Genomic DNA, 72,089 nt, shown 5'->3' with positions numbered 1-72,089 from the left:
GGAGGACCCCAGGCCCCCCGCAGCCCACGGGAGTGCCACGGTGCCCACCCATGGCAATCCAGAAGTTGTTCTGTTACTTTTTTTGTTTAAAGTGGCATGCCTCAGTGCCCACCCAGGGCACGCCACAACTAGAGTAGTTTTGTTAAAATCTAGTTTGCGACATCAACATTATCGGCGCCATCTTGTCCCTTTTTAGGCTCATATGTGCGCGTAAGCAGCAGCCATTTTGAATGCCTTGGCCTCTCTGCCCACTGCCGACAACAGGCGCGTCTCTCTCCCTCTGACCTCGCAAGCATCCCCCGCGCACTGACAGCCCCCGCTCTCACATGCTTGGGCCAAAAACCACCCCTTCAGCGCGGCCCTGCTTCGGAGTCACGTCCCGTACCCGGCTAACACCTCCCTCCATCCCTTTCATGATCACGCATCCTTTGATGAACCCCCTTCCACTGTGCCCGAATGTCCGACCCGATCCCAGGCCATCACCTAGCCCAGCGGATGCAGTTTATTGCCCCCTACAGTAGGAAGCTGCCCCTCTTCAAAGGACCTACGACTGATCAAAGCCCCCACCCAATGAGATCCGATCAGCCACACGCATTCCGGGAGTCGACGGAATGTCCAGCTGCGCGACAGTCCTCACCTACTGAGATCGTGGTGGGGACTTCTACTGTAAATGTGTGTGGGAACGGGCTTGAAGCGGGGATTCCGAGGATGTCTTTCCGTACATCAAAGTATTGACAAGAATGTGTTTCATGCAATAAAGCCATAAACCTGTGTATAAGAGGCCAGGCCTCAGAGATGCGGTTAGAGCACCTCGAGAAGATACCCTGTTGTCTGATTTGATGTGTTCTGCTCGGTCGGAATAAAACTTCTGTTTCCTGCCTTCCAGTCTCCAGCGCCTGCCTCTTTGTTTGATAATCTCGAGTGGTATGAGAGGCGACTAACGCCGGGCAATACATAAAGGTTCTCGGTCGGAATCGGCCCTACCTTTTACAAATTGGCGTCCCAAACGTGGGGCCCATCAGCGACACGTGGATCCAGTGGGAGAGGTCCTGACGACAAGAAACTGTCCATGCGTTCCGGGTAAGGTCGTGTAACACGACAAATTGCAAAATGATTGTTTGATTGTTTGAAAATACTAGTATTACTCATTGATTGTTTTTTAAATATTCTCTGCCTGCAAACGGGGAAGAATAGAAATATTCTCTCTTCCTTTGCAGATAGTGAAGGGTAGGTAACGCGGACTTTTGTCCCCCTTTGTAATCTGTCGTGCCTGCTTTTCTCCCCACTGATTGATTAATTGTTTGAACATTGATTGTTCAAAGTTGGTTCTTTTTGAGATATTCTCTGTTTTTAAATAACGTAGAATAGAAATATTCTGTCTAGTCTTTGCAAGTAGTGAAGGATAGGTAGTGCGGACCTTTGTCCCCCTTTGTAATCTGTCATGCCTATCTTCTCCCCACTGATTGGTAGTTGGTTCAGGCCGGACCATTTATTAGAGATGAACCATCCAGCTCCATTGGAAGGCACCCCTAATAAGGAGATGTTCACTAAATATGGATTAGTCGCCGTAGCTTATAGTAAGCTGTGGCATAAATATACAAGAAAGGATCAGGAAAGTCAGTGGCCACTGATAGGATCCTTCAACGATGATAAGATAAACGTGCTGGAAACAGCTCTTCAGAACAATAAGACAACGCCCACTGTGCTTGATAGCCTCGGCATGTGGTGCAAAGAAGCAGAACAACGGAAAAAGAGAAACAAAGTCAGATTAGAGAAGGAGCTACGAAAATCAGCTCACCTAGCTGCCAAAAAGTTAGAGGAAGAGATTAAGGAAAGAGAGGAAGCAAAGCAGAAGCAAGAGTCCGAAACATCGAGCCAGTGTCCCGTTAGAACACCCTCTACGCTCTACCCCGAGTTACCCTCGAAACAGCGAGCGAACGATGATCTCTTACTAGGTCCTCCAATCATCTACATGCCCCCTCCATACGCCCCTTCCAGGCCCTCAGCACAACACCCGCAGCCCCCAAGCAAAGATGAGAATGGCGCCAGGGCCTCGGTCCTCACGGCCTCCGCGCCGACCGAACCCCTCGTACTCAGCGCAGCGCAAACAGTAACATTAGATAACCCTGAGACCCGAAAGAAAGATCCCACTAGAATGAACCGGTTGAGCAAAGATGAACGAGCAGGGATCGATAAGATAGTGAAGATACTGGTGGAACGGAAGGAGAACGAAGAATACGTAACGGATATGTACAACTCATATGCCGATAGCCACAGACGGCACTTTGTCGTACGACTTTGTTATCACACCCTCAATGCTTATGAGGACCGATACCAAGACAAAGGTCCCGAGAGCCTAATGACTCTGTATAGAAAATTTGACATTGGGGATGAGGGCGAGTGTGACACGACGGACCTCTTCACGCGCACGCTTGAAGTTTTCCGCCACCTCACTGAACAGAGGTTGGAAGCTAAAACTGCGACTCCTGTAGCGACCGAACCCCGAATAGAACAAACTAATACAATGATGCCTATAAGGGAGGCCGCTCCTTACTGGGTTCCCCCACGAGGACAGGGAACGCATGATGACGTTAACCATCAAGATGCGAGAGGGAGGGTAGTGTATAACTGGGTCTACCAACCATGGGATCGACAAGATATCCTGACGTTCCGAAAATCCCTGCCTGATTTACGGAAGAACCCCACTGCCTTTTACACTGAATTAGGTACCGCCTTAGGTTCAACGATCATGACCCTAGCTGACATGGATTTGTTTTTCGGGTTATGTCTGCCAGCTGATGTGTGGAAGCAAATCAGGAAAGTCGACCACCTTGAGCTGTTTGGACATACCTGGTCACAACTCGATGGCATAGATAGACAACGAGAGCCTGGACAGAAACCTCTGAAATCCATTTTAGAACTCCCAGACAAGATCGTGCAGACATTAACAACCCTGATCCCAGAGAAGAAGGTGGATTGGTCGATAGTAACGGCCTGCCGCCAGAAACCCCAGGAAGACGTATCAGAATACTTCTTCCGGTTTGAGACAGACATGACCACTGCAACCGGACATCATCTGTTTGTCCAGAATTATGTTTAAGGCCTGTCGCAGGAAGTCTCACAGAAACTACAGACTAGCGAGAGTAGTTGGGCGGCCTCCAAGCCTGCGGCTATCCTTCAGATGGCCCAGTATTATGAACATCAGAAGAACGAGAATTATAGGGCAACTGAGAAAAAGAAAAAGGACCTGAAGGAAAGGGTGATGATTGCGCAGTTGCAGAGGGTGACTATAGGAAGAGAGCAGTACAAGTTAAATTACCAGTCGAATGCCCCTAGATATCCACCCCCTAAGGACCATGCATCCGCACCCTACACTGGTCGTAAAGACATCGATGAGAACCAGTGTGCGTTTTGAAAGGATTTGGGCATTGGAAGTCCCAGTGTCTGGTCCTGCTAGAAATGAACAAAAATAGGGACACAAGAGACGTAGCGGGTGGGCCAAGAAATAGAGGACACGGACGAGGGTATACGAACGACACCAACAATGACAGGCCAGGCAGACCGAACACATTTGACCGTCCCCAAAAGAACCAGTACCAGCAGTCTGATTGCGACGACACCCACGACTTCGCATAGGACTGCCTAGGGCAAGGGAGGGAGCCAGTCGAGCTCTATGTTGACCAGTAAGGTCCTTATGTCACTGCTAAGGTCCTGGGTACGAAATCTCCATTTTTGGTAGACACTGGCGCAACACGTAGCGCGTTATCTAAATGACTGATTCCAAGGGCACCCTTGTCTGGCTCACACATTACATCAATAGGTTTTGATGGAACGCCCTCCACTAATCCCTTATCCACACCGATCTCCTTTGACTTGGAAAATAACACCACTGACACGACGTTTTTGCTCTCATCCAACACCCCTGATGCCATTATGGGACTTGACTTACTGAAGCATATCCGAGCTACTATTAGGTGTTCGCAAGATGGAGTTTGAGTCTTTTTGTATGATAACCCGACTCTGCTCAGACTTTGTCCCACCCAACACATGTTTTCCATCACTGATGCTGACTTGTCCCTACTTGACACTCTACCCCCGTATCTGTGGGCCAAGACTGACTCAGACGTAGGACGCATGATGATCGACCCAGTGCACATAACTGTTCGACAAGGCGCAATACTCCCAAAACTTCCACAATATCGGATATCGCCCGAGGGCGAGAAGGCATTGGTAAAGATTATCCAGTCCCTGATAAATGCAGGAGTGGTAGAGGAAGTAGTTAGCAATGTTTGCAACAGCCCTATCCTACCCATTGTAAAGAAGCAGGGTGAGGGAGATGAGAAAGCGTACCGCTTCATCATCGACCTACGAGAGGTCAACAAAGTAGTTGTACCTCAGTACCCCGTAGTCTCAGACATCACCACTATTCTGACTCTGATTCCTCCCACTGCCACCACCTTCACTGTCATCAACCTCAAGAACGCTTTCTTCTCTATCCCCATCCACCCAGACAGCCGATACCTCTTCGGCTTCACCCTAAAAAACCGCTCATTTAGATTCTGTCGAGCACCCCAAGGCTACACTGAAAGTCCCAGCATCTATAGCCAGGCCCTCAAGAGACAGCTGGACACAGTCCAGTTACCGGACGGAGTGGTGTTGATACAGTATGTCGATGATATCCTTTTGGCAGCCGACACCACTCCACTTGCAGTCACAGCCACCATCCAACTTCTGCACTTCCTTGCGGAAAATGGCCACAAGGTCTCCAAGAAGAAGTTACAATTCTGCCTACCCCAGGTCACTTATCTAGGCCACCTCTTGTCCAAAGACGGGAGAAAGCTTACACCCGATCGAATTCAGGCCATTCTAGAGACCCCTGTTCCTAAGACCCAGAAACAAGTCCGCTCCCTGCTCGGCCTCACTTCCTTCTGCCGACAGTGGTTACCAAATTTCAGCCTCATTGTGAAACCACTACTCTCCCTGCTAGCTAAAGATGTCCCCTTCCCGCTCCCTTGGACCCCTGAATGCCAGTCCTCCTTCAAAGAACTACGAGATGCCCTCTGCTCAGCCCCCGTCCTAGGAACCCCCGATTACACAAAACCCTTCTCCCTCTACACTCACAAAAGGGAGGGATGCGCTTTGTCTGTTCTGACCCAGTCCATTGGCCCAAAGCAACGCTCATGCGCCTACTTCTCTGCCACTCTTGACCCCGTAGCCAGAGCTTTGCCTGCTATCTCTATCCGACAAAGTGAGGGGATCGTACTCTCAAACTGCCTCACGGTGTTAGTACCCCATGCGGTCGACACCCTCCTGAACCAGACTAAGACGCAACATCTGACTAGTGCACGACTGACTGGGTACGAACTGACTCTACTTGCACCCCACATCACACTGAAAAGATGCACCACGCTGAATCCGGCCACTTTGTTGCCCCTACCTGAGAACGACCCCAATGTGTCCCCTATACATGACTGTGTGACCCTCACAGACGAACAGAAAAGGAGTAGGGTTGACCTCCGAGACACTGCCTTCCCAAACCCTGACGGAGAACTGTGGGTGGATGGCTCTTGCATCAAACTCCCTGACGGCACCACTTCAGCTGCTTATGCTGTTACCACAGCCCGAACTGTAGTAGAGACCGCCCGCATCACACAATAATCTGCACAAGCAGCAGAACTGATTGCCCTCACACGAGCATGTATCCTAGCAGCAGGAACCACAGCAAACATTTACACAGACAGCCAGTATGCCTTCGGGGTGGTTCATCATCTCGGGCTCTTGTGGAAGGAGAGGGGATTCCTGACCTCACACGGCACACCCATCCTGCACGGAGATCTAGTCTCCTCCCTGACTGAAGCGGTCCTCCTTCCCAAGCAACTTGCAGTAATCAAATGCCAGGCACACAAAAAGGTGACGGACATCATTGGGCAGGGGAATGCGCTGGCCGACATTACTGCCCGGACCACAGCCGAGAATAGGACGACGACACGCATGTACGTGACCAGGTCACAAGCAGAAAAATGGACGGACACTAGGGAAACTATTAGGGACATCCAGATGACCAGCTCACCACACGAATTGACTGAATGGGCACGGGTGGGGTTGAAAGACGATGAAGGATGCTGGCGGACAAAAGACACGAACAAATGGTTACTACCCAACTCATACCTGATCCCCATACTGACCATGGCACATATAGGATCTGCCCCTATGGCCGAACTTGTCTCCAAAGTTTGGCACAATTACAAGATTACAGATTCAGCCAAACGTCTGGTCCAACAATGTCTGATATGCCTGCAACACAACCCTGGGAAAGGAACTGTAGTATCCCAGGGAGGATTTGAGGTCCCCAATCATCCATTTCAAGTCCTGCAAATGGACTACATCCATCTAGAAAGATGCCAAGGTTTGAAATATGTACTTTTGTCGTGTGCGCATTTAGCAAGTGGGTGGAAGCCTATCCAACTCGTGACAACACTGCCATTGCTACTGCAAAGGTATTACTGAAGTAGTTCTTCCCTCGCTACGGCCTTTGTCGAATTTTGTGGAGCGACAATGGCCCCCACTTCGTATCTGAGGTTATCCAACTCATCCTGAAGGGGTTGAGTGTGAAACAGAAGTTCCACGCAGTCTTCTACCCCCAATCTGCTGGACTGGTTGAGCGACATAATACCACGCTGAAGCTCAAACTAGCAAAGATAGTGGCTACCACATGACTGAAATGGCCAGACGCTCTCCCACTGGCATTGCTATCAATGCGTTCCACCCCCACCAAACACCATTTGACCCCTTATGAAGTCGTTTTCGGCCGACCTATGAGCATTTGGTCTGCACCGAAACCGACCATTCACGACGTCCCGGACGTCCTAATGTCTGACTATTTGTACAATCTGACTAAGACACTGTCTGTTATCCATCAACAGGTGCTGCATGCCATTCCTAATGCTTCCAGGGCCCCGGACACAACATCCAGACCGGTGACTACGTGTTGATCCGAAACTTCCAGCGTGCAAAGAGTCTGGAACCCCGGTGGACGGGCCCCTGGCAAGTCTTGATCACCACCCGAACAGTTCTTCGAGTGGAGGGGAAGCGAAACTGGCTGCATGCACACCACTGTAAGAAGATCTCCTCGATTCTGACGACGACCAAAGACGTGACCACCCAAGAAGAACTCCTGAACAAAGATCGACCATCCCTAAGCTGTTACCCTGATAAAGAGACACTTGAACTGGCTGAATTCCCCGATCCCACTGTACAATCCTAGAAGGGTATAACATGCGACGAAAGGAGGGAGCTTCGGCTAAGCAGACCACTGACTAAGTTACAATTCTCAGAGCGATGGCCTAACACTACTAAGGCTGCCGGGAGAAAAGCCAAACGAAGTTTGTGGTTCTGCCCGCTCCCGAGCCCCTTGAAGATGATGGAAGCGCCCGATACGAAGATGATGGAAGCGCCCGACAAGAAGATGATGGAAGCAACCGGACATCCGAAAACCCGCTACAGAAACCCAAAGACTGGCAAAATACACAGCTCAAAGACTATTGCTCTCTTTATCGCCCTTCTCTTTTGCCTCCTCCTCATGACCGCCCTTTGGATCGTGGAAGATAGCCCACCAGCTCATAAGACATTTCTAACTACTGCACAGCCTACCACAATGAAAGAACACTACCTGGTCTCTCTTTCACCTCAGAGACGTAAGGAGTTTTGGAACAACTCCTTCGTGCAGTTGCTACACCAGCACAACCTTGCTGCCAATGTCACAAACTGCTGGATCTGTGGGTTGTTACCACACGCCACACGCCACTGGACATTCCATCCCATTAATTCCTTCACCCTTCTCCGTCCACGGCTCCTGCCTTGCTTGGCTGATCCTCTTGCAACAAAGCTACAGGGATAACGCCACTTCTAGCAGAACTATGGCACATTTCTATCATGGAGTCTGGCAGAACAAAACAGGAAGAACTGCTGCCCCCTTTTGCCCTCTGACATCCAACGACTCTATTCATATGGACATCCCTGCCAAGGAACGGATTGAAATGCTGGTGTTCAACAACCCAGCCAGACCCATCTTCTCCTACCTCCGGAAACGAACAGCTGCCACCCAGACTGTGGCCCTATCTGTCGTCAATGTCTCGGGCCTTGTATGCATCGATGGCCTCGGGACACAGCTGGTAGGCCACAGCGCTTGCCGCATCACCAGAACTTTGGACTCAACTGACCCACCCTCTTTTGTCACTTCTCCGAATATGTACTTTGTCTGTGGTACGAACGCCTACACTTGGCTCCCCAAACACTGGGGGGGGGGGGTACCTGTTACATTGCCTTCATTCTTCCTCCGACCTATGTGGCTCCAGCAAACCATCACCGACAGAAGCGAGCAAAAGACATTGAGCAAGCCGACTCCACCGGAGCACAGCTCCTGGACGCAATGAAGGGACTTGTTCCATTCTGGGGCCCGATGGCGAACAGCCGTGCCATCAGACACTTGACCCAGGCAGTTGAAACGACAATGAACATTACAGCTGGCATCCTCACAAACAATACAGCCGAGCTTCAGGCGGTTCGCCTGGTGGCTCTTCAGAACCGCCTTGTTCTAGATGTGGTTCTAGCGGATCGTGGAGGAGCATGCCGTATCATTGGGTCCAGCTGTTGCACCTACATACCGGACAATTCACCCTCAGTGTACAAAGCCATTGAACACCTCCACAGACTTTCCTCAGAAGTTCACCAGGAACAAGAAGAATGGTCGCTTGGGAGTTGGTTCTGGAGTACTGTAAAGGACTGGGGGTGGCGGTTGTTTATGATCGTACTAATACCGATTGTCGTAATATGTGGATTCTGCCTGAGTGTTCAATGCTTGCCACCCCTATGCTCACTTTGCGCTAACAGTATCTGCCCCAAGACTTTGGACTTTGAAGCCGAACGCATGAGAGCTATGTATGAAATTGAAGTTCGAAATATAATGGGGATAGACATAGATTGACAAGCTGGCTAGATATGTTGAAAAGGGAGTACTGTTAAAATCTAGTTTGCGACATCAACATTATCGGCGCCATCTTGTCCCTTTTTAGGCTCATATGTGCGCGTAAGCAGTAGCCATTTTGAATGCCATGGCCTCTCTGCCCACTGCCGACAACCGGCGCGTCTCTCTCTCCCTCTGACCTCGCAAGCATCCCCCGCGCACTGACAGCCCCTGCTCTCACATGCTTGGGCCATAAACCACCCCTTCAGCGCGGCCCTGCCTCGGAGTCACGTCCCGTACCCGGCTAACACCTCCCTCCATCCCTTTCATGATCACGCATCCTTTGATGAACCCCCTTCCACTGTGCCCGATTGTCCGACCCGATCCCAGGCCATCACCTAGCCCTGCGGATGCAGTTTATTGCCCCCTACAGTAGGAAGCTGCCCTTCTTCAAAGGATCTACGACTGATCAAAGCCCCCACCCCATGAAATCCGATCAGCCACACGCATTCCGGTTACCGGCGGAATGTCCAGCTGCGCGACAGTCCTCACCTACTGAGATTGGGGCGGGGACTTCTACTGTAAATGTGTGTGGGAACAGGCTTGAAGCGGGGATTCCGAGGTTGTCTTTCCGTACATCAAATTATTGACAAGAATGTGTTTCATGCAATAAAGCCATAAACCTGTGTATAAGAGGCCAGGCCTCAGAGATGCGGTTAGAGCACCTCGAGAAGATACCCTGTTGTCTGATTTGATGTGTTCTGCTCCGTCGGAATAAAACTTCTGTTTCCTGCCTTCCAGTCTCCAGCGCCTGCCTCTTTGTTTGATAATCTCGAGTGGTATGAGAGGCGACTAACGCCGGGCAATACATAAAGGTTCTCGGTCGAGATCGGCCCTACCTTTTACAGTTTTTAAATGGGGTGTACCCCACAGCTCATCCCACATTTAGGGTGGCAGGGGAACGTCCAAGGCCTCCACGGCCCTGCCGGCTCCGCTGCTTGCACACATCGCAGGTGCAGACAGAGCCTGATTTGCTCCAACCCAGCAGAACAGTCTTCTTTTGCTCCCGGAGGGTGGGAGAAATCAAAGCATTTGCCTGCCGAGAGTGTGGGCAGGGTAAAGTCTTCTGCCAACGATCGGTAGCAGCTATGTGCTCCCACCTGATGAGAGAACGATACATTTTCCCTGTCTGTCTGCACACACTGTCAAGGAAAAAGATGGTGTCCAGTGGGTTGGAGACTCCGGCACACCATCACTGAGCCGACTCCAGGAAATGGGGTACCTGGTACCACTGTATGGCTCAAGGTGGAGCGGCCGCTCCCTTTTTATGAAGATGGTCCTGTAGGATATTGTCCCCAAAGCCTCCTGGAGGCTCGGGAGGGAGGCTGCACGGCCTCTTGGATGTTTAGGGAGGGAGCGAGGGACCCCTTCTCACTTACATGCGCATTGCACTCCTGCATCACCCCAAAACTTTTTTTTTTACTGTGATTATTGATTTTGTCACAATAAGATATTACAGTCACAGTCTCGAATATGTATAATCAGACATGTGATTAACAAGGTACAGATCTACTTCCTTCTACACAGACGTAACTAATGGCATATGAAAACATCGTCCAAGTCCATAATGTGATTATAACCTTCCCTCTATTGCCACAGAGCATTGCAACACATTTTATAATAGTAAATAACCTGGATGTCATTCACATCAGCACATTTGTCATGAGTGCTAGCTATTTCCCGGCGACAAATCGGTACTAGTGCTCAGTCCTTAGTTCCTATTCCGTGGCGTGATGGAGGATGGGGGTGAGGCAGGGGCCCAAGCTGTAAGGCAGAGGTCTTCAAACTTTTTTACTCTGAGCCCCCTAAGCAACATTTTTGAGGCCGGGCCCCCCTCCAAATCTTTATGGCAAGGATTGAGGGAGCAGGAGGGAGATAGTTGCATGCAAGTGGTAGGTCTTATGAGTTGATTTCCGGAGTACTTTTTCTATAGCTCCGGTGCCTTCTCGACTCACGGGTTCACACTCTGCGACTCTGGGCAATAGCTTGCTTAATCTCCACAATTGGCCCCTCGCGGCGGAATGCCTGGCTTTCACCTTGTGGATACCCTGCCGGGGTTATCTCACAGGGGAATACCAGGACGGGTTCCCTAAGCAAGCGCTTAGATACCGACCTCGGTCAGTGATTTGCGCTATATAAATACATGTACATTTACATTTACATTTATAAACTGCACTAAATATGAGTCTTATAAAACAGCAAAGGCATCAAACAAAAACTTGCATTACCTCAAACATAGATATGCCCATAATTGGGGTGGTGTGAGCCTCTCCCACCCTTGGACCCCAAATCAACTACACCTGCTGCACTAATGATAACTGTAGTCCTGAGTAGCAGGCTACTCCTCTGCATCTTTTACCTCTTCCACACCATGACAGACCCTCACCTCGGTCCTAATGCTAGAAAGGAAAAAAAGGTACCATGCCCCTTTTTTAAAGGCAGACAGTCATAAGTGTGATATAGTGGGCCCCCCAAACCCTTGGGCCCCAGTCCTGCTGCATCTGCATCCTTAATGATAATCAGCAGTGGCCACTTACAATCCTATTCAGAAAAGGGGGTGGTGATGGACAGAGTATCTGAATTAAGCAGAACACTCCTACCCAGTCAACAGATCAGGGCTTGATCCACCACCGTTTTTTAGCTGACTGCACCATCCCAGTTCAGAACCTGGCTACATGCAAATTAGTCTGTCCCTGGCCCAGTGCATCATGAGAACAGGGCTGACCAAACTACCAAGCCAATTCTTTTACTGGAAAGGAAACAAGCTTCCGGGGACCGGTTTCTGGCATTACAGCCGTCTTCGGCCCGGCTTGCTTGAATCCTGATGGTGCAGTGAGCAAGGGACTCATGTCTGAGCATACCCACCCCCTTTTCTGAATCACTTGTCCACCATAAGCGTGGAAGGGTATACTCAGATGTGAGTCCCTTGCTCATTGCACCATCAGGATTCAAGCAAGCCGGGCCGACGACGACTGAAATGCCAGAAACCGGTCAGTCAGTCAGTCAAAATACTTTATTGCGGTAACTTAATATCATACAAAGACAATGGCAGATATATAATACATTGATACAAACAACACATACATTGAGAGCATTTAAAAACAGTTAAGATTAACAAGTTAAAAATCATCAAACGCCATGTTACAATTGTATATCAACATGAGTAATACAAAGTGCAAAGTGCTAAAGTGCAAAGTGCTAAAGTGCAAGGAAAACTTAAAAAGGCTTAAAAATACTAAGGGGGTCCCCAGCAAAATATTCAAAACTAGCAACTACTAACCATGTTGCAGTACTTGCTATGGATGCTGGACCAAAAGGTCACAAACAAACAGACTAACTAGAGTGCTGATCTATACTACAAAGGGAGGTAGACACATTTTTAAATCTAATGTTTCTGCTTCTAATAGCTCTCACCAGGAAACTAGCCACGTGAAACATAATCCTGGGAGTTTGTAACAGTTGTAAATAGATAAGAGCAGGTCTAACTAAAATGAATCCTGCTTCCTTGAGTATAGGTACAAGAAACATTCTCCGAGCTTCATTGTAGTGACTACAGAACATTATAAAATGCATGGTACTTTGCTCAGAGAAATGGTCGCAGGAACAGGGTGGTGCCTTTTCTGGGGTACTCCATACAGGATAAAAACCCAAATTAAAATGTATCAGATTAAAACGAAAACGAGTTAAAATAAACCTGTGGTAGCGATGAGTCACCACGTTTAGGTAACTGTCAGGACCATTAGGTATAGCCAGCAATAAAATGGCCCTGACACAGTGGCATAACACAGGCCCCCGCAGACCCCGCTTTGCGGGGGGGCCTCCCCGCTCCAGGGGCCCCGGGCCGGCCCCCTCTATACAACAATGGTCATCATGGATTTTAATGGTGCGCTGTGCGCACTGCGCACCGCTGACCTCTTAACTGATTGCACGTGTTGGGCCCTGAGGCACTTTTAAATGATGCGGGCAGGGCCCCGGCCGGGACCCCTGAGGCTAGTTAAATGGTGCGTGGTCCCCGGCAGGGGCCGGTGAGGCTCTTGCAAATGGTGCGTGGGCCCCAGCAGGGGCCCCGTGAGGCTCTTGCATGGTGCGTGGGCCCCGGCAGGGGCCCCGTGAGGCTCTTGCAAATGGTGCGAGGCCCCGGCCGGGGCCCCTGCCTGAGGCTCTTTATTAATGGTGTGCGAGGCTCAGTGAAGTCTGTTACTATTGAATAAATTACAGGGTGGGTGCGTGCGGGCGCGGAGTGCAGTCACTGATTTCACTTTCCACCCTCTAGCCCCGGGACGCGTATGCGCGCGTTAGGGTGGGGGGCGGGTGACTAATGCCTGGCGCCTGGTTATATTTGTCATGACTGATGACTCATGACATGCGCAATGCGCGTTAGACTGGAGACGAGTAAGGTGTGGCATCCATCCAACAAGAGAACACCCAGCAGCAACCCCTACGCAGGGCCGAAGTCCACTGCGTCACCGACCAGGCCTGCCCTGTAGCCATAATTAAATTATTTAAATTGCACCCCGGGCGGCCCCCTACCTGGCCAGCTAGCCTTGCGTTGGCCGCAGCCTCTCTGCCCGTCCTGCTTGCGGCCTTGCGCGGATATAATCAGCACTGTGAGCTGCTGCAGCCTGTAGGCCAGACCCAGGCCCCGCCGCCAGACCTCAGATCAGGACCAGGTGTCAGGTGAGTCTGTGTCCGACTCGATCCGAGCCTAGGCTAATTAGGGGTCTGAGGGAACACAGCGGCCGCGGCATGCCGGTCGGGCCCCTGAGGCACTTATAAATGGTGCGAGGAGGGGCCCTGCAGATTTGATGCCTCAAAACAGAAATTAACACTGAACTGAAGAGTGTATCCATCAGATGGCATTTTTGTTTTTTCAGGGGCACATACCAGAAGTTATTGACACTGTTCTGGGCGAGAAAGCATATGTTAGCTATGAACTTCGACTATGGGTGCTTTCTTCTCGTTCTGAAAAAGGTAACTTTCGGAAACCGCACTCTGCCTTCAAGGGCTGGTTTGGGAAGAACTCCCTGCGATGCAATAGCAGTAGATGGCAAATTACTGTTTTAGGGTGGTCACTGTCTTGTGTTTCTTTCCCTTTAGTTTTAAGTTGTCTTGTGTTGTTGTACTGCTGGTGTGATTACTATAAGGTTGCAAGTGACATGTGCATCTGTGTTCCATATTTGACTTAACTAAACTTGAAAGTCGGCAGGGAATCTCCAGTCCAACCTCTGGGGTGATAAGCAGACTCCATTCGATGTCGATAAACTGGGAACAGTATCATCTACTATTTTCAGGTTTTGGACATGCCAGACGTGCGGTACAACTTTAAGATACCCATTGAGATTAGTTCTGTCCTCCTCCCATCCCTGTGTCTGGCGTGCTTGCCTCGTGTTTATTTCTTCGCCTCCCTGCTCTGCTCTAGCATGAGGCACAGCTCAATTAAACAGACGTGACACAACATTCAGTATTACCCCCAAAATGCTAAAAGCGAATGGCAGTCATTAGCTTGAGTTTTAACCCGGGTACAGTCGCGCGCTGGTGACTTTCCCTCTGATTCTACTGTTCTCCACGTTGCTATTGATTCTGACCTTTAAAATGACTCAACGACTCCTCTTTCAAATCAATCCACAACCTGTTATTTGGATTAATGCGCGGATACTAGCAATACTGGGGAATGTTTAATGCTGGGATAATACGCAGGTTGTGTGTTAAGATTTAAAGTGGTCACACATTATCCCCAGCATTGAGATCGGAGGGTGTGGGGAGGCTGGCAGAGTGAGACTGGAAAGCACTTCCTTCTTTCTAATGCAACGCACGCACAGTAATACCCTGTTTGAAGTACATAGTGTAAACACCCGGTGTGCTGTTGTAAATATCCGGTAAAATGATCAGACTTCTTCCAACAGTGACGCTGACTGACGTTATGGAAAAGATGCGTCAATTCTACTTTTAAAACAGGCTCCTCAGGGCTACTCTGGTCCGTCCGCTGGAAAGGACCACCATTGCTCCGTGAAAAGGCGCCAACAGAGAGAACCAGAACGCGCTCCTTTTGATTAAGGATGTTCCCACAGAACGGCCATGCCAACAAAATCACTCTGCGTGCATACCAAATATGGAAAAGCCGAATGCTACACCGTTTCCATAGCCTCCACACACATGCTTTGGACTCAAGGCTCACCACCAAACCTTGCTTTTGCGGACTATTATAAAATCCCGAGAGTGTAGGTTCTTTAGAGACCAGAGAACAATGTAGATGACAGTGTCTAGCATGGAGGGCTAAACACTGTCACACATCCTTCCACAGAGGTCTCTGAAGCGCCATTGTTCATTTATTTGGAAAAGTTTGATATATTTCGTTTTTTATTGGAAGTGGAGACGACTTCTAGGGGCCTGCAGATACAAAGGGGCTCTTTCACCGCCACAATACTTTCCACCTGTTAGAGCGGTGACCGAACACTTCATATGCCATTTATTACTGGGGACGTGTTGGTCAATTGCATACTAAGTGATGCCTGGGGTATCACTTCTAGAATGTGTCTGTCTATGCTGCCCGGGAAACATCCCCAGGCCTGCAGTCCATTGGGGAAATGCCCTTTTAGTAGTATGGTTAATCTGGGCCTGGTGTAAGTTATCAGTAAATTTCATTCAAAGTTCTGAAACACATAATTTCTAGCCATTATATTATACCTGCTGTACATTGGCCAGAAAAAAAGAGAGCATGTGATTGGTATAAATCCACATTAAACACCGTGAGGTGTCCACTTAGTGAATGGTCCCCTTCGGACTGGGGAGGGGTGGGGGCGAACATATTTCTTCTTCTGTGCCAATTCTACTGAAGAGCCATTTTCGCAGAAATGCCGCTTATCAACCAATAACCTCCTCAAAGGAGTCCAGAAAAAAAACGTAACTGCAGTCTTTCACCACAATCAAGCCGAAGCTATCTTTCCTCAAAAGAGGCTGTCCCGAGAGGGACTGTCCATTAATAGGAGAAGAGCCATCCATGAACAGGGCGGTGATGTTGTTATTCCTCTCAATGGCGGCACCACAGCCAGAAGAGAAATTAGGAAAAATCGTTGTTCAGACGTTATGGAACCTGATAATTGGACTGAAATGTACTTAAGTTTGCGCCTTCTTTGTCTTCTTTTACGGTGAAATAACATTTAACAAGAGACAAACACACAGCTACCCAATATAATGTGCCTGCTGTTAATGCTGCATGCTATCAAGCTACGCTCTGCTAATGGGACGGACGTTCACTTCCACACATTATTCTACAGGTGCTATAATGCCCCGACTCTGAGACTGTAACCAATCCACACCCTTCCATCAAAACATCACTTGTATGTCTCTCCCATTTCTGTTTCTTTTTATCAATAGTGTAATGATTAGTCTGACATTCTTACACTCTCGTAGATCGCTTTATTGGAGAGAAAGTGTTCACTAGAGCAATAACCAACAACCCTCAACTCTCAAAGTTCCTGACACTCCTGTTCTCCTGCCACTGGGAGCTCTCCTTCTTGTTGCCAGACACATGACACGTCTTTCCCTTATGCTTTTTCTCCATCTGGCATAGTAGTCCCTCCCCTTCTCTGCTAATGGTGTAATAATACCTCCACAATTCCCTCCTCCTCTCCTGTAGCAGTGAATTCTTCTTTTTTTTTTTACAGAGGATTCCATTTTTTTAACTTTATTGTGTATGTGCTATTTCCGACACCCCAAGAATGTGAAGCTGAGTTTGAAAATGTGGACAAACTGAATGATTATCCATCTTTGCATGATAGTGTCGTATTCATAGCACTTTGCAAGTTCATCCTTGCATTCTTAGGGATGAAGAAAAAAATATCTGAACTCTACATGGACAGTAAGCTAATTTAACTTATCTGTTGAAAGTAGAAATGCAAAGACAGTAAGTCTTCCTTTAATGTTCTATTGCATGAAAGGATCTTTTATGCATGCTTATATTTTCGTCAAACTCAAAAGGTAATGGGACGAATGCTTACAATTTGTTTTACCACTGGCAATTGCTCAGAGTAGCATTTCACACCATCATTCTTCTGAACTCCATTTCACCTTAGTTAGACTCAGCCATATGCAAATCAGTCTTGACTCTGCTCCAATAGGAACAATCCAGCCAGGACTACAAGGCGGGGTCCTCCCTGAACCAGAACACAAGCAACCCAATGCTGGTTTCATGCTGATTCTGGCTCTTCAGTCGGGTGTAGTATGGTTCCAGTGGCACAATGAGGGACCCGAGCCATGATGAGATCTGATTGGCTACCACCACTTCAACCAGGAATTAGTGGCAGCCAACTTGGGACTCAAGACTCACTCAAATACAATATGATAATTCGTTTCACTAGCAGCTTAAAATGTTTCCACAACAAAACAGTGCTATCAGTTCACTTGAGGGTTCTAGTTTAAAGTTAAAAGAAAACACATCTATCAGGTGGAAGTCTCAGATATACTTATTGTTTAAATGCCGCGGGGGCCCCCTCCATGTGCTTTGCAGGGGGGCCCCCTCAAGTTTCGTTACGCCACTGCCCTGACACAGGGTTTTTTCAACTCAGTTTCTTCCCTCTCCAGGGATAGGAGCTCCTTCATTGCAAGTTTGGTGTAAACGATATCTTTAGGTGTTATAGAGTCGATATCAGTATAAAGCTCAGGCCTCCCCAACCTCAAAAAACTTTCCTTAATATACATCAACCACCTAATCCTGTATACATTATCCAGGGTCAAACAGTCCCTCATTATGATATGGTTTATGGGAATTTCTGTGTTAAGCCACATCCTCAGCCAGGCAACTAAAGGTGCTATTCTAATCAGGTCTGAGATGTAGCCTTCCCCAAGTTCCATATGGACGGTGTAGGACGGGGTTGACTGAGGGACACCCAGAACAGATCTAAAACATTTTTTTCCACTGTCTGTATGGGTTCCACTCCCCTATATCCCCACAATGAGCCACCATAAGATGCAACTGAAATACATTTAGCCTTGTATATTTTACTAACAGCTGCAAATGGCCTACCCCCCAGTTTTTTAGAAAACCCATGGAGGGCTGCAGATGTCCTAGCCAGCATGGTTGCTTTGCTTTTAACATGAGGACCCCAGCTACCTTTCTCGTCAAAGGTAATCCCCAGGTAGGGAAAGGAGGAGACGTGAGCAAGCTTTTCTTGCCCACAGAGAAAATTTTTATGAAAAGGTCTCCTAGAGGCCCTGCCCATAAGCATAACCTGCGATTTTTTCGCGTTTATTTTCAGGTCAAGTGAGCCCATAAAGGATTCAAAGGCATCCAGGAGTCATTGAAGCCCCACCCAGGTGCGTGCAAGAAGAACCGCGTCATCAGCGTAAAGGAGAACTGGTATCCCCTGTCCCCCTGCACGCGGGATGTCGCTTGTAATGCCCCTAAGGGCAGGCTCCAAAGCGTTCACATATAACGTGAACAACAGTGGTGCCAGTATACATCCCTGTCTGACTCCCTTTTCAGAGGCAAAGACATCGGTACACCTTCCATTCGAGGAAACTCTAATTTTAGCAGTAAGGCCAGAGTGTAAGTCAGCCAATAAATTAACTATGGACCTATCCAGGCCCATGTCAAGTAATTTTAACCAGAGCTTAGTTCTGTTGACCATATCAAACGCAGAGGAGAGGTCCATGAAACCAAGGTACATGGACCCATCCTTAGCCATGGTGTATTTCTCGATCAGCAAGTGGAGATTAAGGCATTGATCCAGGGTACTTCTTTTGGGTCTAAACCCATATTGCACGTTAGTCAAGATATTATTCTCAGTAGCCCATTCGTTCAATTTGACTAATATGACTCTCCCCAAAATCTTGACTGAAGAATCTATCAGTGAAATTGGTCTATAACACGCAGGATCCTGCCTATTTCCTTTTTTAAAAACAGGAATAATTATAGATGTTTTCCATGACTTGGGGATATTATCACGGTTTAAGGCATTAAAGACCCTGCAAAGCAATCTTGACCAGAAGTTAGGGAAGCATTTAAAGGCATCAGCAGGGACACCGTCTGGTCCCGGTGCCTTTTTTTTTCAGGGTACAATCTATTGCGGATAATACTTCCTTGACTTCAAAGTGCAAATGGTTCCCTATTGGAATAGTATTCGCATCCTGTTCCCTAATTTCGGCGTTATTGTGATCTGAATAGATGTCTCTGAAGTGTTTGATCCAACCCTAGTCAGGGATGTTAGTTTCTAGGGAGGAATTATCCTCCCCAGTGAGTAGGGGTTGGTTGACAATCCTCCAGAATTCTCCACTATTTTTTAGTATGGCTGGATCAGTGAGTTGTATCCAGGCTTCATCTTTAAGCTGTTTTTTCCTTTCTGCAATGGCCTTTTTGTATAGTGCTCTACTATTACTGATGAGATCACGATCTTTCGGTACTGTTTTTAGAGCATTGAGCAATACAGAATGGGCTTTTGAGCAACTGTGATCAAACCATCTTTTGAGAGGTTTCGACTTGGGTTTGCTAGTCACAGAAAGCCTGCCATTTATCTTGCTACATATGCTACTAAATGCAAGGATCACCTCCCCATCATTAGATTCACTGGATAAATACACTCCGACCTCCTCCTCAGCCTCGGAAAGAACCTCTTGTACAAAGGGTTCTGGGATTATGCTATCCCATTTCAATCTCCGTCCCTGATCCTTAACTTTAAGCTTTCTTTCTTCATAACAAGGACCATAATTACGCCCTAAAAGTTCAGGGGCTACTAGGTCCAGGGAAACTGGGTTACGATCACTGAAAGCGGAGACCACAGTTCTATACATTAAAACCTTAAAAGCAAAACATGCAGAAATGAAAATTTAATCAATAATAGAGCCATTGTCTGTTCCCTTAAAAATAGGGGCCCTAACCCCCCCCCCTCCCCACAACTGGATTCGTATAAGTTCCATCTTGCAAGGAAGTTCTCTAAACAACCCCCTGTTTGTTAGGTTCAAGATGGACCAGTGCACAATTAGGAGGGGATTCTGAGTCATCGCAAACACACATAAGTGAACAAGGGTGTATATTAAAATCACCCAAAAAGATGATTTCAAATGCGTTAACATCTTCACTGTAGACTGACAGAAAGTAATCCAATCTACCTAGACTATATGATGTACAGTCAACAGCGTTGGAATTATAAATATTAATAAACAAAATATTGGGAGATTCCACACGAGGCAATTCAACAATAAGACATTGCTCAGATCCTGAGTCACATTTCTTAAGGCTACCTTTGATGTCTAGTTTGAAGAGGATTAACAGTCCCCCCTTCGCTCTTCCTGCTGTGCTAGCCACGGCAGGAATACAAAAATAACTGTAGCCGTCAAGAGAGAAACTATTATTTGTGTCCCAGGTTTCCTGCAAAGCAATGATGTCATACTTAGTTATAAAATTTGTCCATGTTGCATTACCTACTTTAGTCCTAATACCTGCTATGTTCCACGTAAGCATACTGAGTGCTGACTCACCATTCTCTGTTTGTTTAGGATGTTCTGACAAAAGTCAGTCATTATGGTCCAAAAAGGATAGAGGTGCAAATCGATTAGACAATAAGAGGGGTTGAGCAAAAGGATTCTGATATACTAGGGGGGCAGGTTGATTTACAATATTCCGGTGTTGTTCACGGCCCCATCTAAAGTTTAGATCAGAGTTAGTATCCCATCCAAAAGCTGGTGTCTTAGGGTAGGTAACGTTCTGCTGCTCTCCATAAAAGAACTTCAGAGTTAATGGTACAACAGAACCCTGCCTGCGTTGGGGTGGGAGTAAATTAGTGAGGATATTTGGCAACACACCAGAGTGTGAGAAGCTTACTGCCACACAATCCCCCTTAAACTTTTTGGGGCGGTTTCCAAGCCATGAAACCCTTTTGGCGGTTTTAATCTCTTGAGCCAGCTGTTGGCCCCCCCCTGGGGCTAACCTCATATTAGTTGTGAGCCACTGCAAGGCTTTATTAGACAGAGAGGAAGGGGATTCTTCAGTACCGGCTTCTAAGGGTGGTACATTTGCCAGTACTAAAACAACAGGTGAGGCTTCAACTATAAATTGAAGAGGGTCGGTTGGCTGAGCTTGTGCAGTGGGTATCTCAACCGTTAAAAGACCGTTCCCTCTATTATTATTGGTTCCATTAGTTTTTGGGTCTGGAAACTGAGGTGGCGGATTATTTGATACGAAGAGAAAGGTGTGGGTCACGCACTCCTCGATGTACCAAAGTTGAAATTTTGTGGTGTGCTGCGGAGATATCACCCCCTGACTAGAAGGTGTGGAAATCACATGTGGTTGGTGGCACCTAGTCTAGATGCCAACTCTCAGCGCACAACCTTGGTAGAAACCTGTTAGTTTCTTAAATCATTCACCGTTGTAATCAAAGATTAATTCAAGTTCATCATTGTTTCTCCATGTTTAATTTCACATGTGTAGTTTCTTCAAATCAATGAAATATACACGTCATGTATGTATCCAATATCACAGAGTATTGGTGCACATCATTTCCCAATGCATTTCGGATACTAGATCCTTCATCAGGGGAATCCTAAAGATAAAGAAATGAACTAAGTATGATCCTCGATGGTGGAACAAAATATACAAACAAATGTGTACAAAAAGACGAATGCAAAAGAGTAATTCCCGTTAAAGAAATCCAGTGTGATAAGTGTGCGAGACCTAAGTGAATAAATAACATAGAAACACTTGCAATACACGTGTTCATGCATACTGAAATGAAAGATTAGCGCTGTAAAATAGAGGTTAAAAAATCATGGTGCTCGGCGAACATAACGTGCTGTTAATGTGGTTGCTCGCATTCCTATCGGCGTCATGCAAAAAAGACCATATATCCAGTCCAAAGTATCACCACGGTGAAGTAGTTAAATAGCCCGAGCGGCGTGAGCATTATCCCGATTGAAGGTGCACTTACGAGATACAGCAGGCAAGAACGCGCGTCCTGCCGTTTCCGCCCTTCGCCATCAGCTGGGAAGCATTGTGTTCGGTGAACGCGGAAGTTTAACGAGGGTGGCGTATAAACATAAAAAACGGACCAAACGTGTGGCGGCCATGTTAGAATGGTGAAATGGAACGCGAGTATCAAAGATAAAGTATAGTGAAGAAATCAAGTGAACAAGAGTGTGCTAGAGACCAAGTTTGAGAAAAATATAAATATATCAAGGTATAAGAAAGCCGTGTTAATTATCAAATAAACAGAAAAGAATAAATGCAAAATGGTTCACAGGTAAATGTTAAACATCACATCAGTTAAAGAAATTGCATTAAAGATAGCATTGGAACTCCATCCGATCATTAAGACCAGATGGTTTCATGGTCTGCAGAAATTTGATCCAGTGATTTTCACGTTGCAACAAAAAGTTGTTGTTGTCTCTGTCGTCTCGCCTATTCACCACTTCTACAGCAGCGAACCTCAATTGACTGATATTGTGTCTATGTTCTTTGAAATGTACCGCCCTGGAAGAACTCAACAGAGACATACAAACATGCAAACAAGAATTAAATGACATGCTACCCAAGGAGGAATGGTCCAAGATATTGGAAGACATAACCATCCAACTAGACAAACACACCAGGGAAATCAATGAACGTAAAATACGCAAGTATAGCAGAGATACTATAGACTACAAGTTAGGTGAAGTATACTCTTGGGCAGAGGTTTATGCCAGAAGACGTCAAAATAAGCCACCAAGGTCCAACACTAACACCGCTACGGAGACTTCATCCTCAGAGGAAGATACACGACCCCAACAACGTCCCACCAATTCACAAACACCCTCAACTAGTGCAGAATCCTCTACCCTCTCTACGGTTCCTTTTTTAGGAGAAGGCCCGGGAGAAAACGGCGACCCAGGAGGAGCAAGGTCAAAAGAAAGGGAGAAAGAAAGAGAGAAAGAGAAGGAGAGAGAACTGAGAAGCACCACACTGAACCAGAGGGTGGACAAACCAAAGAAGAAGACAACTTAGTTATCAACATATCTTCTTACAAATTGTCTGACCATGAAGTAAACGTATTACAGAAAGGCACCTCATTTATTCCAACTAGCCACACCAATGAGTTAGAGCTCGAGGTCAGTTTATTCAAATTTATGCGTAGCTTACGTTTAAGACATTTCTTTGACAATGTTCTACCTCCTCAAGATACCAATCGAGAAGATCAATTGAGAGGGTTACGGGCTAAGAGCACCTTTATGGCACCCATCAGCCACAAATCATTTGACACCTTTGAAAATTTAGTCAGAAATGACATCAGCAAAATCAACTTCTCTAAAAGGACGCGACATACCAACTTAACCAAAAAGGAATATTCATTGTTGAACAATTTGGCGAACATGAAGGAAATCACGTACCAAACTGCTGATAAGGGGGGTGCACTGGTACTTATGGACACCTCATTTTACAATGAACAAGTTCAGTTACATTTGTCTGACACTAACACGTATGGTCTCATTCGTTACAATCCAACGAAACAATATGGGGAAGTTTTAATACACATACTGACTACAGCCGAGGAACATGGAATCATTGACAGCAAAACCAAGAAGTTTTTGACTCCGATCAACTCCAGCACCCCTAGCATTTATATGCTGCCGAAGGTCCACAAGAGCATCACCCAACCCCCGTTCAGACCCATCGTGTCCACACGTGGCAGTATCCATGAAAACACAGGCAAATTCATTGATCGCTATCTTCAACCTCTCATTCAGCAATCCCGGACCTACGTAAGGGACACCACACATTTCCTACAGAAGATCATTGATATTCGATTTGAGGAAGACACCATCATCCATCTCTGTTCTATTGATGTCAAATCTTTATACACAAGTATTCCGCATGATCTAGGCATGGAAGCCATGGAGAACATTTTGCTACAATCTGACCTTTCGAATGATTTTCAAATTTTTCTGATGCAACTGATGCACTTCACCCTCTACCAGAGTTATTTCTCTTGGAATGATCAATGCTATGCACAATTGTCCGGGACTTCCATGGGCAATTGTGCCGCTCCTGTTTATGCCAACGCATTTATGATTTATTTCAAGGAGAACCATATTTTGAATCAGACACCTTGGGTACAACATGCCATGTCATTTTTGAGATTCATAGATGACATTTTCGTACTATGGAAAGGAGACCATGAATCCCTGACGAAAGCAATTGACGATCTAAAGCACATCAGTGATCGAATACAATTCACCCATGAAATCAGCTTGAACACCATCACATTTCTTGATGTACGAGTAACTAGGGTACGTGATCATCTCGAGACTGACCTATATAGGAAAGACACTGACAAGAACAACACTCTTCATTATCAGTCTTACCATCAAAGATCACTCAAAAACCACCTTCCGTATTCACAATTGTTACGGGTGAAAAGGATTGCATCTGATAACCACAAATATGAAGAACAAGCCTCTGACATGTTGAAACGTTTCACCAAAAGGGGATACCCCAAAACCATCTTGACTCACGCCAAAGAACGTTGTGACAAAGTCAAACGAGAGGAAGCGTTAGCACCACAACAAAAAAGTCAAAGTACAAGACCTGTCATTGTATCCAAATTTTCTGAGGCCTTAAGAGCTTACAAATCCTCCATTCTTAAACACTGGCCAATTATCAGTCAAGAACAGGATTTTAATGGCATCTTCAATGAACAACCTTTGTTTGCGTACAAAAGGGGAAACAACTTAAAGGAACTAATCAAAAACCCTAAACCTACATCTAAAGTCAACTATAAAGGTAATCAACCTTGCTTGAATTGTCAGAACTGCAACAACTTGATCAAAGGCCCCGTATTGAAACACCCCATGAAGGGCACAGATGTGAGACTCAATCTTAACGCCACTTGCGACACTGAAAATGTCATATATATCATCAAATGTCCGTGTGGACTAATGTACACCGGCAAAACTACACGCAAGCTCAAAGTAAGAATTAATGAACACAAGAGCAATATAAGAACAGCTAACATCAAATCTAATCTGGCGGTACATTTCAAAGAACATAGACACAATATCAGTCAATTGAGGTTCGCTGCTGTAGAAGTGGTGAATAGGCGAGACGACAGAGACAACAACAACTTTTTGTTGCAACGTGAAAATCACTGGATCAAATTTCTGCAGACCATGAAACCATCTGGTCTTAATGATCGGATGGAGTTCCAATGCTATCTTTAATGCAATTTCTTTAACTGATGTGATGTTTAACATTTACCTGTGAACCATTTTGCATTTATTCTTTTCTGTTTATTTGATAATTAACACGGCTTTCTTATACCTTGATATATTTATATTTTTCTCAAACTTGGTCTCTAGCACACTCTTGTTCACTTGATTTCTTCACTATACTTTATCTTTGATACTCGCGTTCCATTTCACCATTCTAACATGGCCGCCACACGTTTGGTCCGTTTTTTATGTTTATACGCCACCCTCGTTAAACTTCCGCGTTCACCGAACACAATGCTTCCCAGCTGATGGCGAAGGGCGGAAACGGCAGGACGCGCGTTCTTGCCTGCTGTATCTCGTAAGTGCACCTTCAATCGGGTCAATGCTCACGCCGCTCGGGCTATTTAACTACTTCACCGTGGTGATACTTTGGACTGGATATATGGTCTTTTTTGCATGACGCCGATAGGAATGCGAGCAACCACATTAACAGCACGTTATGTTCGCCGAGCACCATGATTTTTTAACCTCTATTTTACAGCGCTAATCTTTCATTTCAGTATGCATGAACACGTGTATTGCAAGTGTTTCTATGTTATTTATTCACTTAGGTCTCGCACACTTATCACACTGGATTTCTTTAACGGGAATTACTCTTTTGCATTCGTCTTTTTGTACACATTTGTTTGTATATTTTGTTCCACCATCGAGGATCATACTTAGTTCATTTCTTTATCTTTAGGATTCCCCTGATGAAGGATCTAGTATCCGAAATGCATTGGGAAATGATGTGCACCAATACTCTGTGATATTGGATACATACATGACGTGTATATTTCATTGATTTGAAGAAACTACACATGTGAAATTAAACATGGAGAAACAATGATGAACTTGAATTAATCTTTGATTACAACGGTGAATGATTTAAGAAACTAACAGGTTTCTACCAAGGTTGTGCGCTGAGAGTTGGCATCTAGACTAGGTGCCACCAACCACATGGGATTATTTGATACATCATGTGTATTCTCCCCCTCCTGATCATCAACTTCACCATTATTATTGTCTAGGTTTGTTACCAACATTGTGACATTATCAACACCCTCTGTTAGTTTATTCAACTGCCCTCCCAGCTTTTTAACCTCAGATTGTAATTTATCAATTTTAGTGAGTAATGGTTTAACAATGGATTTGATTTTACTATCTATTAAGTCAGCAATCTTATCAAACAAGTCCTCATCATGGCTGACATTAATCTTAGCACTTCCCCCTCCAACTTCCTTCAAGTTAACTTTTGGAGTGTTTGCCCTCTTCCTCTTGGTCCCAGATCTTAGACCCCCCCATTTCGGCGGGTTTTTGGTTTTTGCAGTGTCTAACCGGGAAGTTTGTTCAAAGATTGAAATATCTTCATCTGTAGGGTCAACACGATTTTCCTGATCCAAATCACTGTCAGAATTATTTCCATGCTCCACAATAAGCACCTCAGGTCCAGACAACATATTATCATTTAAAGTGCCTGATTCCTGCGTGGTGGGGCAATTGGAACAGGCGTCGGGAAGAGTCTGCAGGGGAACTAAGTCATCAGGCGAGGGGGTTAGAGAAGGGGACAAACAGTGTAGATCAGGTGACTGACTCAAACCCAGGGATTCTCTCCTCTGTAGGTTGATTTTTTTCACTGTTTGCACCATGTAGTTTTCCATTGTGTTAGCTGGTGGTAGAGATCTCTTTTTAGACATACTAATGATTATGACGAAGTACAAAGACTCCTCAATCACACAGGGAATTATGTGTCACAAACAATACAGTCTTACTTGGACGGTGGGATGCCTCGTGAGCCTTATGCAGAGTTTCTGGCCCAGCCCCTGCCGATGAGGGCCGTAGAGGGCCCGCCCTTTGCCCGGGCTTCGCCCCGAGCGTCCCGCTCGCGTCCCGCAACGCGGAGGTGTGCCCTGCTTTAATGGGCCCTCGGCGCTGATGGTTGCGTCACACAACGCCCCGCCGCGAGGCCTGCCGGGATTTGTAGGTCCCCGGAAGCTTGTTTCCTTCCCAGTATAAGAATTGGCTTGGTAGTTTGGTTTGCCCTGTTCCCATCATGCACTGGGACAGGAACAGACTAATTTGCATGTAGCCAGGTTCTGAGCTGGGATGGTGCAGCGAGCTAAAAAACGGTGATGGATCAAGCCCTGATCTTTGGACTGGGTAAGAGTGGTCTGCTTAATTCAGACACTCTGTTCATCACCACCCCCTTTTCTGAATCACTTACAATCCTGGCAGCAGCGTCAGCTTCACTAATGAATGAACCTTTTAAAAAAATAATTAAAAAACACTTATATTGTCCCGTTCTTTGGGGTATCTCTCAGAAAAATCTGTCTCTGGACATTTGTAAACATAAAAATTAGTCCCCATACAGTGCTTCCTATTCTGGACCTTCTCTTTGACATTATCTATGAATCCCACTCCTTTCATCTATCTCTTAGACCATTACTGTGAGTCCCCAGGGGTCAAGAGGATTAGGGTTCTGCATCTCAATGTAATCCTGCTGGCTTCTACCTGCCACCTCATGGACTCAGCTTTCACAAAAAAACTGCCCCTGAATGGTTAATGCTGACTTTGAGGTGCCTATGCCTGAAAGCGGAGGGTGTTGAGGTAGTGCAGAACGTTAAAAAATAAACCAGTTGTTAATTGATTGAGTTGCTTAAAGCAAGGGCCACTGGAATTATGAGTTTCTGCAGCAGCAGCGTTTTTCACATAATTGAGTTCACCGCATTTGCTACATAATCCACAATCTGCAGATTCCAACAAAGGAAACTTTATTCTAGCTCACACAGAACACAATTTACTTAAAACGTTGCAAAGTGTTCCAGAGCATTGGAAGGCCCTTTGCAAAGACTGACTGGTAATATTGTAGTTGCTTACTGCTGTATTTAGGTGTTTTATGGATTTTACACATTATCCACCATCTGCCACATCATCCGCGGATATTACCGAAAACAAAAAAATGGTTCTAGGTCAAACGGTTCCAAAGTTAGTAAAAATGCTTACAAATGGTGCTGGGCGGTGGAAGGCACTTTGCAAAGCTGGCCTGGTCTTCTTTGTGTTGCTTATAGTTATATTTCGGTATTAAACTGGTCTTAATGAGGTGCAATCAATGCCCAGACAGGGTTACCAAGTTTTAAAATGAAAAAGAACGAAGCAATACTATTAAAAAAACGTGCCGCAAAATTTGCCTATTCTTGCCGCATCATTTACTCAACTCTGTCTCATAATTTTTCCCTCTTCTGACGCATAATTCCAGTGGCCTTGCTTATACCCTGGACCTCTAGCTTAGCATTCTAGGAATGTATGAGGTACAGGCGCTCGCCAAGTCTTGAACTAGGCCCGGTAGCTCTCAGGCACCCATGACATGCCTACCGAATGTTCGAACTACCCACTCTTTGATATGCGCATGTTAAATGTTAATAACGTTTTTGAAACAAAAAATTATTAACTCTTCATCCCATAATATAATATGACATCCGTGAACCGAGACAAGTGAAAGCAGCAATCCCTCCTCGTGCTCAAAACCAAGACACTGACCAGCAAGACTCATCCTCGTAAAACACAACCAAAAGCACCAAAATATAAATGTGGGAAAACGCAAAGTACAAACGTTGTAGTTATTACTGCACAGTTAAAACGTATATTCAAACAAACTCTGAAACAAATGTAGTTTTCACTAGGACTAACACACCACAAACTGATTTCACATTAAGTATTTGTGAAGTCTTTACTTTTTGAAACATAGAGAAAATGCATGTTTCAGGCAAAATAAGTCTGTCCATTCATAATTACACAGATTGCAAACACCACAAAATTGGTTCCTCTGTTTTTGTTGAGTGTCTTTCATTGACCAGAGCTTTTTTGATAATATGTCTATAACTCACAAAAAATTATGTACAGGGGTCAATAAACACGCTCATGCTGTTTCTTCATTTCACCCTGGCGCCAAAACCTTTATGTAACATGAACTTATCAATACCTCTTCATCTATGCTGCATTAGGTGTGCAGAAAGATGAGCAATGGTGAAGGTAGATTTGATGTAATTCTGCACCAGTGAAAATGTTCCGTGTCCCAGCCCCTGATGAGTTTCACTTGTGTTGTGCTTAATACACTGCTATTCCAATTTGGGAAATGTATGCGCGCCTGAGAGTTCTTCTAGTATGTCTGTTTAATAAAACATATGCATTATTTCAAGGGAGTTTCAAAGTCTATTCATGAATGGTCTTTAAAGGCTAATTGTGAACAGTAAGCACTGCAACGCCCAGGTTTCCTGGCAACACCTTCCTTTGCAGCATAAATCATAGCCCCCCCCAACCAAGTAACCGCATATTTAAGTAAACCTTACTTGAAATTAGTGGCGTGAATAATAGATGAAATCTAAACGTGAAGAAAGACGAGCATTTGCAATGCAACAGGTCTCGCATTTATTTGAGTTTGAGCTATTGGCATTGTAAATGGCAGTGCCTTTTATTTATGTTTTGGTTTTCAAAACATAAATAAAAGACATTGCCATTTACAAAGCCAGTAGCTTAAATTCCGGCAAAGGTGAGACAAATGCTTTTTAGTAATCTCTTTGACCCTGCCAGCCAAACTCAGTGACCCCTGCCCCCAGGGCACTCAAATCGCCGCTCGGAATAAATGAAGACAGCCTGGGAATACAGCAAATAAACATTGCTCGCACTTCCAGGCCCTCTTCATTTACATATACTTGCAGTGGCATCTGCGCCCCCCTGGGAACCCATCCACGCCCCCCCAGGGGGGCGCGCCCCATAGTTTGAAGACCTCTGGTGTAAGGTGTGTGCATTGTTTGGGCTTCTGGAGGTAACGAAGCTATGGTGTCGATACCGCTGGGGTGGCAACAGGCGCGTTCAAAGGATGTGTGAAGAGGTAATTTTTTAGAGGGTCCCATGTGTCTTTGGGACATTAGGCCCGGGGAAGCAGTTCTGCATAATTAGTTAGTTGCTCCTAGCAATATATTAAATCAGTGAGACAGTCGTTGAATTTCAGTGCTCGCCCTCTGCCCCATCTACAGGCAACTCAGCACTTAGCCATTAGTAAGGCAATGGCGAGGTACCAACGATATGGTTTGGCAATAAGTTCTGTGTAGCCAAGTAAGGCAGCCAGGTGAGTACGGTCCAAAGACAACATCGTCATCTGATCTAGGGCATTGAACACTCGTTCCCAGTATTCGTACACTCCTACGCATTCCCAAGCTAGGTGAAGGAAATCGGCCTTCGGGGTGCCGCATCTGTCGCAGCTATCTGAGTCCCTCAACTTGTACTAGTACATTTTTACTGGAGTGTAGTACAAACGGTGCAAACATTTAAAGTGTGTGATACGGAGTCTATTGCTCACTGAGATTCCCCCTGTTTGTAAACAACAATATGTCCTGTTGGACTTGGCCCTTCTGGCAGGTTCATCCCTAAACATTTTTGCTTTTAATTGTGACTTGGTGTTAGTGATTTTTGGCTTCTGCGCACTTTCCCACTGTATCCCATGGTAAAGTGCGTGCGTGTAGTGAGGTTGGCCTGCCGTCCCATAGGAATGCATGGGGAATGTATGTGTCCATGTTAGTTCCTGATGCGTGTGGAGTACATGCTCGAGTTTGGTATGTGCGGACTCGTGAGATTGAATGCTGCGCGATGATGTGCGCGGCGTGAATGTACCTAGTGTGGAAGTGCCACTTCTAGAAGTTGGCCTGTCTGTGTAATTTATGTGAATTGGCTGTCTGGATTGTGATTGGCTGGAGCTGGCTGGTGAGCCTGTCTCCAGGAGTCAGGATGGGTCTGCCCCGGTGGTGAATGGAGATATCTGCATGATTGATGTGAGGGAGGAGTGCACCTGGGACCTCAATAGGGCTGGGCTTTCCCCACACAATGCTGGCTCCACCCCCTGTGGTGTAACTGATGACCCTAGCCTAACTAGTGAATGGGGAGAGGGGCTGAGCATAAAAGATTGCTCCAAAACCAGCTGCGACTGGTTTTCCCCCACCCTACAGACACAGACAAAGGAATTAGGTGTATAAAAAGGGGCTGTGAGCCTATACAAGGTGTGCTTGCTGATCCTAATTTGAGGGGGGCCTGCTGATGCTGCTGGGCGCCATGAGGACCGCCACTGAGACTGCCTCCCTGCCTGGAGGGCCCTGTGAGCTGGCCCCTGGGCCCAGCCTTTGCCCCCCCTTTTCCTTTCTAGGGACCCTGTCTCTGAGCTTGGACCTGCAGCGCCTGGGGAGTGCTGATCTCCCCCTCCAGAAATAGCGTGTTGCGCCGCTGGTGCGGCGATCCCCTGCCTCAAGGGATTCCCCGGCGTGGGGATTCCCCCCTTTTTAAGGCAGGTGCCCACCCTGCATTTTGCTGAGCCAGTCGGCCGAGTTTTGCGGCGCGGGTGCCCACCCCGCTTATTTGCCTACTTTCTACAGCCATCACGGGTGCCCACCCCGTTTTTATTATTATCTGTTCAACGGGTGCCCACCCAGTATTCTGCCTGAGAAAGTCCACCGCCATCGGCCCGGGCCGCTGACGGCACCCGGGAAGCCGCGCTGCCATTGGCTGAGGCTGCGGGAGGCTCGCCGGGCGACTCGCGCTGTGATTGGCCCCCAAGCAGGAAGCAGACGGGAGCCTACCCCGTGCTCCTGCGCCGGAGAAGGAAAGCCGGCGTCTCCCCCAGCCCCCCCCCCCACCCTGGGCTCCCAAGAGCAAGGGTCTCCAAAGGAAAAGATCCCCGTGTCCGGCAGCAGCTGTGGAGGTTAGGCGGAAGGGGCCCGAGACACATTGCCGGTGCCTGCCCACGCCGCGGTAAGAGGAGACGCGCTGCTCTCCTCGCCAGAGTCCGCCCAGGAGACCGGCCAGAAGAGTCCGGAGGAGTCCCGCAGACCCGGTAAGTGGGGCCCGGTGTTCATTATTGAAGAGGAGGGCGTTGGGGCACATTGCCGGTGCCCACCCCTCCCCTCCAGCGCGAGGGCATTCGTTTAGAGCCACGAGACTCCACCGGGCAACAGTTTGGTTAGAGCCGCCGAGGCTCCACCAAAGGGGGCATTGCTCTTCCAAGCCCACGAGGCTCCCGGGCACATTGTTGTTTAGAGCCCGAGAGGCTCCCACACCCGCATTGTTGGGGGCATTTACGAGGGTAGAGCGGCCCCGGTTGGCAGCGGGACGCTCCCCCAGTTTGGGCATTTTGTTTCTAGAGCCCACAAGGCTCCCACGTGTTGGGTCACAGTTGTTTTAGAGCCTGCAAGGCTCCCACGTCGTTTTTGGCGCTATTGTTCATTTTAGAGCCCCACAGGAGAGTCAGGAGGCACGCTGGTGCCAGGCTCAGTTCTCCAGTTGCCCAGCACTTAGTGGGCAACTGCTTCATTTAGGCTTTGCGCATTCTCCTTTGGCTGCCTGCGCAGCCTGCCCTGACTTTGCTGGACAGAGGGCATTTCAGCCCCGGAGAGGCCAGGTTGGCCTGGGGTCAGTTCTATGTGCATTTTGGCGCAAATGTGTAATTACTTGCCTAATGTGATTTATGCAATGCTTCATGTCTATACCCCTAAATGTATTTTTATGCTTAGGAAGTTGTTTTTCCTAGTATAGGTTATGCTAGTGAGTTTATGATTCCCTGCGTGATATTTGCCTAAGGTGTTTAGAATTGCGTATTTGGTATTTTCCTTTTACCAGTGTTTACTGGTTGTGTGCTACATTTGCTATTTGGTGCTACAGTTATTATATGTTCTATGTTCTAAGTGTTATTCCTACAAAGTGATAATTCTACCAAGTGCTAGTTCTAAAAGTGCTTATTCCTGACAGTGGTCCATGTGGCCCTGTCCCGTGTATATAATCCCCTGTAAATTCTGCCCGTGCCTATGGCACATTGTAAAGTGTGTGTTTATTATCTAATGTGTTTGGTATAATACAAAGGCTATTTTTATATATAACCTTGTGTGGAGTTTCTTTTGTGGTGGGCCTTGGGTGTTGTTGCTGGGTGCGCGCGCAAACGCTTTACACCGTGCCTCTGTGATAAGCCTGACTGCTCGTGCCACACTACCAAGTGGGTGAGCAGGGGTTATCTTTGCGGGTGACTTCCTTGCCCTGACGTAGAATGGTGGTTTCTGCCTTGCTCTGGCGCAAGCCTCAGCCAACCGGAAATCCCCATTTCTAACATGTCCATTGTTAGTCTGTGAGCTCGTAGCCGAGCTCTGAGTCCCAGTGCACTTGGCAGTGATATGGTGGTGTCTCCTGTGTCGTATGTATGGTGTGGTGTGGTAAAGTGTGGAAACCATATGCCCATGAGAAGGCGCATGTTGCATTAGTTGCAGAAGGGCCAGAATGGGGGGCTCATGGGGAAACTCCTGGGTGATGGAGCGAAGGCCCTGTCGTAGTCATACATAGAGGAATACGTCGAGAGGGGATGACTGGGTCTCGTGGAAAACCTGGTTTTAGTGTCCGTAACTGCCCGTTGCCCCAGGTTGTGATTTTAGTCTGTTCTAGGAGCTTGTGGAATCCCATTTCCTCTAGTAGCTGCATGCAGGGATGGTATGATAATGGGAGCAGTGGGGAGTAGAGCATGGGCATTTCATAGGTTTAAGATGCGATTCCAGGTGTTGACCGTGCATGTAACTGTGGTTGGCGTGTTGTCTCGTTGTTGGCGATTGTCACATAATACGCCCTCTTGGGGTATAGGGTCGGCGGCCAGCCAGTGTTCTGCCGCAACCTGTGGCATCTAGCAGGGAGGATGAAACCAATAATAAGCGTAGTGCGCTTGGGCACATGTGTAAAAGAGTTCAATATTCAGAATGTCAAAGCCTCCCTGCGAGTAAGGCCTGGTGAGTATGTTCCATTGTAATTGCGGCTGTTTGCCACCCCATACAAGCCTGATCATTTCTGTTCGTAATGCCTTAAATATACAGGATATTAAGGAAACGATACAACAATTATGGGAGAACCACCATTTTGATCAAGGAGGCGCGGCCCGCTAAAGAGAGAGGCAGAGAAATCCATCAAGTGACAATGTCCGTGATGTGATCTAGAGCTTTACCATAGTTTAGGCGCATGAGTTCCACCCTGTCTTTGTTGATGCTGATCCCTAGGTAGCGCAGGTCTGAGTGGCACCGTTCGAGTGGGAAATCATGGGGGAATGGCGTGGCTGTGGAGGTGAGAGGAAATATTTGTGACATTCCCCAGTTTATGTGAATCCCCGCTAACTTCCCAAAAACAATGAACTCTCATAGAAGTAGGTTTATGTTGGTTTGCGGGTAACGGACATATAGGGTGATATCATCTGCATAAAGAGATAACAATATCTGACCTATATTACAGGGCAGTGCCTTGTCCTGATGGTGTTGCCGTAATTTGGCTGCCAATGGCTCTACCGCTAGGGCGAAGGGCAGGAGGGAAAGTGGGCACCTCTGCCGGGTGCCCCTAGAGATATGAAAATCTGGAGATAAGTGAACATTAATTAGGACTTTGGCTGTAGGAAGTCGATAGAGCAACCTGATCCAGGAGAGGAAAAATGGAGGAAAGCCCATCCGTTGCAGGATGCCTATTAAGTGGTCCTATTCGATGCAGTCGAACGCCTTAGTGGCGTCCAAAAACACAAACGCGAGCGGCAGGTCTGAATTGATATTATGGAGAATTTAAAGCAATATGCGAAGATTGTGTGCAGGCAAACGTGGCACACATGGACAAGCAGGTCAAGATCATCGCAGCGAAAAATGAAGATTTAGAAGCGCGAAGTAGAAGGAATAGCATATGGGTCCTTGGTATTCCAGAGAGCACCAACACTGGGAAGAGGGAAGTGTACATAGAAAATCTGCTACGCGACACAATTGGTGCTGAATGCTTCTCGTCGCAGTTCATTTTGACAGGGCGCCACTAACACTCGTACAAGGAAGAGAATGATAAGTGAAGCACAAAGGCAATAACTAAACGACAACACGTAAAACACAGGTCACTCGGGCCCAGACCCAGACCGGGGCCAGACCTCACAGGTCGCTCGGGCCCAGACCTCCCCTGGGAAGTACGCCTCGCCCCATCATCGCCGAGCTTTTTGAATTATCGGGACTAAGAGATGCTCGCAAGGCAGCTAGGGAGAAGCGCCAACTAACTTTTGAAGGAACCCACTTTACCATTTACCCAGACTTCACAGCAACTGTGCAGGAAGAAAGGCACAAGTTCATGTCCGTCAAAAAGAAATTGCAGGAGGCCCAAATCGACTACGCACTCCTGTACCGGGCGCATCTGCTGAGTTACCCACAAACACAAGCAGACATTCTTTACTAAGCCACACCAAGTGGAAGACTCTTTAAAATGCCTAAAACGTCGCATCAACTCCTCTGCCACGCCGACCTCATCACCTAGATGAAGATCCCCGGCCACAGAGTAGCTGACAATGAAAGCTAGGCAGGGCCAGGTGGTGGCAACGTAAAGACGCAGCGACACACATCATTGGATGCAAACATCCTTTAGAAGCAGCCTCCTGGCAGCGTGCATCAGATAAGTGACAATTTGGGACCATAGGACAATTAGTTCTAGCCAGCCGATGGGTACTCAGTGCCCGGTCACCCTCTCCGCACCGTGTATCAGCCCAGGACAATGACCAGTGCCGTCAACAGCCCGAAGGCTTAGGAGAGACCACGACCCCAGCTGCTGCCTCCAACTAGGTGGTGATGTGGAGGATTAAGGATGCGATGATAAGCCCCTCAGCTAGACGCCACACAGGATGGCACCACCCACATGCAGAGCCATGGGGGTGAAAGGTTTCCACAGGCTGCAGGGTGTGGCAGTATCCCCTGCTTTGCTATATATAAGAGCTGTAGGACCCCTCTCCGCCTGTCGTAATATTGGCGTCCCAAGTGCGGGTAGGTTTAGCAAGCCTCCACAGAGTCACTGGCGCATTACCGAGCGCACCTATTGTGGTGTGCTATGGTGCGCTATTTGTTGCTGTGTGCGCCTTTCCACTACCCTGAGCTGCTGAGTGTCGCCATGTGTGGCTGCTCTCTAGTAACAGGAGACAGTGGTATTGCGTCGCGAGCAGGTAAGCCGGGATGGTTGTAGTGGCGGCAGGGCTCATGACATTTGGGGCATCCATCACTGCGGGTAGGTGTGGGTTACAGCACAATAAAAGCATTATAAAAGTTTGCGCAGTTGGCATTGCTAATAATAATGCAACACTAGCACCTGACTGCCTCAAACTAAACATAAAACAGACCACAGTTCTTGAAATCAGCCACAATACCTGATACTGATCACAGTACGTAAAACGAACTGCAGTAGGATATCTTAAACTGACCACAACCTTTGAAACAAGCATATGTGGTACTAGGTGGTATTATGTTGAGTGGGGTTATGTTGTATTGAGTTGAGTGTAAATATATGTTGTAAATATGTGTTGTGTGATTATGTGGTATTGAGTGTTATGATGTGGGGATTATTTATGTTGCATTGATTAGTGTGTAAATATGTGGTTTGTAGTTGTATGGTCCTGAGTGGTATGATGGGTGTATTTTTTTAAACTGGGCTAGTGCCAGGGGGTTAAGGGTGAATGGCAGGGAGGTGAGTAGTGAATGCCAGGAGGGACAAGGGTGACTGTCAGGCGATGGGGGTGAATGGTGAGTGCTAGAGAGGTGATGAGTGAGTGCCAGAGAGATGAGACGTAAGAGTTAGGAGGGTAAAGGGTGAGTGGAAGATGTATGTGTGTCAGGGGTGAGGGGTAGCTGCCATGCCATGGGGGTGATGGGCAAGTGCCAAGGAGGTGAAGGTTGAGTGCCAAGGGTCAAGGTGAAGTAGTTGGTTTTGAAAGCACTTGCTTTTTCCTTGTATCTAGCAGTTTTCAAACAACAATAAAAATGTCAACGGTAATTTAACGTTTCTGTAGGTGAGAGATGGATGTTTTATCTACTTGCAGTTTGGACTCATAAATAAGGCCCGCTGTTTTCCGTTTTTATTGATTTTAACAAATAGGGACAGAAATACATTTATTTTCTGTCTGTATTTTATTGTTAAATGTGGAAAACAAACGGAAATTGTGTGCTTTTTTGAGTCAATCTAAATACACGTGCCCAAGACTGCCAATCCAATAACTGTGTTTTACAGATAAGGGGGTTAAAAAAGAAAATAATTTTAGTAGGAAGGCTTAAACAGCAGTAGATATGCAAAAGGCTGGTGCTGAAATGTGCATATTTTCATATAAGTGCATTGATTTATCTTCTGCAGGTGTTCATATCACTGAAACCTGGCAGGCTTTCAAGCAGGACAGCATATTTTTTGGTTAAATAAAAGCCAAAATATACCAGTTTAAGCTTTATTTTTTTCACAAAACAAAACTCATAATAAATATGGATAAATACAGATAAAATGGACAAAAAATAGATATGGATAAATACATACAGAAATGTAAAAAAAAAATAACCATAAATAAATACCATAAAACGGGAACAGGGAGTTAATATGCCCCTTTGAAAGAAGGTGTACTATGCATATTAATCCTTATTGTTTTGTGTAATATTTCCTATAGACGTATTTAGACAGGTAAGATTCATTCCCTCGGTACAACACGTGTGTAATATAAAGTGCTCTGACACCCATAGGGATGGTATGAGTAGCGCTATAAAACAAAATAAATGCACGTGAGAGAGAGGTTGTGGAGAGATGAGTGGCATTGATGGAAGGTGGTGGTGGAGGGGGGGGGGGGGTTTGTGGAGAAGGAGGAGTTCATGGTGGGGGAGGCCCATTGAAGATTGTCGCACCAGGCACTTCTAACTCCAAAGGCGGCGCTGATGTTCTGTTGTGTGTGTTCGACTTGATGAAAGTAAACCCTTGGGAAACCTTATGAAACAACCAGAGTGTAGCCTCAGGACACCATGAGAGCCCCCTTATGTAAGATACCCTTATGTAAGAGTCCTATGATTATGTTGGTAGCCGAACAGGCCAGGAAAAGCCTATTGTGGGTTGGACCGAAATTCCTGAGGCAGAGATATCTGCAGGACCTGTAAGACTGGAGAACATTTGAAGGGGAGCATGCAGAATTGCGAGGCTTGGGAGGAATGAGGCCCCGGTGTGTGAAGGTAATTCGCATCTCCTCTGTAAACAGAGTGTTCAGGGGTCTCTACCCTGGAGTGCCTGGGTACAGGCAATAGGAAAACTCCGGCCACTGCTGATTTCTTTGCATTGTTCTTACTTCAAAAATCTCCTAATTACAAAAGGGCTAGAAACAAATGAGGACAAAGATTAAAAAAAAATAAAATAAAAAAAATACCATGTGAATGAAAACACGGTAAAGCAGTGTGTGATGACTTCTGTGGTGGGAATATGAGAGTGCAGCCTATGAACTCTATTAGAGCGCAGACTTATGAATCATACCAATAAAATACAGACTGGACTGCTGATTCGAGCCGGCCTCTGCTGAAGCAAAGGGGCTATCTCTCTGGCCTTTAATTATCTGTGTATTACAAAAGTTGGAGGGGTAAGAGGAGGCGGGTGTGGGAGGGGGGCGTTGAGGGGTTTCACCAGAAGCAAACCGAAACAAATGAGGGCGCTGGTACCCACAGCCTTCCTAAGAGAGTTTAAACACGCTTTTCTTTGGAGCTACGTGCAAGGGAGAGAAATTCAGGCAGCTCCTGCGCCCCTCTGAACGCCAGCGCCCTGGGCGTGGGGTCAGCTCGCCCATGTTGATTACAGGCAATGCAGGCTAGTATCACATTGAGAAAAGTAACATGGTGACATCCGTGGTGAGATTATGACCTGTGAATAGTATCATGTGTGTGAAACTTGTTGACACCACAAGAGTGACGACTAAATATTTCACGAGACACTTCCATGGTAAATAGCGCCTCGAGGTGACTCCGTGGGAGCACTCAGTACGAGACAGCGGCAGATCCACTCGCTTCGGAGATTAGAACTTGGAAGGTTGTCAGAAGTGGATTCAACTCATATCACAGGCTACTCTCCCCTCGAAAGCAAAGCAATGTAGGGACATAAATTTAAGGACCGGTGTTAAAATTATCGCTGTTTTATCAGCAGGAAACTGCCGATAAAACGGCGATAATGGGCTTGATAATACGCCCTTGTTAAATCCTATAGAAGCCCATGTTAACATCAGGATATGGGCTTCTATGGGAATTTACAAGGGCGTATTATCAAGCCCATTATCGCCAGTTTCCTGCCGATAAAACAGCAATAATTTTAACACTGGTCCTTGATAATATGCCCCGTAATTTCTACAAATTAATATCGAATCCTTTGCGTTGCTTCTATCGGTCTCACCTCGGATGCCATAGTCGTTTAAAATGTATAAAGCTCCATCCAGGAGGCAATAAAGACGTACACTGTGCAGTTAGATGAATTTGAGAGAGTGTTATCTTATCTGTACATTCACATCATATTAATAAGACAGCTTGATGATAGCAACTTATCACACCCAAATGATTGCCATGGTGCGCCCTGGTGAGCGAGTGTACGCGGAGCTGGTCGTCTTAAAGTCTCATCATTGAGCGGTCCGTTTTGCCTCACCAGCTTACCTCCTGCCCAGCCCAGCTGTAAGTCACTTCGCGCCTGAGGCCTGCTGGGCTGCATTTATACAGAGTGAAAGGCGTGCCTTTGATTGAATTAAACTCTCTGTTGGTGAGATGTTTGTTGGGCGTTGCCTCACTTCTTGTTCTTTCCGTTTGTAGGTTTGCATTGTGATGAATCTGCTAACACTTTAAGTGCGATGGACAGTGTGACCATTAAAACTTAAACTGCGCTTCAATCGTGGTGCCTAATATTTGGTTAGGTAGAACTACTAGTTCACAACTTCGTCATGGCTTCTTATCTCAATTTAAATAACAGAACTGATTCTGTTTCGAGGCAAACACGGTTTCTACAAGAACTTCAACAGTAGAACATAACAAGAACCGCATAAAGTAAACCAGCATTGGCACAGTCAATACTCCTGTCCTTAGCTGCAAGCATACCCAAGGGTGTATTGGCGCTGATAGGTAAAGAGAAGGCACCGGTTTATAACTGGAAAAGGTGAGTTTTCAATAACTTGTTAAAGGTTAGGTTCATAACCCTCGCACCGTGCCCATTCCGTGGATGACATACCTATGCCCCCCGCCCACCTGCCGTCATCCCAATAAAGTTAGCCAACAATGAGTGTATATGTTGTGGTCGTTGTTGGCCGCAGTTCTATTAGGATTGTACAGATGCTGGTCATACATTTGTCATTTGTGAACTGCTGTATGTTGGTCATAAATCATACATGTCATTAGCCATCCTGGGGGGATACTCTTGTGGTACATTTCAGTTCGTAAATGGCCCGTCCAAACCAGTTCCTTTAGTTAGTCCTTGGTAGTCCTCTTTGTCGGTTATTTTTGGGACCACCATTTGGTTGATCACCCACACCCTCTGTGTGTAGTGGAGGGTATCTTCTCTCCCTGGAGTTAGGCCCCCAGCTCGGGCGGCGAGTGCTGTCTCCTTTTGCTACTCCCCTCCTTGATGCGGCAACCTCACCCTGCCGTGCGGCATTCAAAAGTGAGTGGCCCTCATCCTACACGCCGCCCGTCGGTGTGTCTCCTTAGCCAATCATTGTACCAATTTCCGCCACGCCGCAAGGAGGCTAACGTCTTTCTGCGGCTCCCCCCACGAGAATTTTTTAAAACATTTTTTTTTTTTTTTTTTTTAATCTGCCACCGGCGAGAGCCATTACACCCCACAAGTTGTCCCAAAAGACTCTCAGCCATTCATCAGAAAGATGGACCCCGTCTGGACCATACAGTTCCGGGCATCCTGGGAGGATTAGACCATGTCTGATGGATTCCAACCCGTTGGTCTTGCAGAATTTGTGCATTGCAATGTTCAGTTTTCTCCTGGCATTATCCACCGCCTTGTTGGACTCTGTCCCCCCCCCCTATGCCTCCTGCTGACCATCTCCGACCATATGACAGTCGCTTCGCCGAACCATGTAGCTGCCCTGGTGAGGTCCATCTGAATGGCCTGCCCAATGGTTTGCGTCCCATTTGGGCCAGGTCATTGCCGCCGAAATGAATGATCAGGACTTCTGGATGCCATGCCGAGTCTGCCAGTAGGGTGTCGAATGTTGCTGGCAGGTGGTTCCATTTCATCCCCGGCTGCCCCAGCCAGCGATGCATGTAGCTTTGGGCTTGCTTGCTATTCTGTGGTCTGATCGCTGCCACCATGTCTCCATCCTGGACACGAAAGAGTGTCCCACTACCCAAATCAGCTGGGGGCATCTTTCTGCTGAAAAAGAATTGCAAATATAAGGTGGCCTGCAACAGCACTGGGTCCTTTGTCTGCAGTATTGGGCGAAGGGGGACGTTCTCTGACACCCTGCCGTGCGGCATCCCAAGGTTGCCCTGCTTGATGCCCACCCTGCCGTGCGGCATCCCAAAGTGACTAGCCCCCCCTTCACCACCTTTGCTGCTCTACAAAAGCTGAGGCCGGATGTAAGTCTTGTAGGCTCGGGACCGCCATCTGCCGACAGCCTGAATTCCTTCCTCTGGCATGCCATGCTGCGATATCGAGGTGGCTGCGCTAATTCTGAAAGAGTGAAGAGCAAAGGACTCTGGGTGGAGCCCGGCCATCTCGAGGGCCTGGCGCATTACTGCAGTGAATTGGAACTTGCTTAGGTTGCTCCCATCCAGGTGTTTGAATAGTGGTTCTCCGCCCGCCGGGCGGGTCACCATGTGTTTGACTAGACAGCACACTGTGCAGTACCTGCTCTCTGGAATGCATTGCAGCCGTATAACCGTGCCCTTTCCTGCCTTGTCAGTTTTTGACCTTCTTAGTAGTATCTCCACTGTCTTTACTGTGGGTCTGATGTCCGTGGCCTGGAGGCACCATTGGCCGAGCCCCGCTTGCTAGGCGCCACCAATTCGCTGATGCGAAAGGCGCCAAAGAATGCCGTGACAAATGCCGCCCGGAAGAGTTGGAGCTCAAAAATGTCTTTTGTAACCCATACCAATGCTTCTAGTAGCTGGCCCAGTTTTTTAAAATCAGTGGGGCACCTGTTGTCCACCCTTACCCCTTCGTTTCTTCTCCACCCTTTCAGTGCTGCCTTGAGGTATGGGGATGCTGTGGGATCTTCGTGTGAATCTTGGTGAAATGGGCTATTGCTAACAAATGGGCCTGTGTCCACGACCTTGTCTTTTTGTTATTGAATACCCACTGTATACATTTCTCCACCGCTGTTTGTGTCCTGGCCCTGTCGCTCAGCGATTGTATGCCCCCAACTTTCATTACTGTGGCTGCATACTTCTTGTACCTTCTAGCTGTTTCTGGCATCAGTTCCTGCTTTACCAGTGTGGATAGATCTATCCCCCCAGGTCCCACAGATATGCCGGGAAAGGGGTCATCTCCTTGTCTGCCCCTGGCACCAGCTCTCTGAATCGTTTCATTTGAGATCTTGACAAGGCGCCCGCTGCCGTGTTCTTTGCCCCTGGAACATGGCGAGCCTTCATCTCCAGGTTCCCCTCTAGCTTTAATTTAATCAACTGTCGCATTAGCCTCAACGTGTCAGGGCACCTTACTGCGCCTTTGTTAATGGCCTGTACTACCCCCTTGTTGTCAGACCACAGAGGCAGCTTCATGTCTCTTAGCTCCTGTTTCCATATTGTCAATGCTACTATTATTGGGAAAAGTTCTAAAAATGTGATATTACCAGTGATGCCCTGTCTGTGCCATTTCTCTGGCCACTGGCTCGCACACCACCTTGTGCCCCAAAGCCCAAGCTCCCTACAGCGTCCGTGAAAAGGGCTATCTGTCTGGCTGTCACCCAACTCGTCCCACATAAGCAGGTCCTGCTTCACCCCAGCCCCTAGCCGGATGCGGTGGTGTTTGTGAATGATGCCTTATGTCAGCTGTGTCAAGCACCTGGTGAACACTCTCCCAGCCGGGATGACCCTGGCCGCGAAATTGAGCTTCCCAACAGCCTTTGCAATTCGTGGAGTGTTGTCTTGCTCCAGCCGCACAAGCTCCTGACCTCCTCCCTGAAATCCCTCACCTTTTTCACAAGCAGCCTGGCCGTCCCAGCTACTGAGTTCAGCTCTATGCCCAGGAATGTAAGTCTTGTGGTGGGGCTCATTGTTTTCACGGATGCTAGGGGGACCCCAGTATCCCTGCCAGCTCTTCAAATGCCGCCAGGTTGTCTCCGCACATGGGAGACCCTGCGTGGCCCGTAAACATGAAGTCATCCAAAAAAATGCGGTTTCCCACCCCCTGGGTGTCTGTCATGTAGGGCCCATTCCAGAAAGGTGGCAAACTGCTCGAAATATGCGCATGAGATGGCGCAACCCATGGGCATTGCTTTGTCAATAAAAAGGTTCCCCTCCCACTGAAAGCCCAACAGGTGGAAGCTGAAGGGGTGAACAGGTAAGAGGCGGAATGCGGACTCAATGTCCGCCTTGGCCATCAGTGCCCCCTTTCCTGCTGCCTTTACTAGGTCAATTGCGTCATCCACTGATACGTAGCCCACTGAGGAAGCCTCTGTGGCGATCCCGTCATTCACGCAGGACCCTTCAGGGAATGATAGATGGTGGATCAGTCTAAATTGGCCTGGCTCCTTCTTGGAGACCACCCCCAGAGGGGATATAACTATACCCTTGTGCAATTGTGGTGGGAGGGGGCCCTCAACTCTGCCCAAGGATTTCTCTTTAGCCAGTTTGGCGCACACCACCTCAGGGTGTTGCATTGCGGATTTCAGATGGTTGGCCACCTCTAAAGGTAGAGGGCCTGTGAATGGGATCACAAAACCTTCCTCAAAACCTCGCATTAAGACAGTGGCGTCTGCTTTGTTAAGGTATTTGTTAGCTAGTCTGCACAATTGGGGATCTCGCCAGCTGTCAATCCTGCAGGTCTCGCAAATGTCCCTCAACTGTTGTCCTGGATCTAGTGCTTCCTTTTCTTGTCTTTCTTGTCCCTTTTTGTCTCTTGCTTGCCCCGTCATGCCACCGCTGGGAGCCCTCCCCCGCAGTGAAGGACCGGGTTTTAGAACCCAGCGGCGTCAGAGAAAATGCCTGATGCCTTCGAGTTCCCCTGCCTTGGCAAACAGAGACAGGGATACTTCTTGATGACATCAAAGACCAATGTTTATTGGCTGCAACCAGGAACAGAGATCTACGAAGCACAACACGGGTGGTACGCTAGAGACTGCACAAATTCAATGAGCGGAGCATGGTCTTTTATGCTAAAAATCAAGCCTCAGGCAACATTCCAAATTAGCATTGGGTTCAAACAAACTGACAAATAGTAATGCGGCATTTTGAAAGTAACGTATGACGACAATCCCACTTTCGGTTGTCCAGCCCACCAGAAATGACCAAGCACATTCCATTTTACTTGTTCGCTCAGGCCGGACAAACCCATCATAAAACCCTCAACCCAACTCAGTGATTATGCTGTAAAGGAAGGAACAGAAACAGATAAGAAGCAGGATAGAAAGGTGGGTGCAGTGTACCATAAACACGGGCATGTCCTACCCTTTGATTTTTATCTGACCAGCTGCTTAACAAGGAACTGTCTCAGCGAGGTCAGCCTCGGGCAAGGGAGTCAGTTCGGCCAGGTCATTCAGAAGTCGGCTAAGGTGTATGTGTCCCAAAGACTCGTTCGGCCGCAGTCATCGGCCTATGTGAGGGCAACCACACAAAATGGCTGCCGTACACAAAATGGAACCCGAAGGTTCAAACGAAATCCTCAAATACGTAGTGTTCTCCACGATCGATTCATGCGAAAACACTCGTACACACTACACTCGTGATTTGCGGTCTGCTGACACCAAAATCGTCTATTTCCGACGACCTTTATTGAACGGGTTCGGAACCACCGAACCAGACCCACAAACTCACGGAACTACAGACCCTCCTTTTGCCCTTACATAGGCAATAAACCCAAACCCATGTCAATCTGAATATGGATCTATATTCATCAGATCATCGATATGTTGCTGTAGCATCATCCTATTACTTAGTACCTCTCTCTGGACAGGTCTCCTTGCACACAAAGTAGCAAAGAGGTCACAAATAGCAAGAGCACACTGTACACAAAGACAGAACAGGAAAAGGATAGCTAAGACCATCCCAATGACCATCAAAATCTTCCAACCCCAAGTGGATATCAGTCCCCATAACCATCCCATCAAAGACCAATCTCCTTTGTCCAAATGGACAGAATCGGAGATCTTATGTAGCTTGGAAATGGCCTGGAAGACTGACGGAGCGTTGTCTGGAATGAAAACGCAGCAGCTTGATTGAATCAGTTTACATACTCCACCTCGATCTGCTAGTATGACATCAAGGGCAACTCTATTTTGGAGTGTCATAAGCCTATCCGACTGGAGCTCAGCAGTCAAGTTACTAAGGGCACCAGCATTTTCGACTATGGTGGACTCAACCACTCTCGTCAACTGGCGAATATTCCTGCTATTAGCCATCGGTCCCCAGAACGGCAGAAAACCCTTAAATAAATCTCCCAACTCTTGCCCTGCAGTGTCTTCTTGACTAAAGACACCTCTTGCAACTCTCGTCTTATGGTAATCTGCCGCAGCTGTAATAGTGGGAGGCAACAGGAAAGAAACAAAACATGTGCCCGAAAAATCAGGGGGCAACCATGTATACGCTTTGTCATAGCAAAGCAGCTAAAAATGCTGGGGAAGACTGAGACGTAAATACATAGGTGTCAGTAGAATCGCTCTTCCCTAACTGAGCTCTCGGATTCTTGCCATTACCCTGCAGACAATAGCGACCCTGATGGGGCACTATCCAAATCGGTGGAGAACTTTTCGCTCGCTGGTTAACACTCAGACTAACTCCATATCCAGTAATATCCCACCCACTATAGGGTTGCTTCTCATCTATTGGAATAGTTTCAATGCATTAGTCCCTTTAACCATGTCGACTATGCCTCTTGCAACAGCACTATTCTTAGGATTGTCCTTCGGTGAACGTAGGGGATAGACACTATGGGCATAAATAAACATCGTTCTGTAAGCCCAAATCGAACCATTCAAACTAAAAGGTAAAACCAAGTACGGAATACCCTTATCAGTCGTATGGGGCATTAGACCATAGATTCAACAGTTTGTCGTGTTCATCACTGTAGTGATGAAGTCGGAGTCAACGTAGTTGCAGAGAAGATTTATTGATAACAGGTGCTGCGCAGCAGCTCAACAGCAAGGCAGATAGTCAACTGTAAATGGCTCATTCAAAATACATTCTAAATAGAACTAAAGGGACAAGGGACAGAACAGACAAGAAGAAGAGTTCCAGAAAGACTAGAGTGAAACATTAGCAAAACATTACATTATCCTCTCTCCTTCAAAACAAGAAAAGGAAGAAAGGAGAAAATGAAAAGGTAACCAGCACGAGAAGGAAAACAAGAAAAGAGAAAGAGAAACATCAGCGATATCTTGCAGGAACAAAGCGAGTACGAACACTCCTACGAGGTTGAACAGGAACAATAGAAGTAGAAGGCAAAACAGAACTATCTTCAGAAGAAAGATGATTTACAATGGGTTCGCCCACTTTGACAACTCTGGCAGCATTCCACCAATTCTTCATATTGACTCTCACAGAGTTAGCACAAACTTTGTCAATGACAAAAGGCTCAGAAAACTTGGGACTACCTTTAGTGGTGTGAACAGGTAATTTTACACAAATGTTCTCACCCACCTTGGATGGTTGAGAAACAACTTTCTTTCTGGAGTCAAAATCATTTTTCTGCTTGGACTGGGCATACATTACGTTAGACCTAGCAACTTCATCTAAATTGTCAAGGGAATTCAGCGTGACCCAACGTGACATCCACCCAGGACAAACTTTTGAACATGGTTTTCTCCCACGCAACAACTCAAAGGGTGACACTTTGGTGGAGGAATGAGGGGTGGTGCGATAGAACCACAACATAGATCTAACTGCGTTGGGTACGTGACAGTGCTGGGCAAAGGCCCACTGAATGCAATTGTTGAGGACCCTGTTCATACGCTCAACAAGACTGTTCGTTTGAGGGTGATAAAGGGCACTCCTCAAATGATCGATACCACTTTGACAAACAAAAGAGTTAAACTCTTGGCTGATAAATTGGGAACCATTATCGCTTACAATAGAGGAAGGAAAACCTTCACGCAAAAACAGGTCCTTCAGAAAATCGATCACATTCTTGGAATTGGCCTCGCTAACAAAACGGACCTCTGGCCACTTTGAGTAATAGTCAACAGCAACTATAGCGAACCTGGAGGAAGAAGGAAGTAAATAGAAGGGACCCACTAAATCGATACCTATTTTTTCCCACGGCCTGTCAGGGAAAGAAATGGGTTGCAAAGGAGGAGAGCGTATCTTTAAACATTTCTCAGCACTTGAACAGACAACGCATTCCTCAACAACAGTATCAATTTCTTGATCCATCTTGGGCCACCAGTAATGTTCTCTAACCCTTCTCTTAGTTAATGTCTTGCCCAGATGACCCTCATGTGCACCTTTAACAATTCTGATTCTGAGGTCACTAGGAGGAATGAGTCTATCGCCACGCATGAGCAGATCTCCCTCAATAGAGAGTTCCTCAGAAACTTTAACAAAGGTTTGAAGGGAAACATGAACATTCTTCTCTCTTGGCCATCCATCTTTGACATATCTAACCACTTCATTGAGAAGGACGTCATTAGACAAATGCTCCCTCCATTCTGCCTCACTGATGGAACGCATATCATCCATACCAACAAAAGCAACAAAACAATCCTCCTCATCATAATCCTCCTCCCAATCTCCTTCACAGTCAACGTTAACGGGATTTCTTGAAAAATAATCTGCTCTAGTGTTTTTGTTACCCGGAATGTAGCTAACCTCAAAGTCATATTGGAGTAATTTAGTAGAAAGTCTAGCAATTCTAGGGGAGTGTTCCTTGATGCGGACACCAGTAAGGATAGAAACTAAAGGACTGTGATCGGTCCTCAAACGGAAATGCTTGCCCCAGAAGTATGGATTGAACTTTCTTATTGCCCACCAGCAGGCTAAGAGTTCCTTTTCAATCACCGCAAAATTGGATTCAGCTCCACGGAGAACTCTCGAAGCATAACCCAGGGTCTGCTCAACACCACCAACTTCCTGAGTGAGAACGGCCCCCAAACCAAACCCGCTGGCATCCACGGTGATGGTACACATAGCATTGGGATTGAAAGATTTTAAAACTTTAGAACTGATCAATTCTTGTTTGATCCAGGCAAAAACTCTTTCACAATTGGCATCCCACAAAAAAGGAACTTCTCTTTTAAGCATGTTGGACAACGGTTGTATCCTGGAGGCATAGTCAGGTATGAACCTGGCATAAAACTCACAAAGTCCAATAAATGACATTAAACCACTTTTGTCCTTAGGTGCAGCGCTATCGACTATTGCTTTGACTAGGCCAGGTCTAGGTTCCACTCCATTCTCAGACAACACATGACCAAGATACTCTACCTTCCGTGCCCTAAAAACACATTTTTCTTTGTTCAAAACAACATCAGCATTGCCCAAAGCTTTTAAGACCTCCCTCAAAATTTCATCATGAGCATCACAGGTTTTTCCATGAATAAGGACATCATCCTGGAAAACCACAACTCCACTAATGCCTTTCAAAATGTTGGTCATGATCCTCTGGAAAACTGCTGCCGCAGAGGCTAGCCCAAAAGGCATACGGCAGTACTGAGAGGAACCTACAGGGAAAACAAAGGCAGTGAAGTGTCTGGAAGCAGGATCTAGAACCACCTGGTGGTACGCAGATGCCAAATCTAATTTGCTAAACCACTTGGAACCGTCAATAAGTGACAATATGTCAGGAATTTTGGGGAGGGGAAAGGAATCCACCCAGATGTTCTTATTTAAGCTGCGTAAATCAACACAGACACGAAGTTCCCCTTTCTTTTTTTTAACGACCACTAAGGTAGAAAGCCATAAGGAGGACTCAATGGGTTCAATTATCCCTTTACTGCAAAGACCAAACAGCTCTGACTCAAGTTGTTCTCTCACACTGAACGGGACGTTCCTCAGTTTATGTTTAATAGGGATGGTATTGTCCTTGACACGAATAGTGTGCTTAAACCCTTTCACTTCTCCCAAATTATTGCTAAAAACGGAAGGAAAATCTTTGACTAAAGTATTGATGAAATCATCACTTTGAATGGAGAGATCATTACTTGTGGAGGGCTGGTCATCAGTTTGAACAACAGAGATGGAGATAGGATCTTTAGTGCCAGGGCGGATAACCATCTTAAACAGACCTTGATGGAACCAACCAAGGATGTTTAAACCTTTGATTGAAACATACACTTTGCCAAAAAATTTCCTCCCTCTGAATTCAATAGAATCCTCAAAATAACCCTTGAGTTCAATCCTTCTACCCTCATAATTAAGAGGAGACCTGTCAGGAGGAAAAAGTTTGCGATCACCCCAAACTTCTTCGAAGAGTTCTTAAGTAAGCATGGTTATCCTAGCACCCGAGTCTACTAACAAGCAAACTATTTTATCACCAATGCCAATATCAGTGTATGGATCCACACATTCACACTCAGGATCATCAACACTGACGCCAACAACAGCAACCATATCTCTTAAATCATTTTGGATGCTGGTATCATCTTGGTTGCAGTCAGAAACATAGGCAACAGAAGTAGGATTGTAGTTATTGTTCCACTGTTTGTTGGGCTGAGGTAGAGAAGCATTTCTTTTTACACTTTGGCAGACTTTAGCAAAATGGCCTAACCTACCACATAATCTACAGGTGACGTTTCTAGCTGGACAAGGACGTCCAGACTTAGAATGAGGAAAATTTCCACATTTGAAACAAATATTAGTTTGTTTAAAGAATTTGTTGTCAGTACGACCAGAAACATTTGCCTTATTGTCTACAACTTTAACAACACTAACAGTTTATTCTTTACAAAATGATGTAGAGGGTTTTCCATCAAGCTCTTTGACAGAAAGTTTAGAAAATTCAACACTTTTAGCCACACGTACAGTTTCTTCAAGTGAGGATTACCTAAAGAAAGCAATTTTTGTTGTATACTTTTATCTAAACATTTGAAAATGTATTGATCCCTAATCATTTGATCTCTGAAATTTTCAAATTCACACTCTGCACTAAGCACTCTAAGTGCGGAAATGAAGTCTTCAACCTTTTCTCCTTGCTTTTGTTCACGTTTGTAGAATTTATGTCTGACAACAACCAAACTGGGTTTGATATCAAAACGTAACTCTAGTAGTCTTACAGTTTGATTATAGTCATCCAAATCCTCTACTCCTGGAGGAAGTACTAAAGGAGGTAAATGTTTAAATATTGAGCGACCTTCAAACTCAAGGCTATTCAAAAGAAGATACTTTTTCCTTTCTGCTCTGTATCTCGAGGCACCAATGGCTCCTAAATAAGTAGAAAACGCATCAAACCACTTATTCCAATTAATAGGGGGTTCCCCAGGAAGATCAAGAAAAGGTGGTGGAGGAGAAACTGCTTGTAAACTCATTTTGCTTTGATAAAATGGTAAAGTTCAAGACTGTGAACAGCAGTAATCCAAATATTTATGTGAAGAAGAAGATGAGTTCCTTGACCTTAACAGTTATACAACTAAAACTGTTAAAATGAACGAAGGTAAAATAGAAGCCTTCCCTGTGGAAAAAAAAAACGATTAGAAAGCAAGATGACAAAATATTCTGATACCGTGTTGTAAATGAGGTGAGGAGTCGGTTGGAGCGAGACTCAGTTGGTCGCTGCTGCAGTTCACACAGTAAATCCGGTTGAAGCGAGACTCAGTTCGTCGCTGTTGCAGTTCACACAGTAAATCCGTTCAAGTACGCGTTGACTAAAAGAATGTCAATATCTGACTTGCGTGTTTACGAATGCTTTTTAATTAAAAAAAAAAAATGATCTTCAAAATGGCGCTTGACGATGCGTTTCACGGGATCAACATGCGTTCCAGTGACGCGTTCCAGTAACCAAGGCGGCACGTTCCACACACACTTGTAACCATGCGCAATTGTCGTCGAAGCGTAGATAGCATAGGTAGCGTAGATAGCGTAGGTAGGACGCTGACAACGTAGAAAAATAAGTAGATTGTGCAGATGACGTGGAAAGGGCAAGTTGCACGTACACGCATACGTCAGGACACTCGCGCTGGAAGTAAAGCTGCCGCCGCTTAGAAGTAAGTTAAAAATTGTACAGTACCTTGTTCAAATAATACTTGCAGAGCTTAAAACTTGAAGAGGTGGAGAAGTACAATAGAGAATTCAACGATTCTCGGAGGGTACTTCACTCGCGGTTTTTCCCGAGTAGAAAACTTGTTTCTTGAATGCACGCGTGGAAAGCAAACACCTGTTGACGATCGTCGCCACGTTTTTTGTAGTGATGAAGTCGGAGTCAACGTAGTTGCAGAGAAGATTTATTGATAACAGGTGCTGCGCAGCAGCTCAACAGCAAGGCAGATAGTCAACTGTAAATGGCTCATTCAAAATACATTCTAAATAGAACTAAAGGGACAAGGGACAGAACAGACAAGAAGAAGAGTTCCAGAAAGACTAGAGTGAAACATTAGCAAAACATTACAATCACTAACTGGTGTTGGTGCAAAAGTTGAATAAAGGAATTATTGGCAAATTCCAGTCGTCTAACTACCTCATGTTCAGGCAAAGGGTGAAAAGAATGAGAAGAAATGGTAGGTGGAGGTGTAGGTTGCACAGTGGGAACAAACGTTACTTTAAAAGAGAATGTCACATAACCAATTATGAACACCATTAAACTCAATAACAAAAATACACACGGTATTATAAAACTTTTCTTTGAAATCAATTTACTTATCTTCTTTCTAAAAATCATTGTCCTTGCAGTTCTTTCCAACTCGAAGAAATCCATCCTTAACTAAATATGCTGCTCGCAATGGTAGGGTGTTCTATGCTAAGGAATGCCTCTGTCAACCCAGGGCAACTCCCTTAGGCCAACCAGAACCTTCGACCTAGTGTCTCAGGCTTGCACTCCAAAGACTTTCGGCAACTGCGACCCTACATCTGAACCCGGATGGCGGTTCGAACAACAAAAATGAGTAGATCCTCGGTGGAGAGTTATCCTGCAAACAGAAAAATCATAAAAACTTTATTTGTGCTTTATTTGTCCATGACTCTCGGTCGCAAATTATAGCGGCTTCTTCCAGGCAATTCTTGATTTTTAAACAGGAGTTCAGGCTCAGTAGTGTTCAATCGATTCGAAGGAGGCACAGCTTCTTGTAAAAGATCGTCACTTTCTCTCTCAGAGTTCGTACCAATCAGACGAGCATCGCTGAATGGCAAAAATCGTGTAACAGTTTCTGTTTCAGAGTGTCAAGACTTCCAGAACCATAGCCAGCATTGTAATGTAATGTAATGTAATGTAATTTGACTTATATAGCGCACAAATCACCCGAAGGTCTCAGGGCGCTTGCTTAGGGAACCCGTCCTGGTATTTCCCTGTGAGATACCCCGGCAGGGTATCCACAAGGTGAAAGCCAGGCATCCCACCGCGAGGGGCCGTAGTGGAGATTAAGCAAGCTATTGCCCAGAGTCGCAGAGTGTGACCCCGTGAGTTGAGTAGGCACCGGCGCGAGAATTATCGAGTCCGTGGAATTTTGAGCCCGAGACCCTGCCGCGTCGGGAAACGAACCCTGGTCCACGGCCGCTCTCAGCCTCCGGGTCTGCCGCCTCTAACCACTGAGCCACACTTCTCCACAGCATTAGATCAGTGCCAGCAAAACCTCAACGGTCATTAAAGCAGGGCTCCAAATATCCACGTTGGCGAAGGCAGCATAGAGTCACCACGTTGTTCCTGCGGCGCTGTGTACAGAACCTGAAGAAGCGAGTATCCCAACATGGCCGCCGTAGGGTATTAAAAACAGCGAGGAGTGAGCGCTCTAGTCTTCGAGAGCACGCGAGCAGCTGTGGAGATGAAGCGCACAGCCGCTCAGGAATCTGCGCACTTCAACTGACCTCTTCACTGGAGTCACAGCGCAGCTCTGAGTGAAGTTCTTGTTCTGAGGAAATTCCTGTCAGCGCTTCTGTTTTGGTTGTTCTTATCGCATGCGCAACGTGGGATTCTGGCAAGTGACTTTATTTGAAGAATTCGTAGTTGTATTTAGTTGGTGCCACTCCACGAAATTCAAGTTAGTTATCACTGTTATCAGAATTGGGGTCAGTACTCCTTCACAGTTCAGTCTGTTCTATAGGACAATATTAGTTTACTCATAGCTAGGTTTTAGTCATTTAGTGCCTACTTCAAAGTTCATTCTATTGAGTCGGGACTTACTCCATTATAGTTCCTCAAGAGAGTTGTCAAACCATTCTACAATATTCCTTCGCTTGACTCTTGTGAGGACAAACAGAACATTGCCTGTCATCAATCACCTCCTGGGGGCTCGTGCAGATTATCCTGAGGGTAAGAGACTTCACCTGTTATTTTCCAATTAATTCACAGTAAATTGTCCAGAGTGTTTCTTGAGTTCCTTTTTCAGAGGTAGTGGGCATAGGAATCAGTGTCGACTCCAGTGTTACTTGAAGCTTCTGACAGATTGAAGTGCCAATCTTTCACTCGAGTCGACATGACTGAGGGATTTGACATGAACTCCTTGGCGGGAATCCTAGAAGGGTTACAGGCCCAACTTACACGTTCCACAGAAGAGAATAGAGTCCTGAGGGATGAGATAAAAAGGTCTCAACAAGAAACTCGTCACGTTCAACAGAAATTAGAAGAACTCTTAGCGGGAACAACTCCTTTACCTAGCTTCGACTCCTCTCAGAACTCTGGTGCAGAAGTGGCCACGCAAGTAATTCATTCAGTGGCACCTATTGTCCCCTTAGCCAACCCAGAACGCTTTAGCGGGGACCCCCATAAGGCCCAGATTTTCCTGACCCAATGTTCTCTACATTTCTTGTGCAGATCAGTAGTGTTCAAAGAGGATCAAGCCAAGGTCGCATTCATGTTGTCTTACTTGAGCGGCGACGCCGCAGCCTGGTCTATGCCGTTGGTCTCTCGAAACGACGCAGCTTTGTACGATTTCGACCGTTTCAAGAAAGAATTTCTACGAATATTCGACAGAAGAACGGCCAATCAAGCCACCGACAACGAACTCCTAGACCTTAAACAAGGCAATCGAGAATTGGTAGCATATATAGCTCAGTTCAACAAACTAATCGTCGAGAAAGATTGGCCCGACAGTAAACGTGCGGCGATATTCTATCGTGGCCTCAAAGATGAAATAAAAGATGCATTGGCGCAGATCCCGAAACGTCCTCAGGAAATCTCAGAACTCATTGATTTAGTTCTTCAAATCGAGCATCGATTGTTTGAAAGAAGATCAGAAAAGAAGCGAGACTACAAGTCGTTTGTGCCACGCCTAGACCGCATGAGACCCGAACCCTCAAAACCTGATACGGGTACCGGAGAGGAACCCATGCATAGGTTCCATCAGGGGCCCTCTCTCTCAAGAAGAAAAAGATAAAAGGCGAGCAAATCAGTTGTGTTTGTATTGTGGTACCTCAGGACATTTTGTGAGGGAGTGTCCGAAGAGAAACAAGAGTAACCAGGGGTTAAAAGATCGATCCCACTAGTAACAGGAGTTGCCCTGGTGGGATGTTCCGAACAGTCAACTCATGAACCTCAGCAACTGATCAACACATTGCAGTCAGCGGCTCCCCATCTTACAGTATTTTTTACAGTCAAATTCGGAACCCAGACGTTGGAAGAAGTCTCAGTCATGATTGACTCGGGGGCCACTGGGAACTTCTGTGACCTGAAATATGCGCAAGAAATGGGCATAAAGGCGATCAAGAAGAAGAATCTCGAAGTCGTAAAGGCAGTCGACGGCTCCAATTTGACTTCAGGACCCATAGTAGAAGAAACAGAGACCTTAGAATTGGAAGGGTTGCAGGGTCATCGAGAATTTATTAGATTTAACCTCATAGACGCACCCCAGTTCCAGCTGATTTTAGGGTTACCATGGTTGACCACGCATAACCCGATTATTGATTGGGAGAGGAGAACGGTCAAGATGAACTCGGAATTTTGTCAGAGGAATTGTTTTACTAAGAACTCAGAAGAGTGCGAGGGATCGCCGGCTACGGAGTTGGCCAAGTTGTCGCTCCACATCTGCACTGTTAGCGCAGTGGAAATACCAAAAGAATATCAAGATTTGGCGAGTGTGTTCGACAAAAGGAATGCTGAGAAATTACCCCCACACAGAAGCTATGATTGCAAGATCGAATTGGAAGCCGGTGCCAACCTGCCCTGCAGTCGAGTTTACGCACTCACTGAAAAGGAGAACAACTACCTCAAAGAGTATTTGGATGAGTTTACCAGGATGGGATTCATAAGACCATCACAGTCTCCAGTTTCGTCTCCGCTTTTCTTCCGGCCAAAAAAGGATGGGACTCTCCGCACGTGTATCGATTACAGAGCATTGAACCAAGTTACAGTGAAAAATCGGTACCCATTGCCACTAATCAATCAACTATTGGATCAAGTCAAAGGAGCAAAGATTTACACCAAGCTTGACCTGCGTGGAGCTTACCATTTGGTGAGAGTGGCCGAGGGTGATGAATGGAAAACAGCCTTTCGGACCAAGTATGGGTTGTTTGAGTATCAAGTGATGCCTTATGGGTTGAGCAATGCCCCAGCAGCATTTCAAAACTTTGTTAATGATGTTCTGAGAGAATTCTTGGACCGAGTGGCTGTCGTCTATATTGATGACATATTGATTTTTTCCGACAACATGGAAGATCATGTCAAGCATGTGCGAGCTATACTCCAGAAGCTTTTGGACAACCACTTGTACGTGAAATTGGAGAAGTGTGCTTTTCATGCCGAGAAGGTAGAGTTTTTGGGATTCATGTTGTCCGCAGCTGGTGTCGAGATGGATAATTCAAAGGTCCGTGCCATTCAGGAGTGGTCATCGCCAGGAAGTGTGAAGGAAATCCAAAGTTTCATTGGTTTTGCCAACTTTTACCGGAGGTTCATTCCTAATTTCTCGTCTAAGGTCACTCCCATCACTCACCTGCTAAAGAAGGGACAAAAATTTGTGTGGACTGCAACTGCAGAACAAGCCTTCCAGGACTTGAAGACGGCCTTCATTAGCGCCCCCATTCTAATGCACCCTGATCCGGAACAAGCCTTTTTCGTTGAAACTGATGCATCAGACTTCGCAACCGGAGGAATTTTGTCACAGAGGAACAAAACGACGGGACAACTGCATCCGGTGGCCTACCGGTCCAGGAAGCTGTCGGACACGGAGCGCAATTACTCCATCGCCGACAAGGAATTACTGGCTGTTCGAGAAGCATTCCAAGATTGGCGACACTACTTACTGGGGGCCAAGCATACTGTCACTGTGTTTACAGACCATCGCAACCTCCAATTCCTAAAGTCTGCTAAAACACTTTCGCCACGTCAATTGAGATGGTCTTTGTACTTCTCGGAATTCGACTTCGTGATCACGTACAAACCAGGTTCGAAAAACGGGAAGGCCGATGCTCTTTCGCGCATGAACCCCACAGCCGTAGAGAAACCTTCAGTCGAAGAACCCATAGTTCCATTGAAACAATTAATCGGAGCCATGCAAATGAAAGAATTCGATGAACAAATTCAGCAAGTCTGCTCAGAAGAGGATCTTCGTCAGTGGGCCGAGGCAGATGGCAAAAGAAACCTTGTCGAAGGACTCCAAGAAGAGGCTTTGAGAGGTTGTCACGATGATCGAATGGCAGGCCACAAAGGGGTCAAGAAGACCGAAGAACTGGTCCGGCGACACTTTTGGTGGCCAGATCTGGCAGCCCAAGTAAGACAATATGTTTCGACCTGCGAAATCTGCATCAAAGGAAAGCCCAGTCGTCAGGCCCCGCAAGGGTTATTGCAACCCTTACCTAACGCACCCTACCCCTGGCACACCGTGACATTAGATTTAATAGTGGATCTGCCCTCTAGTCAAGGTAACACAGTGATTTTGGTGGTGGTGGACTCATTTTCCAAAATGGGACATTTCATTCCTTTCAAGACTGTACCCACAGCTTCGCAATTAGTACAGACATTCAACCAACACATCATTCGGGCACACGGAATTCCACAAGTAATCATTTCAGATAGGGGGTCACAGTTCATGTCGAAATTTTGGAAGACCTTTATGCACAACTTAGGCATAGACGCACGTTACTCAACTAGTTATCACCCAGAGACAGACGGTCAGACCGAGAGGTTGAACCAGGAGCTAGAACAATATTTACGCCTCTATCTGTTAGAGCAGGATGTTGAATGGTCCGAATTACTGTGGACTGCAGAATTCGCATACAATAACGCAACTCATGATTCCACAGGGTTCACTCCATTTTACTTGAACACAGGCAGACATCCAGCTATCACACTGGGGAAACAGATTGGGGAGGTTCCTGCCGTGGCTAGAGTAATGGAAGAGCTACAGAGCTCTTACAAAAGAGCTTTGAGCAATTTAATCAAGGCCAAACAATCCTATAAAAAGCAGGCAGACAAAAAGAGAAGACAAGGCCCACAGTTTAAAAAAGGTGACCAGGTGTGGCTATCCACAAAACATTTGAGATTAAAGGGGAATCGGAAGTTTCAGCCTAGATTCGTAGGGCCATTTAAAATTCAGAAGATCATAAATCCTGTAGTGGCGAAGTTACAATTACCAAAGTCATTGAAAATTCATCCGTCCTTCCATGTTTCCCTTCTGAAGAAAAGTCCAGACAAGGTCAGGTTAAAAAACTCTCCACCCGCCATAGTGGTAGAATCAAGCGAAGAATACGAAGTCAGCAGAATCTTAGATTCCAAGGTGGTGAGAAACAAACTGTATTACTTGATAGAGTGGAAGGGGTACGGACCTGAGGAGAGGTCGTGGGAACCAGCAGTCCATGTAAATGCCCCACGACTAGTTGAAGCCTTTCATCAGGCACACCCTAACAAGCCCGCTGTGGAAGGACCATTCTTGAAAGGGGGTACTGTCAAGACTTCCAGAACCATAGCCAGCATTAGATCAGTGCCAGCAAAACCTCAACGGTCATTAAAGCAGGGCTCCAAATATCCACGTTGGCGAAGGCAGCATAGAGTCACCACGTTGTTCCTGCGGCGCTGTGTACAGAACCTGAAGAAGCGAGTATCCCAACATGGCCGCCGTAGGGTATTAAAAACAGCGAGGAGTGAGCGCTCTAGTCTTCGAGAGCGCGCGAGCAGCTGTGGAGATGAAGCGCACAGCCGCTCAGGAATCTGCGCACTTCAACTGACCTCTTCACCGGAGTCACAGCGCAGCTCTGAGTGAAGTTCTTGTTCTGAGGAAATTCCTGTCAGCGCTTCTGTTTTGGTTGTTCTTATCGCATGCGCAACGTGGGATTCTGGCAAGTGACTTTATTTGAAGAATTCGTAGTTGTATTTAGTTGGTGCCACTCCACGAAATTCAAGTTAGTTATCACTGTTATCAGAATTGGGGTCAGTACTCCTTCACAGTTCAGTCTGTTCTATAGGACAATATTAGTTTACTCATAGCTAGGTTTTAGTCATTTAGTGCCTACTTCAAAGTTCATTCTATTGAGTCGGGACTTACTCCATTATAGTTCCTCAAGAGAGTTGTCAAACCATTCTACAATATTCCTTCGCTTGACTCTTGTGAGGACAAACAGAACATTGCCTGTCATCAATCACCTCCTGGGGGCTCGTGCAGATTATCCTGAGGGTAAGAGACTTCACCTGTTATTTTCCAATTAATTCACAGTAAATTGTCCAGAGTGTTTCTTGAGTTCCTTTTTCAGAGGTAGTGGGCATAGGAATCAGTGTCGACTCCAGTGTTACTTGAAGCTTCTGACACAGAGTCTGGAAGTCCCTCCTGGACCCACTGATCGTACGGTACGGGCAGAGGTGCTCGCTTACAGTGTACGCCGTGGATCCAGTTTCTCTTGCCTTGCACTCGAACTGCAGAACGTGTCGATAGTAACACTTGAAAGGGTCCTGTCCAGCGGGGCTGATCATTCTTGCTCCGCTGAAAATTCTTGATAAACACCCACGATCCAGGTTCAATAGCGTGGCCTGGATCTTCAGAAGCTTGTGGTAGGCTGTCATGCACCTGTTGGTGTAAAACACGCAATTTAGTCGTCAGTTCGCGCAAGTAGTCAAGCAACACAGGATACTCAATCTCACTAAATCTTCGCTCGGTGGCCAAAAACTACTTCATATGGACTCAGACCCATTCTCGAATGCACAGTCATTCTTGTGGACAAAAGCGCTAAAGGCAAAGCATCTGGCCATTGTAAACCAGTGTTCGCTTGGATTTTAGCTAATTTTAGCTTCAAAGTGCCATTATAGCACTCGACTATACCAGCTGATTGGGGATGATTTGCAGCATGAAATTGCTGCCGGATCCCTAGTCCCTCACACACTCTCTTCATGACTTGACCCACAAATTCACTCCCATTGTCACTCCAGATAATTCTCGGCATTCCAAACCTCGGGAAAAATTATTTTATCAGGACTTTCGCTGTAGACAAGGCAGTGTTGTCCTTAAGGGGATAAGCTTCTACCCATCTAGAAAAAGAGCAAACAACCACTAAAACATATTTCACGTTGTTGCATCTTTCCATGTGGATAAAATCTAGCTGCAAAGCCTCGAATGGATACGTAGGAGGAGCAAAATGACCAGCTGGTGTTGGAGTTCCCTTACCAGGATTGTACATCAAACACACCATACAGTTCTTAACCAAGTTCTCTGCACATTTTGGAATTCCCGCATTCTGCCAAACCGGAGCCAACAACTTGCAAATCCCTTTCACACTAATATGTGCCATGCCATGAGCCATTGTAACAACTGGAAGCACATACGCGTTAGGCAACAACCATCTCTGATGCTCGGACAAATCAATCCAACAACCATTAAAACTGATTTACCCTTACTTTCTCTCCATTCGTTCAACTCTTTCTCCGTAGCTTCAGCTTGAATGGATTTCACACTCTCAATCGTATCTTCATACATACTCTTCTCTGGAACCTATCTCGCCGGACCTGCAACATACATTCGACTCATCACATTTCTCGCAGTTTTTTTCGCAACTTCATCCGCAAACGCATTTCCGCGACCAACATCATCAGTGACTTTCTTATGGGCACTGCATTTGATGATCGCTACTTGTAACGCAAAGTAAGTGATTCAAGAAGTTCATTCACCAACTGTCCATGCTGGATCTTCGTTCCATGCGAAGTTAAAAACCCACGTTCACGCCACAAACGTCCAAAGCTATGAGCCACGCCAAAGGCATATTGGCTATCAGTATACACATTCACTCGTTTTCCTTTCGCCAACACACATGCTCTCGTTAATGCAATCAACTCCGCTGCTTGTGCTGAATTATGTGGAATACGCGCAGCTTAAACAATCGTATGCAAAGTCGTAACAGCATATGCCGCTGTCGTATCACCATTCGGCAACTTAAAACACGAACCATCAACCCACAAAGTACCATCACACTCTGGAAGAGGAGTGTCTCTAAGGTCTACTCTCCCTTTCGTTTCTTCTTCAGTTCTCAAAAAGCAATCATGTTGTTCTTCACTATCATCTGTCTCAACTGAAATCGGCAACAACGTGGCTGGATTCAACGTGTTGCATCGTTTAATGTGCACATGACTCGCTAACAAGGTCAACTCGTAACCCGACAACCGAGCACTAGTTAAATGCTGTGTCTTGGTACGGTTCAATAAGGTACGCACTGCATGTGGAACCATTACTACTAGCATATTGTCCATAACCAAACCAGCAGACTGTCGAATTGACACAGCCGCTGCCACTGTGGCTCTCAAGCAACTCGGCAACGCTCTAGCTACCGGATCTAAAGTCGATGAAAAGTAAGCACATGGACGCTGCTTATCGCCAAACTGCTGAGTCAAGACTGACAATGCACATCCCGCTTTCTCGTGAACATACAATGTGAAAGGCTTACAGTAGTCGGGAGTACCCAACACAGGAGCCGAACACAACACATTGCGTAATTCAGAAAAGCTCTTTCGACATTCGTCAGTCCAAGGAATAGGATTTGGAGTATCCTTAACAGTAAGAGCTATCAAAGGTTTCGCTAACAAAGAAAAATTAGGAATCCACTGTCTACAGTACGACTGTAACCGGGACCCCCATGTGCGCCCCGCACTTGGGCGCGAACTGACCATGTGTGACCCCCCCCTCTTCTCTCCACAGCCCCCGCATTCCTCGAGATGGACCGGACAGGAAAAGTATAGCTGTGACGAAGAGGAGGATGGGCCCTTTAACTGGACCGAAGGTCTGATGGAGGAGGCGGAGTCGGGACCTAGGATAAAAGGCGGATCCGATAAGCATCAGGGGTGTTACTACACCGGAGGAGCGGTCAGTGAGGAGCAGAGTGGAGTGGCGGGAAGCAGCGAGGACGAGTGGAGAAGCGGAGGACGGGAGAACGGAGAGGACGAGTGGAGCAGCGGAGGACGAGGAGTCGGGAGGAAGGAGTGGAGCGACAGCGGACGGTGGATTAGCGAAGTCAGCCTAGCGGAGGAGGAAGAACCACCACCCCTGACAGGAGAGTGGAGCCGAACGCTGGGGAAGCCTCTGATACCTACGAGCAGTTGGGAGGACACGCCGAGAGAGCAGAGGACGAAGAGGACACGCCCGGAGGCCAACACCGCGATTCGCCCAGCCGTACGCCAGGAGGGGTACGGCTCACAGATGTGCGTAACCGCTTCCTGGGCTGGTTTAAAAAGAGAGCACGACGCATAACTTAGTTAGTGATTTACTCCGGTGTATAATCCCGGGTTACCAGCACAACACATATCCTCCGTGTTTCTTTAAGGTTAAGTCCCCACCTTGTATGTAATTGCACTGGGTGTTTCCCCCACAGCCCCTACCTTGTGAAAGTGTTGGAATCTACTCCTGTCAACTAATACCCGCCTCTCTTCTGTTTTCCCCTTTGTGGTGTCGGCGAGGGTGGACAGCACGGAGCCTCCGCATCCCCGAAGAAGGAGGAGCCCCGTCCGGAGAAGGGAGGAGGGAGTGCTCAGAAAGACCCGAAGAGAGCGTAGCAGATCACCCCGAAGAGGAGCAGCACATAAAACATGTATAGATTCCTTGTATGAGCGAATAACAAAGACACGACTCTTGCCTATTCCTGATCCCGCCGTTACAGTGGTGGAGAATGCGGGCATAGTCTCCGTCTGTACCAATAAGATGGAAGGAGTCGTGCAAGCACTGGTGCAAGGGCAGGAGAGACTAGAAAGGCTGGCGGAGCAGCAACTACGGGCTGCAGAAGCGGACAGAGAGCTAATCAAAACAGCAGTAGCAGCCCGAGCGCTGGATCCTCCCCTCACATCAGGCCCAGTCACTGTGAGCAATGCACCGCACAACATAGGCGGTGTCTCCTTACAGAAGTATCAACCAGGCGAAGATCCGGACGCCTTTCTACTGAACTTCGAGTGGGCCGCCAGAGCCTGTGGCTGGCCCGGCGTGAAGTGGCCGTTCTTTCTAGCCCCGTTGTTGGTTGGGGAGGCTCAGGCTGCCTATCAGGTAGCGAACCCGAGAGGAGATACCCCGTACTCGGATATTAAAAGGATTATCTTGGATCATCTGGGCCTCGACAGAGAAGCATATAGGCTCCGTTTTAGGAGAGAAAGAGGAGTATCTGGGGAGACACCGAAAACCATCTTTGTGCGGTTGAAGATGGCCGCCGACAAATGGCTTAGCCCCAATGAAAGCACTAAAGAGGAAATCATGGACCGCATCTACCTCGAACAGTTCCTAGAAGCATTGCCATTTGCCACTCAACGGTGGCTAAAACAGCACCATGACCTAACCACTACACAGGCCGTCAAGATGGCCAACACCTTCTCCCGAGTACAACAGAGACCGCTATTGACCGCTGAAACCGAAAGACAGAAAACCATCTTCAAAAATGAGAAAAGACCAGTAAGGATCCCCGAACCCCCGAAACCCCGAACATGGAGAAACAAACCTCTCCCTCACAGTGGGCCTCAGTGTTTTGAGTGCGGGACCTGGGGTCATATTGCCCGACTATGTCCCAGGAGAAAACCGGCAGAGGAACCCATGGAGGTGGGGTACTTGCCCCGGACCGTCCTCTATTCAGCGGAAATGGGAAACGCTTACCGCGTAAGTATGCAGATTAACGGAAATCCCGTACAGGCCCTACTCGATTCAGGCTGCCGCCAGTCAGTAGTACAGGCACACCACGTGCATCCCCACCAGATCATCCCCAAGGAGCAGGTGTACATAAGGTGCGTCCACGGGGACGTGAAACCCTACCCCGTGGCCATAATACCTTTGATACCACAGGAGGGCCCACCCTCACGAGTAAGAGTCGGGGTATTACCTACTCTTCCGGAAGATTTGATCATAGGGACAGACAATCCAGCCTTTTTGGCGATGTTTAAACGGAGCATGGGTAACGTGAACAGGCTGAGGGAGAAAACCAGAACACAGATGGATGCACCAGCCTTGACATCACCAGATCCTTGGACATTAGACCGCAGTTTTCAATTTGCTCAGGCTAATGATGCAACGTTGTTCAATGCCTGGGAGAACGCGCACCAAAACCAGGGACTGGTACCCATAAGATATCCTCACCTGTTTATCAAGAATGGACTACTCTACCGAAAGGGGAAAGAAGACGACCCGGAACAGTTGCTGGTCCCGGTTTCATTCAGGGAACAAGTACTTTTTTTTCCCATTCCCACCTGGTAGCCGGACATACCGGGGCCGAAAAAACGACTCAGAATCTCTTAAAATGCTTCTATTGGCCAGGGATATATAAAGACGCAATGACTTATTGCCAAGAATGTGACATTTGCCAAAAAAGGAATATGACCCGACCCCCAGCAGTACCATTACAACCCCTTCCCATCATAGGGGTTCCATTTGAAAGGATAGGGATGGACCTTATCGGACCTCTCCCGAAAACAAAAAAAGGAAACCAATACGTCCTCGTGGTCTTGGACTACGCCACTAGATTTCCAGAGGCCTTCCCCCTTACCTCTACAACCACTAAGAATGTCGCTGACAAAATGTTGGAACTGTTTTCTCGAGTAGGATTCCCGAAGGAAATACTAACGGACCAAGGGACCCCCTTCGTATCTCGTCTCATGGGAGAGGTCTGTAAAGTGCTACATATCCATCAAACACGCACCGCGGTGTACCACCCTCAAACTGATGGACTTGTTGAAAGGTACAATCGCACACTGAAGACCACCTTGAGAAAAATGTTAGAAGTCAATAGCACCGAGTGGGATCAGGTCCTCCCCCTTGCCCTATACGTCATTAGAGGACAGAAACAAAGCAGTCTAGGGTTCTCTGCTTTTGAATTACTATATGGTCGACAGCCACGAACGCTGTTGGACATGACCAAAGAAGCCTGGGAGAAGGAAACCCCTGAAGAGACGGCAAAAACATTGGAATATGCACGCAACCTCCGTTCCAAACTGGGCAAGTTACGAGACCTGGCGTTCGCCAACCTAGAGAAAAGTCAGGCAAAACAAAAGAGTTTATACGACAAAGGAAAGAAATGGCGAAAGATGGAGAAAGGGGACTGGGCGCTGGTGTTGTTGCCCTCGTCCACGCAAAAATTCAAAGCCGAGTGGAGCGGGCCATTCCAAGTGGTGGATACGATTGGAAACACCAGTTACAGGTTGCAGATGAACGCACGAAAAACTCAGGTGTACCACATTAACATGCTGAAAAAATGGCTTGGTAAACCACCTGCGGTGATACACCTAGTAGAAGGGGATAAGATCCCGGGGTCTAGCTCCATACCCCAACTCGTGATCAACGAAGACCTGAGGCAAGAAGAAAAACAAGAGTTGATGGAAGTCCTTATGAAACAGGATCATGTGTTTTCCGACCTTCCTGGGAAAACCACCATGGCGGAACATCGTATTGAAACCAGTCCAGGAAAGACCGTTAAAATCCGCCCCTATCGGATCCCGGAGGCCAGAAGACAGGACATCCGACGCGAGGTGGCCGATACGCTGAAACTCGGAGTGATTCGCCCCTCCCACAGTAACTGGTCAAGTCCGATAGTTCTGATACCTAAACCAGACGGAACAAGACGCTTTTGTATGGACTTTCGCGCCCTGAACGAAATATCCACGTTCGATGCCTACCCCATCCCGTGGATTGATGAACTGATTGAGAAACTCGGAGAAGCTAAATATATCAGCACAATAGACCTTACTAAAGGTTACTGGCAGGTCCCACTGAGGGAAGAGGACCGCCATAAAACCGCGTTTTCCACTGCTGAGGGACACTACGAGTTTACTGTGCTTCCGTTTGGACTACACGGAGCACCCGCCACTTTTCAGAGGCTAATGAACAATGTGTTACAAAACCTCTCAACGTTTACGTCCGCCTATCTGGACGACATCGTTGTATTTAGCCCCGACTGGAAGTCTCATCTGGTACACTTACAACAGGTGTTGGAGACCCTCGACCACGCAGGATTGCGGATAAACGCTAAGAAATCCAGAATAGCCTTTCACAAAGTGAAATATCTGGGATATGTCCTGGGTCATGGCCTGATCGAGCCCCAAACGGAAAAGGTGAGGGCTATAGCAGAGACTACGTTTCCCAAAACAAAAAAAGAACTGCGTGTATTCCTGGGCCTCATTGGCTACTATAGACGTTTTATACCCCAGTTTGCACAGTTGGCAGCCCCCCTCACAGACGCCCTGCAGACCAAGATCAAACAAACTGCTTTGACCACTCCCACCCCGGTCATGTTGGATGCTTTTTCCGGGCTGAAGCGGTTGATTACTTCAGCTCCGATTCTCAACTCGCCGGACTTCGCACGCCCCTTTTCGCTGCATACTGATGCTTCTGATTTCGGAATCGGTGCGGTACTGTCGCAGGAAGGCGGTGATGGGGTGGACCATCCGATATTGTTCGTCAGCAGGAAACTGTTTCCGCGAGAACTCAAATATTCCACCGTGGAAAAGGATGCCTGGCCTATTACCTAGAGGGAAGGACCTTCACGCTCTTCACAGACCATGCGCCTCTACTGTGGATGGCTCGTAACAAGTCCACCAATGCCAGGGTCATGCGATGGTTTCTAGCATTACAGCCTTATTCCTTCAGGGTGTGCCACAAAAGGGGGGTGGACAACACGGGGGCCGATTACTTGTCCCGAAACCCACTTCCCGATCGGAAGTGTCCTAGGGGGGGGAGGTGTGTAACCGGGACCCCCATGTGCGCCCCGCACTTGGGCACGAACTGACCATGTGTGACCCCCCCCCCTCTTCTCTCCACAGCCCCCGCATTCCTCGAGATGGACCGGACAGGAAAAGTATAGCTGTGACGAAGAGGAGGATGGGCCCTTTAACTGGACCGAAGGTCTGATGGAGGAGGAGGAGTCGGGACCTAGGATAAAAGGCGGATCCGATAAGCACCAGGGGTGTTACTACACCGGAGGAGCGGTCAGTGAGGAGCAGAGTGGAGTGGCGGGAAGCAGCGAGGACGAGTGGAGAAGCGGAGGATGGGAGAACGGAGAGGACGAGTGGAGCAGGGGAGGACGAGGAGTCGGGAGGAAGGAGTGGAGCAACAGCGGACGGTGGATTAGCGAAGTCAGCCTAGCGGAGGAGGAAGAACCACCAACCCCGGACAGGAGAGTGGAGCCAAACGCTGGGGAAGCCTCTGATACCTACGAGCAGTCGGGAGGACACGCAGAGAGAGCAGAGGACGAAGAGGACACGTCCCGAGGCCAACACCGCGATTCGCCCAGCCGTACGCCAGGAGGGGTACGGCTCACAGAGGTGCGTAACCGCTTCCTGGGCTGGTTTAAAAAGAGAGCACGACGCATAACTTAGTTAGTGATTTACTCCTGTGTATAATCCCGGGTTACCAGCACAACACATATCCTCCGTGTTTCTTTAAGGTTAAGTCCCCACCTTGTATGTAATTGCACTGGGTGTTTCCCCCACGGCCCCTACCTTGTGAAAGTGTTGGAATCTACTCCTGTCAACTAATACCCACCTCTCTTCTGTTTTCCCCTTTGTGGTGTCGGCGAGGGTGGACAGCACGGAGCCTCCGGAGCCCCGAAGAAGGAGGAGCCCCGTCCGGAGAAAGGAGGAGGGAGTGCTCAGAAAGACCCGAAGAGAGCGTAGCAGATCACCCCGAAGAGGAGCAGCACGTAAAACATGTATAGATTCCTTGTATGAGCGAATAAACCCTGGCATAACAAAGACACGACTCTTGCCTATTCCTGGTCCTGCCGTTACAACGACGTAATACCCAAAAACGCACGTACTTCTCTCTGTGTCGTAGGCACACTAATTTTCGCAATAGCTTGAATTCTCTCTGGGGTCAGTTTCCTTCCCTCCTTCGATAAGAGGTGACCTAAGTAGGTTACTTCTTGTCGACAATATTGCAACTTGGAGAGAGAAACTTTGTGATGAAAATCCGACAAGTGGCGTAACAATGACAAAGTGGCTTCCCTACAAATCTCTTCATTGTCAGCGGCAACTAGCAAATCGTCAACATACTGAATAGGGCTGTACCATCAGGTAGAACCAACAAATCAAGTTGTGTCTTTAAAGCTTGACTATATATCGATGGACTCTCGCAATAGCCTTGAGGAGCGCGCTTAAAGCGGAAACTTCATCCTCCTAAAGAGAATCCAAAGATGTCCCTACTCTCCGTGGCAATCGGGATACTGAAGAAAGCATTCTTCAAGTCGATCACCGAAAACCAGGTGTCAGTAGCCGGAACCAGGGTCAACAAGGCGGTGATATCAGGCACGATAGGAAATTGTGGAACAACAATCTTGTTCACTTCGCGAAGATCAATGACAAACCTATATACAGGAGGCTGTGAAGAATCAGTTCTCTTCAGAACAGGCAAAACAGGACTATTGCACACATTACCTCTCGTTCCCTCAATGACACCCTTGTCGATCAGATCATAAATAATCACTAAAAGTGCACGCTCACCATCACTCGAGATACGATACTGTGGAATGCGCGGTAACTTAGCATTCGCCTTCAGTGTCACAACATATGGGGGAATTTCCAGTAGGCCTACATCATTCGGACCAGTAGCCCACAATGAATCTGGTAAAGAAGACAATTCAGATGGAAGACTATCCTTCGATATGTACATTGGAGAGACCACTCTCTCACCCAAAGTAAGATGTACTCCTGACGGAGAACAATACAGCATCGCATACAATCTTTTCAATAAATTCAATCCCAACAAATTCTCATTACAACCTGTAGTCAAAAGTAGGGGTGCTTCGAACTTACGAGGACCAACAGAAAGAGACAATGAAGCAGAAATTGGATTTGTAACGTGGGCGCCAGAAAAACCGACAGAAACATTGTCAAAGCCAGACAAAGGTGCGCCAGGAAGTTAAGAGTGCATAATAGAACTCTTTGTAGCACCAGTATCTAGCAGAAAAGGTTCTGACACAACTGATGCAATCACTTCAACATAGGGTCCACCCTGATCTACTGGAACTGAAACAACTCCCTCTCTTTGTCCATGGCTGTCCTAACAATCATCACCATTCCCTCCATCACCTTCAACATAGTAATCATCCATATAGTACTGTGCTGTCCTACCAGACGAACCTTGCTGCTGATCAAAACTATTCATCGAGTTTTGTGGAGGCAAAGGACGCCCATTTTGTCTTCGACCTCTACCTCTAGGCGCTTGTTGAGCACCTCGACCTCGTACACCAGAAGAATCATTTGTTCGCTGCAACAAAACCGGACAACTATTCTTGTAATGGCCCTCTTCTTTGCAATACGCACACTGATTAGGCCCATACGGAAAACGCTGTTGAGAAGACTCGTTTCTCTGCGAGTTTCTCGAATATTGCTGAGGTTGCTGATAATCGCGCTGACTATTGCGGGGTGGATAAGCTTGTTGTAGAAGAACTTTAGTCTTCAATTCCTTAGGCTTCTTATCCGCTTTCTCTAACTCATCTTTGCGCCTATTTTCATAGTACTGGGACGTAGCTAAAATCTGCGCTGACGTGGAAACAGCCCAAGCACTCTCGGAATCTTTCAGCTTAGTGCACAATTCAGGAAGCAAATTATGTACAAATTTGTTGACGAACAATCTCTGGTCACCCTCAGTAGCCATATCCTGACCACTATGATCTACAAAGGTCTCTTCAAACCGCGTGAAGAAATCAGACACAGTCTCATCTTTCTTCTGCTTACATGCAGACAACTTGTCCCAATTAACACGCACTTCGGGCATCAAAGTCTTCATGAAATTAATAATCCTACCAGGGAGTTGAGTAATTAGATTTTCAGGCTTAGCACCTCCAACTTGTCTATCATTCGCAGCAACAATATTAACCCAGATATCACCCAATTCATTATCATGATCCGTATGTCGAATCACATTCCATATAGGCTGTGGAACAACATTGCCAAACAACATGTCTATGTCTGCCAAATTCATGATGCACGAACCCACAGTTTGAGTGAGCTCTTTATAATATCCCGCCGGATTTTTGCACGGATCAGGTAAAGACTGCTTAAGCGCTAAGACTTCAGCACGCTTCCAAGGAACATGTACCCAAACACGCTGGAAGTGCGCAGCAACATTTCCATCTTGAGGTCTCCAAACTGGAGGAACCTCACGCATCGGATATTGACAAGCTTTTCTCCTAACCGACAAATCAGGCTCAAACAATCGCTCAGAAGGAGTGTCGCTACGAAACCACAAGATTGTCGCAACTGCTCTTCCAACATCACCCGGACCCACAACGGTCCCTTTCGCAAACTCAGAACGTATTCGGTACAACTCATCAGGAGCTTTACCTACTTCTTCAACCCATTGTTCATGGAGGAATCCACACATCATGTCAAAAACGTACCGTTACTTTGGTGCTTCCCATTGAAGGAAAACGTCCATAACACCCTCAAGATCATACTGAGAAGCGTACGTAATCCACTTACGCGCCAAATGATCCAAAACTGTACGTTCATTTATGATTGTCTACGCTCACTAATTGGAGACATACCTAATTGTCCCAACAAAGGAGAAAAGAAATCAGAAACTGCAGCTGTCATTCGCTGTCTAGTAGAAGGAGAAGATGGAAGAATAAGAGAAGATGGAACAATAGTAGAAGAATCCAAAGTCGGAACAGAAGGAATATTACAGACAGGCGTAGGAGTAGCAGACAAAGGGGGAGGCAAAGTTGGCGGCCCCTGAGGAGGCTGCGCCAAAGGAACAGTAGCCAATGGAAGAGGAGCTGGCTGTGGAAGAATTACAGGTGGCACAACAACTGGATGTTGCACGGCCGAAACTGGTGGCGGTGGTGCCGTAGCACTCTGTGCATAAGGGGGTGGCGAACTCAATAGATGTGACATTAAAGGATCTTTCGTAAGATCTTTCTTATCTTCCTGCTCTTTAGGCGGCAAAACTGGGTAGCATCTATCTACCTCTAACTTCTTCACCCGAAGCATCTGTTCGCTCTCTTGCTCTTCCTCATTATCCCTAAACGCAACAGCAGCTTGTACCATTGACATTCCTCGTTCTTGTTTATTCTTATTCGCTAATTTAATTTCTTTCTGTTTGGCTTCTTTGCGCCATATGCGGAAAGAGTCAAACATTGCCGGCCGGGCTTTCTTCTTGAACAACTTCACTTCAAGATTGTCTAAAATCTCAGCTTCAAAACTACCGTAACGGGGCCACTGTAGGACACCGTCTTTTCTCGTATACTTTACCCAGATCTCATTATAGCTAATAGGCCACACCATGCTTCACGTACAATTCGTATGTAGGAGTTCTAATTGGAGGAACCAGACATGAATCCTCTAACCGGGAATCCTTAGAACAACCACAACCAAATATCTTTCCAAGTCTGCTAAGACCAGGCATCTTGCTCACTAGTCTAGCTTCAAACAACAAGGGAAATCTCATAACGATAATCTCGCAAAAACAAGAGTCCCTTGGCTTTGGGGCCTGCAGGTACCAAATCAAAGCGATCCACTAAAGGGATACCAAAAACAAACTAAGGACTGGGAGACGCTCCACTCATACTTAACTGAAATGTCGATGGCGTCACCAGAAGACCCGTCAATCGTCTCGCTCTACAAACGTCTAAGGCTCCAAGACAGGGCGACAGTCAGGGCAGCAGTCCTTCGTAGCCGTCGGAAAGCGGAGAACCTCGCAGCAAAGACTTTCGGACCACACCGACATACAGGGGTCGATGAAGTGGTTGGCCTTCCTCCAGAATTTTCACACGAAGCTCCTCACGATCTTCGGGTTTGGACCGGTACCGCTGAAGTCGCCCCACGTTGGGCGCCAACTGAAGGACCAGGTTTTAGAACCCAGCGGCGTCAGGGAAAACGCCTGATGCCTTTGAGTTCCCCTGCCTTGGCAAACAGAGACACAGGATACTTCTTGATGACGTCAAAGACCAAAGTTTATTGGCTGCAACCAGGAACAAAGATCTACGAAGCACAACACGGGTGGTTCGCTAGAGACTGCACAAATTCAATGAGCGGAGCATGGTCTTTTATGCCAAAAATCAAGCCTCAGGCAACTTTCCAAATTAGCATTGGGTTCATACAAACTGACCAATAGAAATGCAGCATTTTGAAAGTAACGTATGACGACAATCCCACTTTCGGTTGTCCAGCCCACCAGAAATGACCAAGCACATTCCATTTTACTTGTTCGCTCAGGCCGGACAAACCCATCATAAAACCCTCAACCCAAATCAGTGATTATGCCGTAAAGGAAGGAACAGAAACAGATTAGAAGCAAGATAGAAAGGTGGGTGCAGTGTACCATGAACTCGGGCATGTCCTACCCTTTGATCTTTATCTGACCAGCTGCTTAACAAGAAACTGTCTCAGCGAGGTCAGCTTCGGGCAAGGGAGT

Source organism: Lissotriton vulgaris, chromosome 2_2 (genome assembly GCF_964263255.1).
Source record: "Lissotriton vulgaris chromosome 2_2, aLisVul1.2, whole genome shotgun sequence".
NCBI classification, from domain to species: domain Eukaryota; kingdom Metazoa; phylum Chordata; class Amphibia; order Caudata; family Salamandridae; genus Lissotriton; species Lissotriton vulgaris.
The sequence above is the reverse complement of the archived record's forward strand: the minus strand, read 5'-3'. Positions refer to the sequence as shown.